Below are 69,458 nucleotides of genomic sequence, written 5' to 3'. Positions count from 1 at the left end.
TAGCTGGCGATCTTTTCACATACCGAGAGAGCTTGAGATTTCACCCTAAGCCCCCGGCCGAACCGGCAAAGGGGGGCCTGCGCGGTCTCCCGGTGAGGAGCCACGAGCTCCGTCATCTGGCGCGCCAGGTAGGGGATACCGCTCGGGGGGGGGGGTGTGCGGCACAACCGCATGCTCGAAAAGATCGCTTCCAAAGAGCCCCAGACTACCGCGGAGCTTTTTCAGCTCGCAGACCGAGTGGCTCGTAAGGAGGAAGCATGGACCTGGAACCCCTCCGGTTCCGGAGTGGCAGCTTCGGCCGCCCCCGGATCCGCCGCTCAGACAGGGCGGCGTGACAGGAGGAGGAAGAAGAGGTCGGTCCATTCCGGCGACGAGGGTCATGTCCTCGCCGTCGAGGGCGCTCCGCGGGCCACCCGAAAGGGGAGGCCAGCGAGCGACAAAAAGAAAGAGGCTGGTACTCCCGCCAGGGAGCGCCCAGCCGGCAAGTGGTGCTCCGTCCACAACACCTCCCTCCACGATCTCGCGGACTGTCGCGCAGTCAAAAACTTGGCTGAGCGAACGAGGAAGTGGGAGGAGGACAGGAGGAAGGAACGCCGTGAGGGCAAGTCGCCGGCAACTCCCTCCGGTAAACGGCGAAGTGAGGCCAAACAGAAGGCCCCCGCTGTTGACATCGATGACGGTGATGATGACCTAGGTTTCCAAGAACCTGGGGCCACCATTGCCACTGTCGATGGGGGAGCGTGTGCTCACGTCTCTCGCCGGAGCCTCAAGGCCATGAAGCGAGAGCTTCTGGCCGCGGCCCCTACTCATGAGGCGACGTGCCGGGCGCGGTGGTCGGAGGTTGCCCTCACTTTCGACCAGACCGACCACCCACCGTGCGTCGCCCGGGGAGGGCAGATTGCGATGGTGGTTTCCCCCACCATCTGCAACGTGAAGTTGGGGCGTGTCCTCATAGATGGGGGAGCGGCCCTCAACATCATTTCCCCCGCGGCTTTTGATGCCATCAAGGCCCCGGGGATGGTGCTCCAGCCGTCCCAACCGATTATCGGTGTGACGCCAGGGCACACATGGCCGTTGGGTCACATCGACCTACCGGTCACCTTTGGTGGATCAGCCAACTTCCGCACGGAGCGGGTGAACTTCGATGTGGCGGACCTCAGTCTGCCCTACAACGCGGTCCTGGGGAGGCCCGCGTTGGTGAAGTTCATGGCGGCGGTCCACTACGCCTACCTCCAGATGAAGATGCCGGGCCCCGGTGGCCCCATCTCTGTCCATGGCGACCTGAAAGTCGCGCTCGCTTGCATGGAGCAGCGCGCGGGCCACCTCGCTGCTGCGTCCAAGCCCGAGGGTGGTGACGAGAGGCTTGGCACCTCCGCCCCCACCGCCCCGAGGCAGCGGATGGTCACATGCGCCGAGGTCCCGGTCAAGGGGGTTGCCCTGGGCGACGGCCCATCCAAGACCACACGGATCGGTGGTCTTCTGGATGGCAAATAGGAAGACGCGCTCGTCTCCTTCCTGCGGGCAAACGCTGACGTCTTCGCATGGAGACCGGCGGATATGCCCGGGGTCCCCAGGGAGGTGATTGAGCACCGTCTCGCCGTGCGGCCGGGCGCAAGGCCGGTCCGGCAGAAAGTGCGGCGGCAGGCCCCGGAACGTCAAGCCTTCATCCGCGAGGAGGTGGCGAGACTTCTGGAGGCCGGATTCATCCGTGAAGTCATCCATCCGGAGTGGCTGGCGAACCCGGTGGTCGTTCCAAAGGCGAACGGCAAGCTTCGGATGTGTATCGACTACACCGACCTTAACAAGGCATGTCCTAAGGACCCTTACCCCCTGCCTCGCATAGATCAGATTGTCGACTCCACCGCGGGGTGCGACCTTTTGTGTTTTCTAGATGCATACTCTGGTTACCATCAGATTCGCATGGCTAGGGAGGATGAGGAAAAAACTGCGTTCATTACCCCCGTAGGAACCTATTGTTATACATCAATGCCCTTCGGGTTAAAGAATGCAGGTCCTACTTTTCAACGTACTACTCGAATTTCTTTGGGTAGCCAAATAGGGCGTAATGTTGAGGCTTATGTCGATGACTTGGTTGTAAAGACGCGCAACCAAGACACTTTACTCTCAGATCTAGCGGAAATTTTTGAAAATCTCCGCTCCGCCCGCATAAAACTGAACCCCGATAAGTGCGTGTTTGGTGTACCTGCGGGCAAGCTTCTCGGGTTCTTGGTCTCTGCCCGAGGCATCGAGGCCAACCCCGAGAAGATACGAGCTATAGAGCGGATGCGCCCCCCCAGCAAACTTAGGGATGTGCAATGCGTCACCGGTTGCATTGCCGCCCTAAGTCGTTTCATATCGAGGCTGGGAGAGAAGGCGCTACCCTTATTTAAGCTCCTCAAGCGCTCGGGGCCGTTTACTTGGACGGAGGAAGCTGAACGTGCCCTCACTCAGTTGAAGGCATATCTCAGCTCTCCCCCAGTTCTAGTCGCCCCGGGGCCAAATGAGCCCCTACTACTCTACTTAGCGGCGACCCCCCAAGTAGTTAGTGCAGCGTTGGTTGTGGAGCGCGATGAAGACAATCTTCATTTCGCGCACCCCCGCCCTGTGTTGACTTGGCCCGGGAGCGAGCAGGGAGGAGAAGCCCCCGAGTCGAACGGTGGCCTAAGGCCCCTGACGACCGGAGTCGGCCCTCTGCCCGCTTGTCAGACGGTGCTGGGTGCCCCCGACCCTCAGGAAGGCCCCGAGGCCACTGCGGGAATGCCGCACCTATCGCCCTTTGGCCCCGAGGCTAACCCTGTGCTGACTCGACCCGGGAGAAAGCAGGGAGAAGAGGCCCCCGAGCCGAACGGAGGCCTGAGGCCCCTGACGACCGGAGTAGGCCCTTTGCCCGCTTGTCCGACGACGCCAGGAGCCCCCGACCCCCAGGACGGCCCCGAGGCCACTGCGGGAAGGCCGCTCCTGTCATCCTCCGACCCCGAGGTCATTGGCACAGAAGACGAGTGCGCCCCGAGAGCCCACTTGGACGAAGAACGCCCCGGGGATGCGGCCCCTAGCGAAGAGGATCGGCCCCGCCGAAAGGTGCAGCGGTCTGTCTACTTTGTTAGTGAGGCCCTCCGGGACGCCAAGACCCGATACCCTCAGGCCCAGAAGATGCTTTACGCTATTCTGATGGCCTCGAGGAAACTGCGCCATTATTTCCAGGCGCATCGGGTCACTGTGGTTACGTCTTACCCCCTCGGTCAAATCTTGCATAATCGAGAGGGTACAGGACGAGTGGTAAAATGGGCAATCGAGCTTTCTGAGTTCGATCTGCACTTTGAACCACGCCACGCTATCAAGAGCCAGGCCCTCGCCGATTTTGTGGCAGAGTGGACCCCGGCTCCAGAGACCGTTTCAATCCCCGAGGCCAGCACGGACCCCTCTCAGCTGCCTCACACCGCCCACTGGGTGATGCAGTTCGACGGTTCTCTGTCTCTCCAGGGCGCCGGTGCGGGGGTCACGTTGACCTCTCCGAACGGAGACGTCCTCAGATACTTGGTCCGTCTCGATTTTCGAGCGACTAATAATATGGCAGAGTACGAGGGACTCCTTGCCGGACTCAGAGTGGCAGCTGGACTGGGGATCCGCCGCCTCTTGGTGTTAGGCGACTCCCAGCTGGTCGTTAACCAGGTCTGTAAGGAGTACCGGTGCTCTGACCCACAGATGGACGCTTACGTACGCCAAGTGCGGCGTATGGAGCGCCATTTTGACGGGATAGAGCTTCGGCATGTACCCAGACGGGATAACATGGTTGCTGACGAACTCTCACGGCTCGCGTCCTCGCGAGCCCAGACCCCACCGGGCGCCTTTGAAGAAAGGCTTACCCAGCCGTCGGCGCGACCCGACCCCTTAGGGGAGACGGATGCGCCTGACCGGCCCCCGAGGTCCGTCGGAGTCCAGGCCTCGGGACCCGAAGGGAGCGCTCCAAGCTCCCTTAGATTGATTGCTTGGATCTCTGAGATCCAAGCATACCTCACAGATAAGACTCTACTTGAGGACCGTGAAGGGAGTGAACGTGTCACACCCCGAAGTTTTCCTCCCAGGCCAAAATTTGAATTTTCAAATGACCCCAAGAAAATGCAGGTGAAATCAGGATAAAACCCTAAGAAAACAATGCAAATAATAATCGGATTGGACATGTGGAATTTTTCTTGAGTTCTACATGTCGAAATTCATTAACAGGATTTTTAGTGGAATTTTCAGAGCTCTAGAAATAATTTTAACCAATTAAAATTGAGCAAGCAATATTTTATTCCAGGGAAAATCCTTTTCCTTTTTCTTTTTCTTTTCCCTCCCTTTTTCCCTCCTTTTTTTTCTTTTCGGATGGGCCGCCGGCCCATTCCCCTCCTTCCTCCCCCTCCTCCTTGCTGGGCCGGCCGCAGGCCGAGGGCCCAGCCTGGCAGCCGCCGCCCGCCTCCTCTCTCGGGGTCGCCGACAGGTGGGGCCCACCTGTCGGGTCTTTCCCCCACCTCCCGCCGATCCCGGCGCGCCGCCGCGCCGAAACCGCCGCCGCACCCACGCCTCCGCCTTCTCCGGGCCACGTCGACCACGCCCGCGCGTGCGCCGCGTCTCCCGCGCCCTTTCCCCTCTCCCTCCCGTTCGCGCCCGCGCCCGAGATGGCCGGGATTCGAAAACCGAATCCCGCCTCTCTCTCCTCCCCACTCCCCCGCGTCGGCCGGCGAATCCCGCCTCTTCCGGCCACGTCCGGCCCTCTCTCCCCCTATTTAAGCATCGCCGGCACCCCCTCTCGCTTTTTCCCCATTTCGCCGACCCCTCCCGAGCTCCCCATCGCCTCCGCGCCGTGCAACCACCCGCCGCCGCCGCTTTTGCTACTCCGGCCGCCGCTAGCCGCCGCTAGGCTCGTCGCCGTCTCGCGCCGTCGCCGCCGTTAGCTTCGCGGGGTCGAGATCTACCTCGGCCGCCCCTTCCCCGTCGAGGTTCGCCGCCGGAGACCCATCCCCGTCGTGTGCCGGCAAGTGGCGCCATGGCCGCCGCCTTCGGCCGGCGCTCTCGCCCTCCCACGCTCTGTCCTCTCTCTCTAATCCCTCTCCTTTTGTTCGTTAGGAGGTTCCGGAGCTCGTCCCGCCGTCGTCGTCGTCCTCCGTCGGCCGCCGTCGTCGACCGTTGTCGGTGAGGCTTCCCCCTCCTCTTTCTCCTTTTCCCCGTACCGTGTAGCCGCGTGCGCGCCGCTTAGCCGCGTAGCCGCCGCTCCTCCTCTAGCCGCCGCTCCCCGCCGCCGGTCGGTCGCCTTCGGTCGCCGCCTTGCGCCGCTGCCGCATGCGCGCCGCCGCCGTGTGAGCGCCGCGCCGCCGGCGCCATGGTCGCCGCCGTCTCGCGCCGCGCCCGCGCGCCCCGGCCGCGAGGTCCCGCCGCCGTCCGATCTACCCTTGGGTAGATCGGGGCCGTCGGTTCGGCCGCCACGTGGCGCCGCCGCCCCTCCTTTCCCCCGTGCCGCTGACCCGTGGGCCCGCGCGCCGCCACCCCCTTTCTCTCTTCCCCGGTCGCTGACCGGTGGGCCCCGCCTGTCGGCGCCGCGCCCCCTCGCTGACGTCAGCCCTGGTTAATATTGCGCAATAAATTATTTAAGGATTTTGGTTATAGTAATAAACACAGTGAATCTTCTAAAATTCATATCTAATTCATCCGAGCTCCGTTTAATCCCATTCAAGTCTCAGTAAATCAAGAAAAATGTGTAGAATCCATTAAAAATGGTTTTGTTCTCTGTTTCAGTAGTCTTATAGCCTGTTTGCAATGTTTGCTTTGTATGTCGCTAGATTCCGATCCCTCCGACGCTCCGGTGTACTTCGAGATAGTCGCCGAGGTTCCTCCAGCAGCAGAGCAAGGCAAGTCATGCTTGTCACTTGAACATGTTGATCCTATATTGCAAATGCTCTATTGTTTTCTTTCAAATATTGCATTGTTTTATAATATCACTATGGGATGGATACCTATTGTTACAGCCATGCTTTTGGATATCATGCTCCTTTGTTAGCTTGGGTTATAACATGATTAGACTTTGGACTAGGAATTGCTTAGCCATGCTTAGTTCAACTAGCACACATTGGGGATCTCATTTAAAACCTAGACTATAGGTTTATAGGATAATGTTGGTTTAATACCACCGCTCCGGTGTTGGTTAATTAAAATGAATCACATGGTGGGCTGTGGGTGCATGGTTTTGCTGGTCGCACCCATGGCAGTTAAGGACCGGTTCGCGGGATGCCCTGGAAGAATTTATCGTACTTACCACAAGCCAGCGTGGGCAACGGCTGGGCTTGTAGTGTAGCTTTCCTCTAGTCGACGCATCCAGGCAAGGGTGGGCGTGATGGAGCGGGGTGGGCCCTGCGACGGCCTCTGTCGCTTCCGGATTCACCTAGGCACGAGAGGGGACTGCCCGTCGCCCGCTGGGGACGGGGGTGAAACCTGAGGTGTGGTGTGCTTGGCTAGAGGGGGTTATGCGAAGGGTCCTGTCACGGCCTCTTTCCGGTATGTCGTGGTGGCATGTCGGCGCACGGAAACGTGTCGTGGGGCTGTGTCTTGTGGGTACAGTTGTACACCTCTGATCAGAGTAAAACTATTCGAATAGCCGTGCCCGCGGTTATGGGCGGTCAACCAGATTCACCGTGATTAGTCTCACCCTAGTGTAATCTGTTGAACTTGGATAGTTTAGGTGGATGGTTGGGCCTGTTGCAACGTGGGTTAGCGTTGGACAGCGGATGTTTAATACTGCTTAATTATTACAACTGTTTTCGCATTAAATTCCTGTTTATAAATGCCAGTATTTATGCAAATGAACCACTCTAGCTCTTCTTTGTTAATTCCCTGCATCATACCCCTATTCCGGTATGACTTGCTGAGTACAGTGGGTAGTACTCAGTCTTGCTCTACTTTTCCCAACCCCAGAGGTCGGGTATGTGTCAGATGAAGGTTTCCCCGAGGAGTAGGCTTCGTCCGTGCCATCGAGGATGCCTGTGGAGTGGTGTTCCCGCTGCAGTTTAGTCAAGGCTTAGCTCCAGTTATCTTTCGTTTTCCGCTGCATTTATGTAAGATTTTACAATGTTTGTAAGACGTGGATCTGTATGTCAACATTGTCGTTTGTGTACCCCGGCTGGTCCTGGACGGGGATTTTAATGCACATTCTGCTTGGAATTCTATTCGGGAATTTCTGAGCGTGACAAGTTGGTATCAGAGCCAGGTTGACCGTAGGACAAGCCAAATGGAAAGACCTAAGAGCCCTCTGAATCCTTTTCATTGCATATGTTCTTTGCAATTGGATTTTGTTCCGGGAAAATGGGGATCTGTTCTTGTGGTTCAAGGGAAAAATCTTGGTCGCTCGTTTAAAGTGAGTTTTTCAAAACGAGTCAGTCTAGGGTTTTAGTAAAATTATTGGGATTTATTCGTCAGTCAGTTGGGATTTGATGGGTGAAATGCATTCGGTCCTAGCTCGGTATCATGGGTTGCAAGGTATTTATGCTTTGTTCGTTACTATTATTATGTATCTAATTTCCCATTATTTTATCGTTATGTGAGTCTGTCTTACTTATTCGCTCTCATGCAAAATGATCTATGCATAAAATTTCGCTTCTATTCGATTCTCTTATTTGAGTCTTTTATTGCTTTATTTAAATTTGGATTTGAGCATGCATTGATCCTACTCCTTTGTCTTCTCTAGATGGCCGGTCACCCACCCAACCACCGCGGAGAAGGCATGATCGACTTTGTGGCAGAGCTGGCACGTATGACACTGGTGGTGGGCTACCCCGACGCACCGGAGTACACGACCATTCCACCGCTCAGTGGCGAGCTTCCTCACCGTGTCCGCTTGGAGGTCCATGGCTACGTGGGGACTTGCCTCGCTAACATGGCGGTTGAGGCATCTGGAGGCACAGCAGATCACGCCTGTCAGGAGGCAGCCTACTTGATGATGGCCAGACTACGGGAGCGCCACAACTACATCTTCCACGACACGGCGTACCGCTACCACCCCAGTCGAGCCAACGGTGATGGCGTCAGCTCCTTCCGTCCGACAGCTGGCGAGAACGACACCACCTTTGGTCACATGTGTGCTGTGATGAGAGGATTGGATAGGATGCACTCGGACCTGCACAAGGCGACCAAGGCCTTGAATGATGGGAAGCTCATGAGGATCGTCGCTCTGAAGGACGAGATAGCGCGCCTGAAGAAGGAGAACGCTCAGCTAAAGGGTCTCCCAGCACCAGGAGGAGTCCGGATCCGCACTACGCCCCGTAAGAGGACGACTGCACCCGTGCGCATCCAGCTTGCGCCCAGGAACCCACCTCCACCAGCAGCTCCCGCAGCTCCGGCAGTTCCCGCAGTTCCTCCAGCTCCAGCTCCAGCTCCAGCTCCCGCGTTCACTCTCTCCTTCGCTCCAGCATCAGCCGCCAGAGGTCCAGCCAGTGGTACCGGAGGTTGGTTGTCCGCTACTCCCAGTGGCAGCGACGAGACTGATCTGTCAGGCTCCAGGAGCCGCTCAGAGGGACCAGGTGACGAGCAGGAGGACGCTTTCGACTCCACCGACCGCAGGAGCCGTTCCGAGCATTAGGCTCGTTTTCCCATTAGTTTATCGATTGTTTAGTTTCTGCTTGTTAGTTTGTGTGTTTAGGTTGCTTGTTTGGGGTCAGTCGACGGTCGATATCATGTGCCTATGATATGGCTGTCTTAATAAGGATTTTTGCTTGCCTTTTTAAGTGTTTTAATTCAGATCAGAACAATTGCAGTTTTAATTCCTATATAATAAAGCTTAGTTCTTGAGCATCTGTTTTTCTTCTTTTCCCCGCCTGCTCTTCCCTCCAGATGGTCTACACCAGGACTGGCAACCGCACGACAGGCGAGGGCAGCAACGGCGAAGAACGCGCTGATGGCGTGCACCCCAACAGCGATTCCGGCAATGGTCCGCCACCACTTCCCGAGAATCCGACGCTTGCCCAAGTTATGGCACATCAGACTCAGATGATGGCAGCCATGATGCAGCAGATGCAGCAGCAGCACCAGCAGATGCACCAGAGGATGATGCAGCACGCCGAACAGCAGCACCAGCAGTTTGGTCCCCCTCCCCCTCAGTCCAAGTTGCCGGAGTTTCTACGTGTCAGGCCACCCACCTTCTCCAGCACCACCAACCCTATGGAGGCAAATGACTGGCTCCATGCGATAGAGAAGAAGCTGAATCTCCTACAGTGCAATGATCAGGAGAAGGTCGCTTTCGCCACACACCAGCTTCAGGGTCCTGCGTCAGCTTGGTGGGACAACCACATGGCCACCCGCCCACCGGGTACTGAAGTCACATGGGCAGAGTTCTGCCGTAGCTTCAGGAAGGCACAGGTGCCAGACGGGGTCGTGGCACAAAAGAAGAGGGAATTCCGGGCGCTCCATCAGGGCAACAGGACTGTGACAGAGTACCTCCATGAGTTCAATCGCCTCGCGCGATATGCACCAGAGGATGTCCGCACCGACGCCGAGAAGCAGGAGAAGTTCATGGCGGGTCTGGATGACGAGCTGACCAACCAACTGATATCTGGGGACTACGCCGACTTTGAGAGGCTGGTTGACAAGGCAATCCGCCAGGAGGATCAACGCAACAAGATGGATAGGAAGAGGAAGGCCGCTCAGTTCAGGGCACATCAGGGAAGTCACCAGAGGCCGCGCTTCACTCCCGGGCAGCAGGGTGGACCTACCACCATGATTGTTCGTCAACACCGCCCATTCAACCCCAGCAACTTCCACCAGGGCTCCAGTGGCAGCCAGAATCACCATGGAAGTCAGCCCAACCGCGGTACAGCTCCACGCCCACCGATGGCACCGGCACAGTCAGGCCAGCCCGCACAAGCCAAGAAGGAGACGGGAGCAAAACCAGGGTCCTGCTTCAACTGTGGCGAGCTTGGCCACTTCGCTGACAAATGCCCGAAGCCCAGGCGTGCCGGACCAAGGTTTATCCAGGCTCGTGTCAACCACGCATCTGCGGAGGAGGCACAAGCAGCACCAGAGGTCGTACTGGGTACGTTTCCTGTTAACTCAATCCCTGCAACAGTACTTTTTGATTCTGGTGCAACGCATTCTTTCATCTCGAAGAAATTTGTCGGGATGCATGGGTTAATAAGAGAGGAACTTAGCACACCGATGCGGGTTCATACCCCAGGGAATAGCTCCACTTCGGTTCAATTCAGCCCTTCTATAACAATAGAAATTCAAAGGTCACCATTTCTAGCCAACCTCATCCTTCTCGAATCCAAAGACCTAGATGTCATTCTTGGGATGGATTGGCTGACCAAGTTTAAGGGGGTCATCGATTGTGCGAATCGCACAGTCACCTTGACCAACGAGAAGGGAGAAACAGTGGTGTACAAATCTCTAGTCTCACCCAAGAAAGGAGCCTCGTTGAATCAGATTGAGACGAAAATCCCAGTGGACACCGAAGAGAAGAACTTGAGAAAATTGGAGGACATACCCATAGTCTGCGAGTATCCAGAGGTGTTCCCCGAAGACCTCACCACCATGCCACCCAAGAGGGAGATTGAATTCCGGATTGATTTGGCACCAGGAACCGCTCCAATCTATAAGAGACCGTACAGAATGGCGGCCAACGAATTAGCGGAGGTCAAGAAGCAAGTTGATGAACAGCTGCAGAAAGGGTACATACGACCAAGCACTTCACCTTGGGGCGCTCCGGTCATTTTTGTGGAGAAAAAGGATAAGACAAAGAGGATGTGCGTCGATTATCGCGCACTTAACGAGGTCACAATCAAGAATAAATATCCTTTGCCGCGAATCGACGATTTATTTGATCAACTGAAAGGAGCTAAAGTGTTCTCTAAGATAGACCTGCGATCAGGCTACCACCAGTTGAGAATCCGGGAAGAGGATATTCCGAAGACGGCCTTCACCACTCGGTACGGGCTATATGAGTGCACGGTTATGTCCTTCGGACTTACTAACGCACCCGCATTCTTCATGAATCTGATGAACAAAGTGTTCATGGAATTTCTGGACAAGTTTGTTGTGGTATTCATCGACGACATACTTATTTATTCAAAGTCCGAGGAAGAACATGAACAACATCTCCGTCTAGTACTCGAGAAGTTGAAGGAGCACCAGCTATACGCCAAGTTCAGCAAGTGTGACTTCTGGTTGACGGAAGTTAAATTTCTGGGCCATGTCATTACAGCTCAGACGAAAGACTTCCAAGTCTATTGCGATGCATCCCGTCACGGACTTGGATGTGTCCTAATGCAAGAGGGCAGAGTGGTTGCGTATGCCTCGCGGCAGTTGCGTCCACACGAAGGAAATTATCCAACTCATGACTTGGAATTGGCAGCAGTGGTCCATGCTTTGAAGATCTGGAGGCACTATCTGGTCGGCAACCGCTGCGAAGTATATACGGACCATAAAAGTCTGAAATACATCTTCACCCAACCAGACCTAAACCTTCGACAACGAAGATGGTTGGAACTAATCAAAGACTATGACATGAGTATTCACTACCACCCGGGTAAAGCCAATGTGGTGGCAGACGCTTTAAGCCGGAAAAGTTACTGCACTGCTCTATGCATCGAGGGCATGTGTGAGGAATTGCGACAGGAGCTTGAACATCTCAACATGGGAATTGTTGAACACGGGTTCGTAGCCGCTCTGGAGGCACGGCCTACGCTCGTGGATCAAGTTAGAGCCGCTCAAGTAAATGATCCGGAAATAGCAGAACTGAAAAAGAACATGAGAGTCGGAAAGGCTCGGGATTTCCTTGAGGATGAGCATGGCACAATCTGGATGGGAGAAAGATTGTGTGTACCGGACGACAAGGAATTGAAGGATCTGATACTCACCGAAGCTCATCAGACCCAGTACTCCATTCATCCAGGCAGCACTAAAATGTATCAAGACCTCAAAGAGAAGTTTTGGTGGGTCAGCATGAGGAGAGAAATAGCTGAATTCGTCGCACTCTGCGATGTTTGCCAGCGAGTGAAAGCAGAGCACCAAAGACCAGCAGGTTTACTCCAACCTCTCCAAATCCCGGAATGGAAATGGGAGGAGATTGGAATGGACTTTATAACAGGACTGCCCCGGACATCATCGGGACATGATTCAATCTGGGTAGTCGTGGATCGACTCACCAAGGTGGCTCACTTTATACCAGTACATACCACCTATACGGGAAAGAGATTGGCAGAATTGTACCTCGCAAGGATCATGTGTTTGCATGGGGTACCCAAGAAGATAGCATCCGACCGAGGTAGTCAGTTCACCTCAAAGTTCTGGCAGAAGCTGCAGGAAGAATTGGGGACCCGTTTAAACTTCAGCACGGCCTATCACCCGCAAACTGATGGTCAGACCGAGCGTGTCAATCAAATCTTGGAGGATATGTTGAGAGCTTGCGCTCTTGATTTTGGTGGAGCCTGGGACAAAAGCTTACCATATGCGGAATTCTCGTACAACAACAGCTACCAGGCCAGTCTACAGATGGCACCGTTTGAAGCTCTATACGGCCGGAAGTGCCGCACACCTCTTTTCTGGGATCAGACAGGCGAACGTCAACTGTTCGGAACAGAAGTATTAGCGGAAGCGGAAGAGAAAGTCAGAATCATCAGGGAAAGGTTGAGGATTGCTCAGTCTCGACAGAAGAGCTACGCGGATAACCGTCGAAGGGAGCTCACTTTTGAGGCAGGAGATTACGTGTATCTTCGTGTCACTCCGCTCCGGGGAGTACACCGTTTCCAGACGAAAGGCAAGTTGGCACCACGCTTCGTGGGACCATACAAAATTTTGGAACGAAGGGGAGAAGTTGCTTATCAGCTAGAACTTCCATCCAACATGATCGGCATCCATGACGTGTTCCACGTGTCCCAACTAAAGAAGTGCTTAAGGGTACCTGAAGAACAGGCTGATTCGGAGCACATTGATATCCAGGAGGACCTAACATACGTGGAGAAGCCGGTTCGCATACTTGATACCAGTGAAAGGAGAACCAGAAACAAGGTCACCCGGTTTTGCCGAGTTCAGTGGAGTCATCATTCGGAAGAGGAAGCAACCTGGGAAAGGGAAGATGAGTTGAAAGCCGCCCATCCGCACCTCTTCACCAGCTCCTCCGAATCTCGGGGCCGAGATTCCGTTTAAGGGGGGTAGGTTTGTCACACCCCGAAGTTTTCCTCCCAGGCCAAAATTTGAATTTTCAAATGACCCCAAGAAAATGCAGGTGAAATCAGGATAAAACCCTAAGAAAACAATGCAAATAATAATCGGATTGGACATGTGGAATTTTTCTTGAGTTCTACATGTCGAAATTCATTAACAGGATTTTTAGTGGAATTTTCAGAGCTCTAGAAATAATTTTAACCAATTAAAATTGAGCAAGCAATATTTTATTCCAGGGAAAATCCTTTTCCTTTTTCTTTTTCTTTTCCCTCCCTTTTTCCCTCCTTTTTTTTCTTTTCGGATGGGCCGCCGGCCCATTCCCCTCCTTCCTCCCCCTCCTCCTTGCTGGGCCGGCCGCAGGCCGAGGGCCCAGCCTGGCAGCCGCCGCCCGCCTCCTCTCTCGGGGTCGCCGACAGGTGGGGCCCACCTGTCGGGTCTTTCCCCCACCTCCCGCCGATCCCGGCGCGCCGCCGCGCCGAAACCGCCGCCGCACCCACGCCTCCGCCTTCTCCGGGCCACGTCGACCACGCCCGCGCGTGCGCCGCGTCTCCCGCGCCCTTTCCCCTCTCCCTCCCGTTCGCGCCCGCGCCCGAGATGGCCGGGATTCGAAAACCGAATCCCGCCTCTCTCTCCTCCCCACTCCCCCGCGTCGGCCGGCGAATCCCGCCTCTTCCGGCCACGTCCGGCCCTCTCTCCCCCTATTTAAGCATCGCCGGCACCCCCTCTCGCTTTTTCCCCATTTCGCCGACCCCTCCCGAGCTCCCCATCGCCTCCGCGCCGTGCAACCACCCGCCGCCGCCGCTTTTGCTACTCCGGCCGCCGCTAGCCGCCGCTAGGCTCGTCGCCGTCTCGCGCCGTCGCCGCCGTTAGCTTCGCGGGGTCGAGATCTACCTCGGCCGCCCCTTCCCCGTCGAGGTTCGCCGCCGGAGACCCATCCCCGTCGTGTGCCGGCAAGTGGCGCCATGGCCGCCGCCTTCGGCCGGCGCTCTCGCCCTCCCACGCTCTGTCCTCTCTCTCTAATCCCTCTCCTTTTGTTCGTTAGGAGGTTCCGGAGCTCGTCCCGCCGTCGTCGTCGTCCTCCGTCGGCCGCCGTCGTCGACCGTTGTCGGTGAGGCTTCCCCCTCCTCTTTCTCCTTTTTCCCGTACCGTGTAGCCGCGTGCGCGCCGCTTAGCCGCGTAGCCGCCGCTCCTCCTCTAGCCGCCGCTCCCCGCCGCCGGTCGGTCGCCTTCGGTCGCCGCCTTGCGCCGCTGCCGCATGCGCGCCGCCGCCGTGTGAGCGCCGCGCCGCCGGCGCCATGGTCGCCGCCGTCTCGCGCCGCGCCCGCGCGCCCCGGCCGCGAGGTCCCGCCGCCGTCCGATCTACCCTTGGGTAGATCGGGGCCGTCGGTTCGGCCGCCACGTGGCGCCGCCGCCCCTCCTTTCCCCCGTGCCGCTGACCCGTGGGCCCGCGCGCCGCCACCCCCTTTCTCTCTTCCCCGGTCGCTGACCGGTGGGCCCCGCCTGTCGGCGCCGCGCCCCCTCGCTGACGTCAGCCCTGGTTAATATTGCGCAATAAATTATTTAAGGATTTTGGTTATAGTAATAAACACAGTGAATCTTCTAAAATTCATATCTAATTCATCCGAGCTCCGTTTAATCCCATTCAAGTCTCAGTAAATCAAGAAAAATGTGTAGAATCCATTAAAAATGGTTTTGTTCTCTGTTTCAGTAGTCTTATAGCCTGTTTGCAATGTTTGCTTTGTATGTCGCTAGATTCCGATCCCTCCGACGCTCCGGTGTACTTCGAGATAGTCGCCGAGGTTCCTCCAGCAGCAGAGCAAGGCAAGTCATGCTTGTCACTTGAACATGTTGATCCTATATTGCAAATGCTCTATTGTTTTCTTTCAAATATTGCATTGTTTTATAATATCACTATGGGATGGATACCTATTGTTACAGCCATGCTTTTGGATATCATGCTCCTTTGTTAGCTTGGGTTATAACATGATTAGACTTTGGACTAGGAATTGCTTAGCCATGCTTAGTTCAACTAGCACACATTGGGGATCTCATTTAAAACCTAGACTATAGGTTTATAGGATAATGTTGGTTTAATACCACCGCTCCGGTGTTGGTTAATTAAAATGAATCACATGGTGGGCTGTGGGTGCATGGTTTTGCTGGTCGCACCCATGGCAGTTAAGGACCGGTTCGCGGGATGCCCTGGAAGAATTTATCGTACTTACCACAAGCCAGCGTGGGCAACGGCTGGGCTTGTAGTGTAGCTTTCCTCTAGTCGACGCATCCAGGCAAGGGTGGGCGTGATGGAGCGGGGCGGGCCCTGCGACGGCCTCTGTCGCTTCCGGATTCACCTAGGCACGAGAGGGGACTGCCCGTCGCCCGCTGGGGACGGGGGTGAAACCTGAGGTGTGGTGTGCTTGGCTAGAGGGGGTTATGCGAAGGGTCCTGTCACGGCCTCTTTCCGGTATGTCGTGGTGGCATGTCGGCACACGGAAACGTGTCGTGGGGCTGTGTCTTGTGGGTACAGTTGTACACCTCTGATCAGAGTAAAACTATTCGAATAGCCGTGCCCGCGGTTATGGGCGGTCAACCAGATTCACCGTGATTAGTCTCACCCTAGTGTAATCTGTTGAACTTGGATAGTTTAGGTGGATGGTTGGGCCTGTTGCAACGTGGGTTAGCGTTGGACAGCGGATGTTTAATACTGCTTAATTATTACAACTGTTTTCGCATTAAATTCCTGTTTATAAATGCCAGTATTTATGCAAATGAACCACTCTAGCTCTTCTTTGTTAATTCCCTGCATCATACCCCTATTCCGGTATGACTTGCTGAGTACAGTGGGTAGTACTCAGTCTTGCTCTACTTTTCCCAACCCCAGAGGTCGGGTATGTGTCAGATGAAGGTTTCCCCGAGGAGTAGGCTTCGTCCGTGCCGTCGAGGATGCCTGTGGAGTGGTGTTCCCGCTGCAGTTTAGTCAAGGCTTAGCTCCAGTTATCTTTCGTTTTCCGCTGCATTTATGTAAGATTTTACAATGTTTGTAAGACGTGGATCTGTATGTCAACATTGTCGTTTGTGTACCCCGGCTGGTCCTGGACGGGGATTTTAATGCACATTCTGCTTGGAATTCTATTCGGGAATTTCTGAGCGTGACAGAACGCGTCCAACGCATTTCCAAACGCTACGTGCTGATAGAAGGGACCCTCTATCGGCGCGCGGCTAACGGAATCCTCCTGAAGTGCATTCCTCAGGAACAAGGCGTTGAGCTTCTTGCCGATATCCATGAAGGCGAGTGCGGAGCCCATTCCGCCTCGCGCACCTTGGTTGGCAAGGCCTTTCGTCAAGGGTTCTATTGGCCGACAGCTCTCAATGATGCAGTTGATCTGGTCCGGCGATGCAGAGCGTGTCAGTTTCACGCCAAGCAAATCCATCAGCCGGCCCAGGCCCTGCAGATCATACCACTTTCGTGGCCATTTGCTGTCTGGGGGCTCGATATCCTGGGACCGTTTAAGCGGGCCCCGGGCGGGTTTGAGTATCTGTATGTCGCGATCGACAAGTTCACTAAGTGGCCCGAGGCTTATCCGGTCGTCAAGATCGATAAGCACTCTGCACTTAAATTCATTAAGGGCATCACGGCCCGTTTTGGAGTGCCTAACCGTATCATTACGGATAATGGCACCCAATTCACTAGTGAACTCTTCGGCGACTACTGCGAAGACATGGGCATCAAGCTCTGCTTCGCCTCACCTGCCCACCCCAGAAGCAATGGCCAAGTGGAGCGCGCCAATGCAGAAATCCTCAAAGGCCTTAAAACCAAGACCTTCAATATTCTCAAGAAGCATGGCGATTCGTGGATCGAGGAGTTGCCAGCGGTGCTCTGGGCAAACCGAACCACACCAAGCCGAGCAACCGGGGAAACGCCTTTCTTCCTCGTCTACGGCGCAGAAGCGGTTCTCCCATCCGAGCTCACCCTGAGGTCTCCTCGGGCCACCATGTACTGCGAAGCTGATCAAGATCAGCTTCGCAGAGATGACCTCGACTACTTGGAAGAGCGAAGGAGGCGCGCGGCCCTCCGAGCCGCGCGCTACCAGCAGAGCCTGCGGCGCTACCATCAGCGCCACGTCCGGGCCCGATCACTCTGCGTCGACGACCTCGTCTTACGCCGCGTCTAAACGCGTGCTGGATTGAGCAAGCTCTCACCAATGTGGGAGGGTCCGTATCGAGTGATCGGTGTCCCCCGGCCGGGCTCCATACGGCTGGCCACGGGCGACGGCACTGAGCTGCCTAACCCGTGGAATATCGAACATCTTCGTCGCTTCTACCCCTGAGGGGGGGGTCGAGTGTCAGGTTTTGGCTCGGGCCAACCCCGCACCCCCCTCGGGTGTGCAGGGTTGGCCGGGGGCTACCACGCATGCACATTCTTATTTCTCTTATTTCAGCATTTCAATAAAAGCAGTTTCAATTTCCTAAAGGTTGTGTCTGTGCCGTTTTTTCCTTTTGAAGAATCTTGACTTGAAATAAGGTCACTCGTGCTCAACCTTGCCCTCGGGGGCTCGGTTCGGTCAGCTAAAATCGCCAAACGGGGCCCAGAACCGAGCCGTGCCCCGGGGCGTGGTGAACTTCGGGGGGGAATCGGCAAAAACCCACAATCGGGTCACCCATAACCCTCGGTCACCACGTTCCCGGCCTGGCCAGCCTCGACATGTGGATCTCCCCAGGCACTAGCCCCGACCCGAGCCATTAGAGGACTGGGACTTGGGCACGAGCCCTTAAATCAAGCTAAGACACAAAAGAGGACCACGGCACAGATCATCCTCATCTCATACGCATAGCAAAATAAAATTGACACAAATTTTTTCATCATTTTTGATTCCAGATTAAGTTAATCTATACAAAAAAGAGGCATGAAGACCTTAGAAGAAAGAAAAAGAAAAAACTGGAGTCTGGCGGGGGCCTGGGGGCTCAGTCCGATGCGCCCGGGTCGCCGGCCTCGTCGTCACGGTCGTCTGCACCGCTGGCATCGCCCTCCTCGTCGGAGTTGGGGGCGAACGCGAGCCGAGGGGCCGACCCCTCGAAACTGTGGACGATGTGGTCGGCGGCATCCCGGACCCGCGCGCGCGCGTCGTCCTCGGTCCCGGGAGGGAACTCTTCCAGCGCCATCCATGGAGAGAAGTTGGGGTCCCTGGCCTGGTAACTCGCTAGTACGAGTTCAACCGCTCCTTGGGCGAGGTCCCTCGAGGATGACTTGATGGTCTTCTCGAGCTCCTCGGGGAGTTGTTGGAGAGCCCAGGCCATCTTCGTGAGGTGCGGAGCGAGGCCTTCCAGGTTGGTGGAGTGCGTCCTTGTCTGGCCTTTCCAGAGGCCCGCTTGCCGACCGGCGCGATCCAGGCGGGAGACCGCATCCCAAAGCATGCCGGGCCCTATTTCGCCCGCCAAGCGGAGGGCCTCGGCTTCCCCGGCGGATGAGTCTAGCGCGCACTGCATGTCGGCGATGGTGAGTTCGGCAGCTGCGAGGCGGGCGGCTAAGTCGCTTTCGCCCGCAGCCGCCCCGCTGATACGCGCCCTCGCGTCCAGCTCCTTTTCCCGCGCCTCGAGGTCGGCAGCCCGCTGCTCCAGTGCGGCTCTCTCGGCGCGGATGGATTCCAAATTGCGGCGTGCCTGCTCTGCCAGCGCTGCCTCACGGAGGGAAAGGCTATCCGCCAACCGTTGCGCCGCGGCCTCGGCCTCTTCGAGAGCTCGCTCCCGCTCAGCGAGTGCGTCCTCGCGGAGGCGGAGCGCGGACTCCTCTTCGGCGCAGGCGGCCTCGTGCACCGCCAGCGTTGCCTCCCGGATAGCGGCGGCGGCCTCGCGGTCCGCCAAGCCCCTCTCCACGGCGCCGGCGTGTTCCTCCAATGCCATAGCACGGGCCTCAAGGGCCTCCTCGCGCCGCCGGGACGCCGCTTCGATCTCCGTTGCCCGCCGCTCTCGGGCAGCGGCGGTGTCAAGGACCCCTTGGGCGGCGTCGAGCTTTTTCTTTAGCTCCGCCTCCCAGCTCCCGTGTTGAAGGCGGAGGGTGTCCTGCGCCTCGATCATCGCGGTGGTGGCAATGAGGGCGACCTCCCGCTCCTCCTCCACCTCTCGGGCGATCTCTGCCAGCGCCGCTTTGCGGGCTTCAAGCTCCGAGACGTGACGGCGGTGAGCCTTACGGCCCACCTCCACCATGACATCCACCGAGCGCCGCCCCTCCTCGACACGCGCCCATGCGGCCTCGAGCTCCGCTCGTTCCGCTCGCAGGGCCTCCACTTGGGCGCTGAACCCATCTAGCACCGCGGTGTTTGCGGCGGCCAAGGCCTGCAGAAGGGGCTCGGCGCTCAGCGAGGCGACAGAAGACGAGGAGAAGAGCCGCCTTGGAGAGAATGCGACGCGGCTCGGCCCGCCGGAGGACGCACTGGGCTCGGGGATGTCCCCCGGACCCGTTTGGTCCTGGGCGTCGCCTGGGGAAGTGCGCCCAGGCGATCCGCCCGCGGCCTCGTCGCGAGCCGCCCCGGAGGCTGTCGCCTGAGCGTCGCCCGAGGGAGTGGGCCCAAGCGACGCGCCAGCAGCTTTGTCGTGAGCTGCCTCGGAAGACGCCATCGCCTCAGCCTGACGAGCCCGGGCGGCTTCCTCCTTAGCAGCTTCTTCGGCTTGGCGAGCCCGGGCGGCCTCTTCAGCTTCCCGAAGGCGATCTGCGGCCTCTCGCCGGTCAGATTCTCGCCTCCGTTCCTCTGCGGCCCCCGGATCTTCGGCCTCGGACTGGCCGGACTTGGGATGGCGGGAGGAACGTGACGGGACATCGCTGAAGCAAAAGAAAAAACCAGAAGACAAACAAGATGGGTAAGAGAAAACTTGCTTTTGGGATAAAAGAAAGGCGGTCGCAATGAGAGTGGGACGAACCTGCGAGGGGGTCGGTTAAATGACCACCTTGGAGGGGAAATCAGGTTTCCCCGGGATGGTTCCGTCTCCCCCATCTTGCGGAGCCGTTTCTTCTTGCGCTCCCCCTCGGGCTGCGATGTCGGCGCGGCCCCCTCCGGGTGCCGACTGCTGGCACGCACCGCCCCGCCCCCTCGGGGAGGAGATGGGGGAGGTGTTCCTCCCAGCTTCCTCTTCCCCTGGGCGTCGGCAGGGCGGCTGCTCCCCGAGCCCCCGACGCGGGGCCCAGAAGCACGACCCCCTCCTGGGGTAGATTGTTCCCCCCGGCGGCTCTCGCCCGCGCCGTCGTGGCCCTTAGGAGTTTCCTCCTCTGAGGCCCCGACCCCCATCATAATGGTCAGAATGGAGGCGCGGTCGGGATCGCTGCAGAGGGGGAGGATTCCTTGAGGAATGAGAGACGTCTCCACGGAGCTGAAATTCAGCACCCTTTGGACCACGATCTTGAAGTCCTCGGGAGCCCAATCCCATCTGACTCCCTGGTGGGTCCGCATGTAGTCTTCGGACCCGGTGTACTCCCAGGCGCCTCGGGCGCGCCGTTGGAGCGGCGCAATCCGGCGACGGAGGTAGTCACCGTACACCATGGCCCCTGTGAGCCCCTGGGATCGCAGGCCCGCCAGGCGGTCGAGGACGGCGTCATAGTCATCCCCCAGATCTACCGGCGCCCGCCAGCTGGAGACCTGCGCCGGGGGCTGACTTGGAAGTCGGAGGCGCGCTTCGTTGGCGAGGGGGGTGTAGAACCAGTCGCTCTTCCAGTCGTCCCACTTCTTGCGGAGGGCGCAGGGGATGTAGCGGTTCAACACCGGCCCCCGCGGCTGGAAGTAGCAGCCACCAACCACCGACGGCGGCGACACCGACTGCACGGTGAAGAACCACCGGAACAGCCGAAGAGATGGGCGCACCCCAATGAACATCTCGCACAGGTGCGCGAAGATGGCCAATGTCATCACTGCATTGGGGGTGAGGTGCGCCATCTGGAGATCGTAGAAATCCAGAACATCCATAAAGAAAGAAGAAAATGGCGGAACCAGCCCTGCCATTGCGAAGGGGAGGAAGAAGACGGACCGCCCCGGGTAGTCTGGTGCCGGGCGTCCCTCGCCCAGCATCACTATCTCCCGGTCGGTGGCAGATTCCGGCATAAAGCGGCGCGGCAGCCCGGCATGCCTCTCGCTCACGATGCGAGAAGGCGGAAGTACGCTTCCGTCGAGCAGAGCGGAACCCCGAGCCATGGCGCCGGAGAAAGGGATGATTGAGAGCGAGCGCGTGTGGCGAAGGTAGGGCGCAGCAGAGAAAGAGTTAGGGCTCAAGCGGCGAAGGCAAGAGGAATAATGGCGAAAGGAAGGGAGCAAAACTTTTCCTCGGTATTTTTATACCCTTGCCATAGCTGGGCCCGGCTCCTCGTTTCTCGCGCCCACTATCTCGCTCCCTCGTTTCTCACTATCTCGCTCCCTCGTTTCTCGTGCCCACGCTTCCACTAATCCCATTCGCCCGCTTGCGGCGCATGAGGTGGATATGCGATTGTGGCAGTCGAGATAGGTCGTATCGTGCGCGCATTAATTACGCTCGCCGGCCGAAGCGACGTTACCATATCTCCAGGCGAAGCAAATCAGCTCACCCAGATTCGTGCGCTGCTTAGGTGATGTGGCAAGTCTTAAAGAGACCGCCCATTATGGACAGCCAAGTTACCATTACCGATGTGCATGGTTTGAGACCGTTAGGTTTCTGCGCAACCATGAAAACCGGTCCCACCTGTCACCAGGCTTTAGGAGTGGCGTTACGCCCGACCGCTTCCCTTGAGAAGGGCGATCGCCCTGGCATAACGCCGGGGGCTACTGTCGGTGATATGGGACCGGGAGTATCGTGACCAGAGGCTTGAGGCAGACACAATCGCCCACGTGGCCTGGCACCTTCGGGGACGTCGGGCCCGAGGGTGAGGTGTCCGCCCTCCTCCTGATTTCCCCGAGGGGGGGGTCGGGTGACTCCTGCCCCGGCCCCGAGGGCCGAGGCGCCCCGACCCCTTGTGGAGTTAGCGCCACATGAATGGGTTGGGTGAACACGGTGAGCCTCACCTAACCACATTTATTGCGGTCTGGTCGAACGTGTCACGCTGCATGCAGCGCAGTGCAGCGCGTTCCTTTATCCGGTCTGTGACCGGTCACAGACCGGTCAGATCACGGGTTAGGTGGCGACTGGCGGTCTGACGCACGCCTTGCCCCATCCCGTCAAGACGAAAGCCTCTAGGCACTCGTCTCAAGCCGGAGCTAGCGTGTAATCTCTTAGAGATGGCACGTTAGCCCTGGTTAGATTTATACCAGGCTTCATCCCAACCATTACAGCCTATATGTTGTATGAAGAAGGGCGAACATGCAGATTGTTGAACTGACGCGTGGAGGACAAGAATGACCAGTCTGACACTGGTCATGTCGTCGGCAGACAGCCACGTTCCCACGACGCGCCTGCCTTCGGCAGAAGTGGAGGTAGGTGTGTGCCGTCCCGTCAGAAGGATGTTCGGAGGACAACCGTGCAAATCTCCGTCCATTTATGAAGAGAAGAAAAGTCCAGTTTGGAAAGAGAGGGGTGCATGTGGTATCCCCTTGAAGTATAAAAGGAGGACCTTGCCCATAGGGAAAGGGGGATGATCTTTTCCAGATTCGGAACTTAGAACAAGTAAGAGGTTGGCTCACACTTTGTAGCTCCCTCATACACAGATCCACCAAAACACAGGAGTAGGGTATTACGCTTCTCAGCGGCCCGAACCTGTATACATCGCCCGTGTCTCGCGTTTCTTCCTAGCTGGCGATCTTTTCACATACCGAGAGAGCTTGAGATTTCACCCTAAGCCCCCGGCCGAACCGGCAAAGGGGGGCCTGCGCGGTCTCCCGGTGAGGAGCCACGAGCTCCGTCAGTTGCCAAACATTTTGGCAAGTTGCCAAAATTTTGGCAAGATTTCTTATATAGTTACCAAAATTTGGCAGCAAACTAAATTTAGCCACTTTTTTGGCAGCCTTACCAAAATTTGGTAAGGTTGAAAATGACATCAAAGTGAACATGCCCTATAATTTATCATTATTACTGGGATATTTATTCTGTTATCTAAAAAACTGGAAGCTAATAGATAGTTAACTGATAGTTTGACAACCCATCTGATCTGATGGTGCATCTTTAGATAATTTTGATACTTTTGCATTATCCAACCATTTCTTCCTTGAGGGATAATGAGAAGAGACGGAGATAATACGGTGACAAGTATTAATGTATCTAGTGGTCTCCTCCCACAATCATGTTAACATTCTTTGTTCGTCTCGTCATTATTCCACTACCTTCTTAAAATATCTGGGCAATTTGCAAATAGATATTTTGATAAAATAAATATAATTTTATGAAATTTACTTAACTCTATACTAAAATAAGGAATCAAGAAAACGAATGACCAAAATGTTGCCTTCCTTCCAAATACTGTCCAATGTTGCGTATCTTTACATCGTGCTATGTCAAGGTTCCACCCATGCTTTGACATAGTGTTGATCACTGCACTCGCTTCTCATTCTCTATGGTGCTATGTGAGATAGATTAAAAATGAAGTCAGAGCATGCAAAACGAGAAAACCAACCGTGTGTAATTAATTGAGTTATAATTATTATAAATTTAAAAGATAGATTTATTTGATAGTTAAAAAAGTTTTATTTTAAAAACATAATATTTCACAGTTTAAAAAATTTACATCTTAATCGAGAAAACCTAAACCAATCTGTCGTAACCCTCATCGGGTGCTCTTCCGTAACACTGAATATGATAAGGGCCCTTTGAATCACAGGATTGAAAAAACGTAGAAATAGGAAAAACGTAGGATTTTGATACGAGTGCAAGTGTAAAATAGAGGATTGCAAAAACACAGTTAAGACACAGGAATGGCCGTTTGATTGGACCGCAGAAAAACACAGGAATTAGAGGAGAAATGAAGATTCATAAGAAAGTTTCCATGAGATAGAACCTCATGCTAAATTTCCTCCAAAACTTGCATGTCTTTAGGCATTCCATAGGAATTTCATAGAATTTCGTAGGATTCATTCCTTTGATTCAAAGTGCCATATAGGAAAAATTCCTATAGGAATGAAATCCTTTAAAATTTCTATGTATTTCCTTTGAATCAAAGGGGGCCTAAATCCTCACATACCCCTCCCAGCCCACAAAAAACGAAGTTAGTACTAGATGTGGCATATTCTAGTATAATGAATTTGAATAGAGGTATGTTCAAATTTGTAGTAATAGATTATGTCATATCCAATACTATATTAGTTTTTTATGGGACGGAGGGAGCAGTAAGCAAGCACACAGAAGGTGCATAGAAAAACACAGGGGAAACAAGGGGCAATCCGGTCATTTCACATCAGCATCCGTGTACAGATATTTTTTTCATAAAAAATATGAACCAAAATACTGCTACATACCTACACACATACACAAATCATGAACTCGAACGGGTATAACAAATACTACTCCCCCTAAAAAAACCATTCGCGAAATCATCAGTGTGTAAGTATACTTAAATTCCCCCCTCTCACTCACCTGCCTCCTCCTCTACTCCCCCCCCCCCCCTCCCCCCTCCCCTTCTTCCTCTCTGTCTCCAGCGCACGCACGCACGACCACCTCGCCTCCTCTCCTCTCCCCTCCCCTCCCCCACCTCGCCTCGCCTCCACGCGCGCGACGCGGCCGGCGACGGCGAGCCGCACGGCGCGTGGGCGTGCCTCTCCTCAGCCGGCGGCTAGCCCTCTCCTCGCGCGGGGGCGGCGGCGGCGGCGGTTGTTGCTGGCCTCATTCCACCGCCATCCCTCCTCCGTGTCTCGGGCTCGACTCGGTGGTGAAGGTATCCATGCCATTCCTTTTCTCTCTCGCAGCCCTCTCCTCCCTGGTGGTGGAGACTGGCCGGCTGGGGCGTGGGAGTGTCTGCGCTTGGGCTTCGTTGTGTCGGTGGAGCGAGATTCCGGTGGGATTTGGGGGGGCATCTGTCGCTGTAACTCGTAAGGGGTTGGGGGTTTGACACGGTTTCGTTTTTTTTTTAAGAAATGTTGTTTCCAGTGATGTTGTCGTGTCTCAAAATTATTCAGAAATTTTTTATGTAGATTTCTTGGCGTAGTCAGTTGTTTCAGGGGAGGCGCGTCTCCATGAAATCTCTGCATGTTTTACGGGGCTTTGCCTGTAGCCTGAAATTTGGGGGGAGTGGGAAAAAAATGTTTCAACAAAGGCATTTCATATCAAGTTGTTTTATGCTACTGAAGTGATGATGGAAGATGTGATAGGCCTACCAAGGCCGGAAAATTTTCCGCGTCATGCATTTTTCGTTGCGAGCAAGGGGCATTGTGAGGTTTTGGTAACTCAAACCTGCATCGTGTCTCTGTTTAGGAGTTCTCCCTTCCCCACGCCACCCGTCTTTGTTTTTGGTAATGTTTAACCTGTTACAGAAATGGAAATAGTGAAGGATCAGTCAGCTGCTAATTACTACCAGTAGCTGTTAGGATGCCGCTGTGCCATAATGCAAAGCATAAAAAGAGATACATGATGTACTAAGAATGAAAATAAAGATCTGTAATTTTTTTTAAAAAAAATCCAAACCAAAGAAGCCCCTTAGTTTACCTTTTCTTTTTTTTTTACTGTAATTAGCCCTCTGTGATGTGTGGAAGGGCTGTTCATCTAAAATCTCCTTGATATTTCATAATCAGTATGTGTGATTCTTACAATTGTTTTTCTTTGTTTCTATTAGCATACTATTTGTTCCAAGAGGCACACATAATATACCGATATGCATATAATGTTCATTCGCTTTTCTATTTGATGTCTTTGTCAGGTCAGGTGCTGATGCAAGATATAGGTTGTTCTATGAGAAGGATAGCTGTGCACATCAAGACCCAAATATAATCTCACTTGGTTGTACTATAGTGGTGGTTGAACACTAAGATATAGCTTATTCTGTTGTTTCAAAAACATGGGTTCGAGGTTTCCATCGCATCAGCTTAGCAATGGCCTGTATGTGTCTGGCCGACCTGAGCAACCGAAGGAGAAGGCCCCAACCATTTGTTCCACTGCCATGCCATACACTGGTGGTGATATAAAAAAATCTGGAGAGCTTGGGAAGATGTTTGAGCTCCACGCTGTCAAGTCAAGAAAATCTGGTCCACTGAGCAATGCACCTTCGAGGAATGCGTCATTTGGAGGTGCTGCATCAAACTCTGGACCTGTCCCTAATGCCGGGGATCGGTCCAACTACTCTGGTTCTCTATCATCTTCAGTTCCTGGTGCTAGTGGATCAGCAAGAGCAAAATCTAGCTCCGGACCTCTCAATAAGCATGGAGAACCAGTAAAGAGATCATCAGGTCCTCAGTCTGGAGGAGTGACCCCAATGGCGCGGCAGAATTCTGGCCCTCTCCCTCCTATGCTTCCTACAACTGGACTTATCACATCTGGGCCTATCACATCGGGGCCACTGAATTCGTCTGGTGCTCAAAGGAAAGTATCTGGACCTCTTGATTCTGCTGCATCCAAGAAGACGCGGGCCACATCCTTTTCTCATAACCAGGCTGTTACTAAAATCACCACAGAAGACAGTTACTCAATCACAGGAAGCCTTTCGAAGCTAATACTCGGGGCAGTGGGTGTGCTCTTTGTGTTGGGGCTCATAGCAGGCATCTTGATTCTTAGTGCTGTTCACAATGCAATTCTTCTGATAGTTGTTCTGGTGCTGTTTGGTTTTGTTGCTGCACTTTTCATTTGGAATGCTTGCTGGGCAAGGAGAGGTGTGATTGGGTTTGTGGATCGCTATTCTGATGCTGATCTAAGAACTGCTAAAGATGGACAGTATATCAAGGTTACAGGGGTATGTAAAATGCTGTTGATTTATCATATCATCCTATCAGTCAATACTCCTGCTTTATTTTCAGATGAGCTTCTTCCAGTTTAGAAGATTACATATGTATTTTTTTTTGAGAGGGGAGATTACAGATGTACAGATGTTGGTACATAGATTCAGTGCATGATCTTTTTTTCTGAGATAATATGCCAAACAATTACTTAAGTTATCATGTCTAACTTCACAGGTTGTTACTTGTGGAAATTTCCCTCTCGAGTCCTCGTATCAAAGGGTTCCAAGATGTGTGTACACTTCAACTACCTTACATGAATATAGGGGTTGGGACTCAAAAGCTGCCAACACCCAGCATCACCGGTTTACCTGGGGATTACGGTCAATGGAGGTGAGTTCTTTTTCATGAATGATAGATACCCATTACTAAGTGGGCATTGAGAATAAATTGATGCAGTCAATTACATCATGGTATACAGGCTTTATTGAAGAATATTGAACTTTGAGAATTTGTTTCTCTGATCTCTATGTACCTTAACCTCTGACAATCCCAATGCAATCATGACAGCAACACGCAGTGGATTTCTACATCTCAGATTTTCAATCTGGGCTCCGGGCATTGGTGAAAGCAGGATATGGTGCTCGAGTGACCCCATTCGTGGATGAATCTGTCATTATTGACATTGATCCTGACAACAAAGACATGTCCCCTGAATTTCGAAGATGGCTGCGGGAAAGGAATCTCTCAAGTGATGATCGGATAATGCGCCTAAAAGAAGGGTATTATTTTCTTATTTAGTTGGTTTGCACCTAGAATGCACAAGCTAAAATTGTGATCTTCAATGACCTGGTAAAATATCTTAGTGAATCACTACATTTACTTCATCACCTGCAGATACATTAAGGAAGGCAGCACCGTGAGTGTGATGGGGGTTGTTCAAAAGAATGACAACGTGTTGATGATTGTTCCTCCACCAGAGCCCATCTCTACTGGTTGCCAGTGGGCCAAGTGTGTCCTCCCAAGGGACCTTTATGGATTAGTCCTGAGATGTGAAGATACCTCAAATATCGATGTCATAGCGGTTTAGCAAGCTGGGTGTTGGAACTTAGAAGAGCTGCTGCTGAAGAAGTGCTTTTTAAATGTTTTGACTTGGAGTTTGTTTCGTGGAATGTTAGAATTGAGAAAAATGTACAAATGTTGGGGATGATTAAGGTTAGTAAAAATAGATGTTAAGCTGGGGTTTGGATGTATAGTCTTTTCTTGTATTTTGTCCTTTCTTTTCACCTATTCCTCGGTTATGAGCACTGAATGCTTGTCTTGTGAAATATGATGGCTTGGTTATTACTACCATCCAGCTGTTTGAAGACTTAGTGAAATTGGGTAAACAACTATATATGTTTTTTTCAACTAGATGTATCACTGCTGTTAAAGCCCTTCCATGTTCCATTTAGGTGTCTATGTTATGCATGTATTCAGCAGCATTCACTTAGCATACCTATGTACCATGTCTACACTTATACCATGCCTGCATTTAATCTCAAATGTCACTGACTATTGTTGAAGAAACATTATTTAAATAATCCTTTGAAGCAAATAGAAGTACCCATGCATTATAGCTGCAGCCTGCAGGCAACACTCTGGCCCAGTGAACAGCTACATTACAATTTTGATGTAATGAATATATATGCATTTCAATGTGAGCTGGGATGCTGGGCAAGGGAGTTAGCTCAAAATGGTGGCGCATGCCACCGAAGCAATGCCTGAAGAAGTCACTGCTCAGGGTACAGGTCTCTCTGTCCAGAATTCCAGATGCAGCCATGCAAGCCATTCCAGGCTGCCATCTGTGGGGGTTCTTTGAGATGCTCAACCTTTGGCCAGTTTCATTTGTCACCACATTGAATCAAGGAGCAAAGCTTGGGCTCCAATTGACCGAGTTCTTTGGGATGTGACACCGTTTTACCATGGCTGTACCTGCAAAGGCTGACTTGTCAAGGATATCTAGGATTGGTGGTGAAACTGTACTGTCCTCTGAACTTACTGGAACAAATGGAGCCAGATAGCATGAGACAAAACTAGAAGGCATAGCTAATTGGTTATTCCTCTCCCTGGTAAGGTAAGAAACTTAGAATAGGCCTGTGGAAAAACATTTGAAAATTCACCACATGCCTTAACTTGTGTGAGAATGCAGCACAACACATGATGTTAGATATATCTATTAAAATTCCTCCTTTTCACATTCATGCAGTATTTCAGAAGAAGAAAATCTTTTAATGATGTGGTTATTGCCATCGAAGAGAAGCAAACCTATGGTATGTTCAGTTTTTCTTTTTCTTCGAAATTTCTTCATTGCACCAGTTGCATGTAAGGTGATCTTAATTAAGAGGCCTAACTCTTTAGTAGTAGAATCTACAATTACGATTTTACAATTGCGATCCTACTTAGAGACCTCCGGTTCCGATTCAAGATCTCGATTGTAACAACCTTGTTGCATGAGTCTTCAACAAACACCGAAAATTAGCTAATAAGAATCTACCATTAAGGAACAAGAAGGACATGGATGCAATCCATCGCAATCAACAAAAAGTACAGATCTCCACAAGCAAGAATTATGGGACAAAACCTTCAAAGCATCCCTTCATTGGTGAATGACTGAAAGGTGATCTTGGTGCCGAGGGGATATCTTACAGGGCCCTAGCTGCCGCACAACAGATCCAGAATTTCAGAACAGGTATTCCCTTTTCCTCATGTTTTTCCTCCATTTTTTCCTATCTGAATTCGTTCATGATCTGTCAATCATTGGTGAAACAGTCCAAATGGCAAATGATCCGAACGAACAGTTGGTCCCGGCAGCGCAATAACAACATAGTAACATACTAACATGCTTGTGTATCAATCATCAACTGTATTTTTTTTAAAAAAATATATTACTCAGCTAAAGAGTCCTCGCACACAAGGTGAGAGATGAAGTTACAACTTTCATCCGTCCAAAAGTCTGTTAAAGATTTTTTTTTTTGCTGGGCCAGCTAAGATAGGCCAACCAAATTTACTTAAGATTGAGGAATATGTATAAAAGTCTATTAAAAGATTGAGGAATATGTACAAAAGTCTATTAAAGACTCACACCGGGCTCTATAAGCTAAAGCATAACTACTACGATTCTGGATTCTATTAGCCTTCTTGATCATGAACTGTATTATAGGTTGTAAGGGAAACCTCTCTACTGGGTAACCATGGTCAATTGATCGATTCAGCAGTTGACACTATCATCATCCAGACATCATCATGACCATGATTCAGTGAAACATGGGCTCTCATGTGGCAATGCAAGATCCGTATGCATGAACTGTCCTGTTGTGCCGAACCAGATTATGAACTTGGAATTGCAGAGGCCATGAACAATTGCAGACGGTCCCCAAGGAGGCCAGGACCAAAGATACCGATTTACTGATCATCGTCACTTCGTCAGTCTTCCGCGACGATATCCCCTTATTTTCATGACCGTCTGAAGATCCATTGTGTGGTAAAACACATCAAAAGAATCCTTCTCTTGATTATTTGTGTAAGGGAACAGACATTCTCTGGAGAACATGCGTACTATCTGATCGAGGAACGGCAACCTGAATTGGTGAACAAATAAATACTACACATTGATTGCGCAAGAAAAATCAATGTTGTGATCTCTTCCCGACATCGCGGATCGGTGACAGATGCGCTCATGTGCACAGTACGGTCGTGGAAGAAGACAAGCAACGCCGATGCCTGATTACATATGGAGGCCAAATTCGTGTAGGTGAAATTGTGCAGCATTTCATCAGGAATTCAGGTTACTGAAAATCAGAGGATGCGAACACTTTTCATCACTTCCTTTGAGAGCTTCACGTTTATACTTTATAACCAAAGAGATGACTCATCAGTAATAGCATGTACAATTGTGCATGATGCAAATATCCCTACCATCTTAATAAAAACAAAGTCGTTCTCCTTCCATTCCCTCCTCTCACAGCGCGCTCGCACGTGTAGCTTACGTAACCATTGGATCTAGGTCCAGTTCTTTTCTTCAATAAAAGTTGGTTGAAGATTAAGATTTTCGTGACACGTATTTCAAACTGCTAAACAGTGTATTTCGTGCGAAAACTTTCTATATGAAAATTGCTCTAAAATATCATATCAATCTATTTTTCAAGTTTGTAATAATTAAAACTCAATCAATCATACATTAATACCACCTCGTTTTACGTAAAAAACTTAATTTTCATCTTTAAGAGAAAAGAACACCACCCTAATATTTTATCCCAATCATAGATACAGTCTATCCCTAGTCTGATCCATTATAATCGTTGGTGCATGCTACTAGAACTAATAGAACAGAAGAATTTTGGATTTTTTTTTTCGGTAGGAGTTGCAGCAGAAGCTCCACTGAAGCTTTCGCTTCTGTACGTCGGTCGAAATGCCGTTCCAGCCCAACATATTTCGGCCCAATATATCCGCACAGGTCTGGGATTATATTCCGGCCCACGAATCTCCGCACGGGTTTCCAGCACAATATTCCGCACGTACGTGGGATTCCCGCTCCGGCCCAATATAAGGCCCGACACTTTCGAAGGGTTAATCTGGACCGTTGCATAAGATTCGTACGGACAAGATCGAGGAAGCGGGAAGGTCAAGCGGAATTTTGTAGAAATAGCCCTCAGAATTACTTTATTTCACCCGTTTGGCCTTTCCCCCTCTTCTGGCCACCTCGGCGGTTCGTCGCCGGCGGCGATGGCGGCGACGGTGCGGTTCGGGCTGCTGGTGGCGATGTTCCAGGCCATGTCGCGGGACCGCACGGCGGCGAAGAAGCGGGCGCGGCTCCGCGCGCTCCTCGACCGCGCCTACGGGCCCGGCGGCAGGGACGACTACTTCAGCGCGCTCCGCCTCGTGCTCCCGGGGCTCGACCGCGAGCGCGGCTCGTACGGGCTCAAGGAGGCCGCGCTCGCCTCCGTCCTCGTCGACGCCCTCGGGATAGCCAAGGACTCGCCCGACGCCGTGCGGCTCACCAACTGGCGGCGCGGGGGCGGCTTCCGCAACGCCGGCAACTTCGCACTCGTCGCCGCTGAGGTATGCCGCCACATTTACCAGTTACTATCCCTAACCAAAACATGGGGCATGGCGGCGTAGTCGTTGATGAGTTTATGAATTTCCCGCGTTTGTGGTTCGATGAGCTGCGCTCGATTGAGTGTTTTCTTAGTTTTGTTTCATTAATTCATTGGGTTGAATGGATACAGTCTGTGGTAGCAAAAATCTCATTGAGTTAAAGTATATTCATAGATAGATTGATTGTTTGACCGATACACGCTTTGGATACTGTGATTATTTTCTTAGTTTTGTTTCACTAATTCATTCGGTTGAATGGATACAGTGTGGTAGCAAAAATCTCATTAAGTTAAAGTATATTCATAGATAGCTTGATTGTTTGATCGATACATGCTTTGGATATTGTGATTCGGGGCCTTATGGTAGCTTCCTGATGTTTCTCATACTCTTGTGTGCTGCTCAGGTGCTACAGCGGAGACAAGGAATGACTTCTGGGGGATTGACAATAAAAGAGGTGAATGACGCACTTGATCGCCTGGCTGCAACTGAGAATAGGTAGCTTATACATAATACATCTATTTGCATTTTTACTGTGCCGTGCATCAGTGTATGCCTTGAAAGTGAGAAGTTACTCCTCATTCTTGACAGGTCTGAGAAGGCTTCGATTCTTTCTAGTCTGATCAAGAAAACCAATGCCCTTGAAATGAAGTGGCTCTTGATGATTATTCTGAAAGGTTGGGTTGCTCTACAAGTTGCATTTCTGCAGTGGTTTTGGATTGCTGTTGATGCTTTCCGTACTTCATCATAGATTTGAAATTGGGGATCAGTGAGAAGAGCGTATTTCATGAGTTCCATCCTGATGCTGAAGACTTGTTCAATGTCACTTGTGACCTGAGATTGGTCTGTGAAAAGCTTAATGATCGAAGTCAGAGGCATAAGCGCCAGGTGATGATACTAACATTCTATGTCTGCCTGTCTTTGCCTGCATGCTGCCATTCTGATGCATAAAATTTTTACACGGAAGCAAGTTTATCTCCATGATATCTCTATGCTGTATGACCAGGATATAGAAGTGGGGAAGGCTGTCAGGCCTCAGCTATCTATGAGAGTCAATAATGCCTCATCTGCTTGGAAGAAGGTCTTTTTATTTATTTTTTAGCTTATAGTGTATCAATGGAATATTTAGTCATTTCTAAGGACACTCACTTTTTTCATATAGTCATCTTACAATTTGTTTGGTTATATGCTCCCTCCCTCTTCAGCTTCACGGAAAACAAGTGGTTGCTGAGTGCAAATTTGACGGTGACCGTATTCAAATTCACAAGAATGGGGAAGAGATTCATTTCTTCTCAAGGTAATGGTTCCCCATCTATCTCTTGCTTATTATTCTGAAACGGATTGGTTTCTTTTGCCATAATATTTTCTGTTTCTGCCTGTAATATCTTTGCTGTAGATAGGCTAATCCTGGTCCACTAATGTGCTGTGTTTATCAGGAGCTTTCTTGATCACTCAGAATATGCACCTGGAATGTCCAAAGTTATTATAGAAAATATCTTGGTTGACAGGTAAGGTTTACTATTACTACCTCGTCACATATTATAGCTACTTCTAGCATTCAAAATTTGTCCCAAGTATAAATACTTCCTCCTACTTCCCTATGTCAACCAATCACAACCATCTCTCATTTAATTTCTTCACCTTCTTTCTCATCTCATCCAGTCACAACCATTTGTCACCTCAATCTTAATCCCTCCAAAAAAAAAGGCAGAAGTAGCTATAATATGGGACGGAGGTAGTACTAGTGAAGATTTTTTTTTTTTGGGGGAAGACAATGAGGTTTTAATTGTATTCTAACAATTTTTTTTCTGGGTGAAAGTGAGAAATTGTACATTTTTTTCCTGAAAGGTATCATCACATGGCTTAGTCTGGTCATAGACAAAAAAAAAAGAAGCAAATGAATGAATTACCCCCTCCGTATAAAAATGTAAGGCATAATTTGTTTAGTTAGGACAAGGCTTTGGCCATCAGTTTGCTTTATTAGAATATAGTTTTTATGACGCAAGACTGATGTTATTAGATTCATATTGAAAATTACTTTCTTATGATTATACTTTTGTGTCATATAAATGATATATTAGTAAAGCAAATCGTTGATCAAAGCCTTGCCCTAGCAAAACAAAATATGCCTTATATTTTTATATGGAAGGAATATTGTCAAAGATCATAATACCAAGGAATTATTTTTGTTACACCTTTTTCTGCAGTCAACAAATTATAGGAAAACTTAAACATGTTTTGAATTTCTTTTCGAGTTACAAACTAATTATGAGAACTTTCTCCTTAGGGCATGCTTCAATAGGGGATTTTTGATTTGAATCCTTTGTGTAGGCTGTTTCTTACTCCCTGCATCCCTAAATAAGTGTGTAGTTTTAGCCTAAGAATTTGTCCCTAAAAGAGTGTAGTTTTAGAGTAGTCCACTTGACCTCTTTAATACTACTACGTCTTTTTCTTCTTATTTTTTTGTCATTGGACCAATAGTACTCCCTCCTCGTTTTCTGTCCATATCAATAAAGGGCATGGTAGTCTTTTAATCTCTTCCTTAATATGTAGTTGACTATCTAAAACTACACTTATTTAGGGAAGGAAGGAGTAGTAGTTAGTATAATACTTGATAACCCATTCTTGATTTTGATGTGAATTTGTACTGACCCTGCAGGTGTATTTTGGATGGAGAAATGCTTGTTTGGGATACTGTGCTTAATCGGTTTGCAGAATTTGGATCAAACCAGGAAATAGGTTTCTGGAATCTCATTGGAAATTGTAGAATTTTGTTTTTTATGCTGTATGTCTTTATAGTGGACTCAACTAATATTTGTTTGCAGCAAAGGCCGCAAAGGAGGGGCTGGAGACTGATCGACAGGTTTTTGTCATGAACTTTTATCTCCTGCATGCTTTGTTTTTTAGTTTCAGAGTGATCCCTGTACAGAATTTGCTTTTAACTGATTTTTTTTCTTTTTCTTGTTTGCTTGCAGTTGTGCTGTATCCTTGAATGGATTGCTTCTTATGTTCTTGCTCTCTGTGTCAATATTCTTAGCTGCCAGGATTTTTTTTTCTCGAACAAACGGGAGAGCTGTGTGTCATTTCATTAAGAAGATAAGATAGTTACTTCATGATAATACTACCCTATTTTTTTATATTCCCTTGTTTTCCTTGACACTAAGAATGTCCAGATGTTGCTTTTGACATTCTTTATGCTGGAGACACCAGTGTTATCCACCAAAGTTTGACAGAGCGGCATGAAATTCTGCAGAAGGTTGTCAGACCTTTGAAGGGCCATCTGGAAATATTAGTTCCAACAGGTGGCCTGAACATCCATCGTCCGCCAGGTAGGTGATGAAAATTTAGGTATCATTTTTATAATGCATTTGTGAGTTTGCCCACTGTACATCTGGTTCAAATGGAATAAATAACTATTTGCCACTGGGCCACATGTCATAGACACATGAGGTCCCACATGTCATAGACTGCAAGTGGCAAATCCTTAATTGCCACATCTTAAAAGTGGCAAAAAGTTAAATGCCCAATAGATTGACATTAGTTGCCATTCTAATTTTTTTTCCACAGAATATTAACATAACACTTTTTTGCTTATTTGCAAAACCCTTTATTTTGTTTCCAAGAGTTACTTTCTTGTAATATATAACTAACTTGAGTGTGTTTTGGTTATACTTTGCCCAGTACTGTATTGTCCAATAGTAAACCTATTTTCGACTTGCAGATGAACCATGCTGGTCCATTTTGGCACATAGTCTTGATGATGTGGAGAAATTCTTCAAGGACACTGTTGATAATAGGTTTTTTCCTACCTCCCCAAACACTGATGAACTTAGCAACCTTTCCATATCACTAATGATTCAGTTCAGATTTTCTGATTATTCAATATGCTATGTGCTTAGAGAAGAGGGAATTATACTAAAGGACCTTGAGTCCAAATGGGAACCTGGTGACCGGAGTGGAAAGTGGCTTAAATTAAAGCCTGATTATATACATGCTGGTGCTGATCTTGATGTTATTATTATAGGTTAGCATCTTTCCACCTTACTTACCGACTAAATAATAAACATTTTGCACCTGTTGATTCATTGAGCCATCGATTCCTTTGTTGTTAGGTGGGTATTATGGCTCAGGACGTCGAGGAGGAGAGGTGTGTACATACTCTTATCTTGAATTACACAGTTTATCTATTGTTCCACTTTCAACATTAGGGCTATGCTGCAAGGGTGCTATATATCCTACCATGTTTTCTAAGACTTTTTTGCATGTATCTGTTCCTAACCACTCAAGGACAAAAAACTGCATTTTTCTTGTTTTACTGGGAGCATATATTGGTGATATTCTTATTTTCAAGAAGAATGCTATAAAAAAGTGCTGACCATTCTTAACCTGTTATAGGTTGCCCAGTTTTTAGTTGGTCTTGCAGTGCCTTCTGACGACAATAGTTATCCCAAAAGGTAAGAACACCCTTTTCCCCTACCATCTCCTTTTATACTTGGCGGTGTCTGTGGAAAACTACGTGTGGAGATCTTAATAACAACGGGAATGCAGTTTTCCTAATGTTAGTCTTAATAGTTATGCTCTGTCAGGTCAAGAGTTATGTCTCCTATTTAATGTTTTTTTTTCCTTGCAAGATTTCTTTCTTTTTGCCGAGTCGGTACTGGTCTTTCTGATGAAGAGCTTGACGCTCTTGTCACCAAATTGAAGCCTCATTTCAGGTACCTTTTTGTTTGTTTTTTTCTGTTGCATCCTATCACAATTTTGCAGACGCACTTCCTTAGAGCGTGTGAACTTGGACACTTTATCCCCTCATATTTGGCTATTTCTGAATCAGGAAAAATGAATACCCCAAAAAACCACCAAGATTTTATGAAGTGACAAACCATTCAAAGGAGAGGCCAGATGTTTGGATAGAAAGCCCTGATAAGTAAGTTTTATGTGGGAGTTCTTGGTGTATTGCTAGACAATCTGTCAGGTTCAGGAAGCATCTGATATACTGCATCACTAAATGCAGGTCAGTCATAATATCCATAACAAGCGATATTCGAACAATCAAATCTGAGGTAATCAAATTATGGATAAACATTGATGCTTTGCTATCTTTAAAAGTCTTATGCTCGGGAAAGATTTGTTCTTGTACAACATGCTGATTTGCTCTCCAACTGCTTTTAATCTATTAAAGGTATTTGCTGCCCCATACAGCTTAAGGTTCCCCCGCATTCAACGGTTGAGATACGATAAGCCATGGCACGAGTGCCTTGATGTTCAGGGTAATTCTTTTGGGTACTTTGGCAGTAATTTTTTTATATAAATTATCTCCTTTTGTATTGAATTATCTTACGATAATGTACATTTCTTTTTATGCCTTGTAAGTATTTTGATTATACCTCAACCTTCTGTAAAATGTTACTCCCCACAGCATTTGTGGACATCGTACATTCAAGTAATGGGACAACTCACAGGGCGGCAGATGATGATAATGATCTGAAGAATGTTAAGGTAAAACAACCGAGAACAAACAAAAAGGGGGAGAAAAAGAATGTGTCAATCATCCCTTCACATCTTATGAAGACTGACATCTCAGGCCTAAAGGGAGAAACACTTATATTTGCAAATACAATGTTTTGTATCCTTTCGTGCATATTATTTGCGGACTGTACTTTCTATTTACACTGTAAATTTGAATTGGTCCAATCCTTATCATGCTTAGATTTTGTCAACATACCTCCATCATATAATCTCGACTATTTTCATAAACTGGTTGTGGAGAATGGCGGATCTTTCTCGATGAATCTTAATGACTCAGTTACTCATTGCATAGCAGCGGAGAAAAAAGGTATTAACTTTATCCTGTTGAGAAACCTTATGTTTTCTCTTATTCTAAATGTTGAGTAATTTAGTTCAAGTTATTCTCTTGTGTTTTCCCAGGTATCAAATATCAGGCAGCCACACGGCAGGGAAGGATCATTCATTATTCCTGGATCTTAGACTGTTGCAAGGAAAAACGCCTTCTTCATTTGCAGCCTAAGTTTGACCCTTGCTTACAGCCCATGTTTCTTTCATCAACTTTTCTTGTCAAAAATATTCTAACTCATTTCACTGTGCAGGTATATCCTCTTTCTTGCAGATTTTGCAAGGCACAAATTTCCTGAAGAGATCGACTCATATGCCGACTATTTCTACTGGGACATTGATATTTCTGACCTCAAGCAGGTAAATTCTTTTTCCTGTATGCAGCAAATGCTTATCTCGTATATGCATTTGGCTGTAATTCATAATGCCAGATATGTCATTCTGGGTGCTAAATTGGTATTCCTGTAGTTAAAATCTGTGCAATCAACAATACTACAAGTATATGAGACTAGAAATCTAGTATGAGGGATTCCCTGCTTAATCTCCATAGTTTTGATCCATCCAAACATACGAAAATTCATCCAATGGTCCCTGTTGGGGTTTGTATGATAACAGCCAACGATAAATTTGGAAAAATATTTCCCAATTTTCATAAGCTACTTACTCTTTGTTACTAAGAAGTTTGGCAAGTTTGATATTAAGAAGTTTGTCTGAAAACTACTATTGTGCTCGGAAATATTATCCAAGTAGAGAACCAATAGATAAGGACTAAATACAGTGATCATTTTGGTGATTCTTCTTTCTTTGTACATTGTTCAGATTTTCAGCAATATGGACAGAGCTGTTGTTGATTCAAACATGGTACACCACTACAAAAAGAAGTATTGCGCAGATGAGAGATTCTGCTTCTTCCAGGGTTGCTGTGTCTACTTCTATCATGCACCCTTGGTGTAAGTTTTATTTGCGGTCAATATCATCTTTCATGTAATGTGATTCTTTATTCATTGATGCTCTTCTTTTCTGGAGGAATGCGGACTACAATGTAATATCTGATCTTGCACTCAAGAGAGTGAAGCAGGACCTTACCATGCATGGTGGTCAAGTGTGCAGCATTCTTGCTCCCGCTACTCATTTGATTATAGTTTCAGTTCTACAAGCCTACAATTTTGACATGCTGTACAAGAGGTTATTTATTAATTTTTTTTTGGTCTGTTCTATGATAGAAGAATTTCTTTCTTCAAACACTGACAGCTGGAAATTTGAAAACTTATGAAAATACTGGTTTATGCAGCCTCCCTCCTGCCGAGAGGCGTTATCTACATGACAAAAGATTGCAGGTTGTCAGTAACAAGTGGTTGGAAGATTCAGTGGAAAAACAAACAAGGCTGCCTGAAACCACTTACAGCCTTAAACCGGATACACTAGAAGAAATAGAAATTGAACGAAGGTAGATGCGGGATGGTTGTATTTCAGCATTCGCAATATCTGCATTTTTTATTGTTATCGATCTTTTATTTTTTACTGAAGTTTCTGTTTTGTTTTCAGTGAGGAAACTGTTCAGCCTTGTAATGACAAGCTTGAGGAAAATGAGAAGGCTGATACATCTCATGTTAAGCATGCACCAAGGAAAAGGGGAAGGCCATCCAGTAGTGCCTCAAGAACTGCAAAGCCTGCTCCTAGACCAGTCCGAAGAACAAGAGCTAGAAGAGGAAATCAACATGCAAAAATAGATGATGTTGAGCCTGAAGAAAGTGACCATGGTGAAACAGGTCTAGATGATCAAATACCAGACACAGATAACATCTCTAAAATGGAAGTAGATAGCTTTGACAAAGACCAAGTTTCTGCTAGACCAGTCCGAAGAACAAGGGCTAGGAGAGGAAAACAGCATGCCAAAATCGATTATGGTCAATCTGAAGAAAGTGATCCTGGTGAAACAGGACAGGATGATCAAAGGTTGGATGCAGATTACATCTCTAAGATGGAAGAAGATAGCAGTGACAGAGACCAGGGGGCACATCCAACCGCTCCTAGAGTGGTCCGAAGATCAAGGGCTCAAAGAGGAAAGTGGCTTGCAAAGATAGATCGTGAAACAGGTCCTGGTGAAACAGGTCAAGATGATAAGAAGTTGAACGCAGATTCCATCTCTAAGATGGAAGAACATGCCCATGACAAGGATCAAGAACCACCTCCAGGTGCCCAGCTTATCACATTGGATGAGCAGGAGCCCAAAGGAATCAAATCGAGTACCACGGAGACACCAAGCAGCCCAAAACACGAACGCAACCAAACAGTTCTTAGAAGAGACACCGCTGAAACAACGAGTAGCGCAACGTGCGAGAAGATGGAACAGATGGTTGATCCGCTGCACGCAATGCTCCTGGACATGATTCCATCGCTTGGCCAGATGAAGACGGACGTTGGTAACAGGGTTGCCGAAGCCAAAGCTGAGACGAATCCACCTTGGGTAGGAAGCTCCACATCCAGTTACGTGGCTCCAGTGCCACAGGCCTCAGCGAGTTCTGCATCCAGTTCTGGTGTTCCGGCACCACACGCAGGAAGCTCCACACAGAGTACCGGGGTTCCAGCCCCAGATCCAACTGCTGGTGCTCCAAAGAAGAAAAAGGTCAGTTACAAGGACGTCGCCGGTGCACTTCTGAAGGATTGGTGACAAATAGTACTGAATGCTGCCACTTCGGGTAACCTGTACGCTGTATATTCCCCATCTTTCATTAATCTGCACGGCCCTGTAGGCTGTGACAAATGCTTGTGAATGTCCCTGTTCTTAGCTCTGAACGTCCGTGAAGATTCTGACAAGAATGGCGCTAGTAGTTTGGTCGAAAATGACACTTGGCCCGTGTTTTTCTTCGCGCTCCCCGTTGTTGAGAACGGCGTGATGGCTAGTAGTTGAGAGCTTCTACTTCCGATTGATAACATCGTAAGCTGCTGCTGCTTTTGCTACTTCCTTTGCATGTATGGTCGTTGTGTTGTGAGAGGAGTAGGTTGCCATGCACCAAAGGTGCAGAGCATGTCGAGCATGCGGGCCCGTGATGCGAACAGTGTAGAGTTGCACTGTTGCAGAGCACTTTGAGCCGGAAAGTTGATCGAGGCGACGACCGAAGCGTGAGACCCAACGTCAAAAACGTGCTCCATCCGACCAATTTGGTGTACCTGATCCCTCCTACCCACCTGTACACATGGCGTGCTGTCTACGTTCATAAAATCAAAATGGAGAGGCAAAAAGTTTATCGTTTCTATCGCTCTGCCTTATGTAGAAAAACTAAAATGGAGAGATAGAAACGAGTATGTTCACCGGTAATCAATCGCTAGCATTTCTTCATGAAACAGTGGGATTTCACGCTATGATGCTAATGTAATGCAAGCCAACGCCCCCACTCACACGGAAATCTCTGATTAGCGTTCATGGGATATAGGGCTGTTTTGGTTTGATGCTAAAACTTGCCCAACCAAATAGTTGGCAATTTAAATAGTAGTTTGTAGATGTTTGGATTGATGTCAATATTTGCCATAGCTAATACAATTCATATAGTCTAAATCTACCAAAACATTGATAGTGTCAAAACATAACTAAGATTTAGCACTACCAATGATTTGATAGGGCATCAAATCAAATCAGCCTATATTTCCACAACGGTTAAACTACTTATAATACAAAATTGAAGGACTATATTGATAGAAACATCACATTGCTTGGGGCGTTGTTCACTTAAAAAAACACAAGCGGCCGAAAATGGTACACATGTTAATTTAACATAGTGTTGATATATTATACTATTTAATTAAGTCTACTATGTAAAAAAAACATGAATGAGCTAATAACATCAATTTGTTACGAGAAAAGGACAAGAAGTATTTTCAAAAGAAAAAAAAAGAGGAATGCTGTAAGTTAAAAAGGGGGAAAATCAGTGTATAGGAGCAAGTTTAAGTTTAATAGTATAGCCAACTACTAGCTCTAATTTATCTATAGTCAATCTAATAGCTCATTCATACAATAGTAAAATAGTACACTATTAATACCTGGTCTCACCTGTCATACACACCTTGCGTCTTGGAGTCCGTGCTGCAGCTAGCTATAAATCTGTAGCGCGCTGTTATTCTTTCTCTTTATTTATCTCCTTAAAATATGTTTACAGCTGGTTTATAGCATATGCTATTATACCTGCTCTAATGACCAAGTGGTTATTTACCGGCAGTAGGCCCCGTTCAACGACGACCGAGCCACCACCGAGGTCCGACCCCCAAACGCCACACACACGAAAACACATCCCACGCGGCGGCGTGACACGCGCGAATCGCCGGAGACCTCGCCGGAGGTGGCGAGCTCGGGTGCCGGCGATCTCCTCCCCGCGGGCGGCGTCCGTCCATGGCTCGTCGGTCCTCCTCCTCCTCGTCGTCGTCGGGGGCGTGGCGGTACCTCAACCCGGCGTATTACCTCAAGCGGCCGAAGCGCCTCGCCCTCCTCTTCTTCGTCTTCGTCGCCGCCACCTTCGCCTTCTGGGATCGACAGTCGCTCGTCCGCGAGTACGAGGTTCGCGCCTCCTCTCCCACCCGTTGAAGTTCCCCTGATCCGGGTTGAGGCGGCGGGGATCTGACCGGTTTTGCTGCCCGCCTTAGCTTCGGATTTCCTTTTTTTTTTGTTTGTTGTGGTGATGATTGGTCGCTGGATCTGAGTATCGAGAGCTTGTGCGGGTGGTTTTGGGACATGTGCGCTTGCGGAGCAGAGTGTGGTTTTTCCAGGATTCAGGATCCAGTCTTCGTTTTTGTTGTGTTCTGTGGATTACTGGTGGGACGAGAATCTGGAAGTTTGCAAATCAACCACATGGAGTGCATTCTGGTTAGCTCAGCTGTGATGATAATTCGGTTAAAATGTTCGAACTCTTTCAGTGTTAGTTTAAGGATTAGTGGAGGTACTCGGCCACTCTTGGTACAGTGAGATTTTCGTAGTCTCGATTTCTCGTTAAATTAAGTAAATGGGAAGGTCTGAACTATTCCTATTTATTTCAGGTGGAAGTAAAGTTTTACGTTTCTATGTTTTAGGACTAATAGAAGGTGTAGATTTGGAGAACTGGGTTATTTTATGCTCTTTGATGTGTTAGTTTACAGCATACTCACTGAGATTGGTGTAGTCTAAAAAATCTAAAAATTTCTGTTTTGTGATTATTTTAGAGGAGGATATCATCACAAATTCCTATAGTGTTATGTATTTTGAGGAGAAAACAAATGTCAGAGATGTAGTTGGTGTTATGTCAATTTAAGTTTGACAAGATGAAATTAAGGTTAGGTTGTTTTTTCCCACTTGTTCATTGAGGCTTGTAAGTAATCAGCTAATTTGAAGGATACCACACATGAGTCATGAATGTATATTTTGATCAATTTTCATCCTTTGGATTTATCAAGTCAATCTAGCTCTTCTGTAAACCATAAGAAAACATGGATTAGTTGGTCTGTTTGAAAATCACATGGGTCTGTTGGGCTGTTGGCATGTTTTATTTCAGTTTGAGTCAACTCATATCTTATCTCCTGGAGTATGCATATACTTTTGATATTCCTCTGTTCACTCTTATTGTTTGAGTTCCTTGTAGAATTTAGAACTTAAAAGTACAAATGTAAGGTATGCTATCTGAAAGGTGCCTCGTCACCATCTTGAATTGTTCATTCTGAAGTGCTACAGATGAATGGCTTTAAATTATACTTGTGAAAGTGCAAGGTACTCCCTCCGGTTCCATATTAATTGACGTTTTGGACAAGGTTGAGGTCAAACTTTTATAACTTTAACCATTAATAACTTTAAAAATATTTGGTTTAAAAGAACTAGAACAACATATATAGATTTGTCTTTTAAAGTACTATAATAAAAATAAACATGCATTTATTTATTATATATATTATAATAGAAAAGTAAGATTAAAGATGTATCTTGTAGACCGTGTCATTGTCCAAAACGTCAATTAAAATGGAACCGGAGGGAGTAGGGTATTTGCGAGGTTGTCTTAAATGCTGCTTGTTGAACAGCTCAGTCTAGTGCTAGTAAATGCAAATGAATATACGGATGGCAGATATTGGGTTGTACAGGAAAATATCTTGCAGTTCAGATTCAACGATTTTCTGTTGAATAAAGATATCGCAGTTATGATTTAGTTCTCCACTATTGATGGCTTCAAAGCTCCAGGAATATTACCTTGTTTCCTACACTTACTTTGTTCTGTTATCCTCAATTTCAGTCAGAAATTTCTCGATTGGATGATAAAGTAAATCAGTTGCGTGACCAGGTAAAGTTTGTTCTGAAATGCGGTGCTGGTTTACTTAACTTTTAATCCAGCTTTAAAATAAATCTTTGTTTCTTGTATAGTTAAGAAAGGCTGGAGTTCATCTGGATGAAAATCCAACAGGTGACAAAGTATCCAGAGAAAAGCTTGTAGAAATTGATCCTATTAATAATGAAAGGAGAGAAAAGGTTAAGGAGGCTATGGCCCATGCTTGGAATTCCTATGTGAAGTATGCCTGGGGAATGGATGAACTTCAGGTTTGTTTAGTCAACATTCTGTTATTTCTATTGCCCTTCTAACTTATCTGAGTGAGCTCTGAAGTGTCTTCTGTATTTTTCTTTGTTCAAATTATTTTCCAGCCACAATCAAAGAATGGTGTCAATAGCTTTGGTGGTCTCGGGGCAACTCTTGTGGACTCACTTGATACACTGTATATAATGGGCCTAAAGGATGAATTTCAGAGGGCCAGAGAGTGAGTTTAACTATTTTTTCACCATACAGAATGTACATAATGCTTCCTCATGCGCTTTAATTTGGTCCATTCACGACAGAGACTTCTATTAGATTTTAGGTTTCTCATATTAACATTCAATACTTCAGACTAAACCTGTGTCTGCTTCATCCTTTAATATTCCGTGATGTTAAAATATGGCATTCCCTAATTTAGAAAGTAAACTTATTTGTCATTTAGGTATTTTAGGCTTTTAGCAATGAATGCGTCTCTTTATCCCTTGTGATATAGGGAAATCGGAATTTCTTGATTACTTCTTTAGGCATTCAGTTTGTTTCATCTATTCATGTGATAAATGGCTTTTATGAGTATATTTTGTTTAGCACTTTTTTTATTATTTATATCTTGTTAAGTTCTCTAATCTGCTTGTTTATAGCTCCATTACAGAGTGGAGTATCTTCTTATGATTTATGTCATACTCTAATTCAGTCGATGTCTATTTCATGATGCCAGCTGGGTGGCCGATTCACTAAGCTTTGACAAGGATTACGATGCAAGTGTCTTTGAAACGACCATAAGGTTGCCTTATAAGGTTTACTATTGTTGTAGTATTTTTTTTCTTAAAATATTTGACTTCTTTGATCGATGCTATGTAGGCAGACCACATTTTTTAGAACATAAAAGTATATCTAGTTTTTTCTAAGTTTCTGTTTTATTTTTATATTCAGAGTTGTTGGAGGCCTCCTCAGTGCATATGATCTATCTGGTGACAAAGTATTTCTTGAGAAGGCCAAAGATATTACTGACCGTCTACTACCTGCTTGGGATACACCATCTGGTATCCCTTATAATAGAATCAACCTAGCTCATGGACGAGCCCATAATCCTGGATGGACCAATGTGAGTAATAGATTCTATTTTGCTAGTGGTAGTCAATTACATGGAGTGTTCCTTCTAAGCACACTGAAGCTTACAGCTAACTGTTTTAACCATGTTCACAGCATCCCATTTTTCTTCATAATGATGCAAACTTTGTTGTTCCTTTAGAGCTCTGTTTTCATTCGAGGGATTGAATCACATGTCATCACATACATCTTTATGATTAATTCATCATGTTTATAATTTGTTTCAGCCCCTTATCTCCACAGTGATCAAATTAGAAGTTTTTTTAAAAAAACTGATCAAATTAGAAGTTTAATGTGATATTTACCAATATCTTTGTAAAAACACTTTTTTCTCGAATAGTCAAGAGAGCTGCATAATCTTTATAAAAACACATCAATAATTGCTCAATGGATTGTTTATAAATGCATTTGACCTGAAACTATTTTCTCTCTCTTTGGATGGTGAACCATGTACATTGTGTGTTTCTGCAGGGTGATAGTATCCTTGCTGATTCTGGCACGGAGCAACTTGAATTTATAGCTTTGTCACAGAGGACTGGTGATCCCAAGTATCAACAAAAGGTTCTACAGATTACTCATATTTCATACATCCTGCCAGTTTTATGCAATTATCTTGGTAAATTAAGTGCAACCAGTTGTGTGCAAAACATGGCTTCTATTTCCTTCCTCGAATAAGAAGAAGAGGGGGTAGAACACGCGTGCAAAACCAAACACGCACACACTGAGTTCTAGGAACCATGCGTGTCACAAACCCGACCACAAACACAAACAGATAAAATGACCACGACCCACAAACCAAACCACGACGTGAGACTAACCACCTGGCTCTTGACTCTTGAGCAAGCAAAAAGGACCTTGTAATCATATATAATACTTTGATTGTTCCCTTTGTTGTTGATGTGCATGCATGCATCCCTTTTTCACTTGATGCTATGGTCATAACCACTGGAACCAAATCTCCTTGATGCCTCCTTTTGTGACACACATAAGTACTCAAATCATGACTGCGGGAATAAATGATTTTTTGTGATAGTTCATAAGTCATATTTAAAGTGTTTTATTTTCTGGATGGCCTTCAAAATCATAGCCTTCTTCATATACAAATGTTCTTCCCCTGAAAAGTTCTTGAATTTAGCTTGACCCCAGTATTGTGGGTTAAGTATATATACTGACTTCTCTCTATCAGATGACGCCAGGTTTGCTTTAGATCTCCTTTCAAGAATAAAATAGTGTCTCAAAGAAAAGGCTGTTATAAGTTGGAAATAGAAAATATATCCAAATCATAATCAATTTGATTATATTGGTCCTACTTATAGATCCTAAATAACCTTGTTCCTTATCCTATTTATTTGACATGCTATTGCATGGATCAAATCAATTGGTATGAGTTCCATCAAAAACTTTGATCCCTAATGTAAATTTGTATCCTACATCATTGGTTTATGTTGGCCCGTACTTATTTATTACTGCCTTTTCTTTTAATGTTTATAATATTTTGCTAACCAGTGTGCGTAAGCAAAGCCCTACAAAAAATGGCATCTGCCCGTATATAATTTATATAAATTTAAATCCTGCCTGAAAATCTCTTTTTGGCTTTCTTAATATTGAACTCACAGTTTGGCCTGATACAATACAATTTTAGGCAGAGAATGTCATCAGACAGCTTCAGAAGATATACCCAAGCGATGGCTTACTCCCTATATACATAAACCCTCATTCAGGAACTGCGTCGTACTCAACAATTACATTTGGTGCAATGGGAGATAGGTTATACTTCTATTCTCACTTATTCAAACAAGCTATTTCCTTCCTGAAAACATAGTGGTCCTTCTGTGATTAACATTAGTACTTTCCATGTTAATTTGTGCAAACCTTTAAGCAACTTGCTCTATTGGATTGTTCATAAATTTTCTGTTGCATACCCTAATTTTAGTGAGTGTAGAATGATTGAAAAATGGAGCTAACTACATTTGTGGTTCAGCTTCTACGAGTACTTGCTCAAGGTTTGGGTCCAGGGGAATAAAACTGAGCATGTAAAGCATTACAGGTTTGAGCCTATAAGCCTCACTTTTCACCTTTTCATATTCCCTTCACTGATTTCTTTTACTGGAAATTCCATACAGTTTCATTTAGCATGTTGATAACTGTTTATATGATTTTTGACTAGACAAATGTGGGAGACATCAATGGAAGGCCTACTAAGCTTGACCAAAAAAACTACACCCTCTAATTACTACTACATTTGCGAGAAGAATGGTGGTTCATTGTCTGACAAGGTAAATAATCCCATTTGGTTGGCTGTAATCAACAAGAGGATCATTTGGACTTAACTTTCATTCTCTCTCGGGAGTTCTCACTGGTTCGGCTTGTGACTAGCACAGATGGATGAGCTTGCATGTTTTGCCCCTGGTATGCTGGCACTGGGGGCCTCTGGCTATGAGGAGACTGAAAAGGCTGAAGAAATTATGAATCTTGCGAAAGAGGTAAGTCCTTTAGGAATTCTCACTTTTGTATATTCAAAGTCTTAAATCCTTATTTGTTAACTAGATACTTAAAGAATTTTTATCTTCATGTCTAATATTCTTTTCGTTCTATGAACTTTAATGTGTATGAAGTCTCATAGTCAACTCATATCCAAATCGATCAATTACAGACATGGTTTTTTGTTGATATAATTTTTTGTTCTCTTCTTAGCTTGCTCGGACCTGTTATAACTTCTACCAAACAACTCCTACAAAGTTGGCTGGGGAGAATTATTTTTTCCATACTGGACAGGTAGCAAGGCAGCTCTTATTTTATTCTCTATAATAATCACGTACTATTCCATCATTTATCTCTAAATGATAGCTTCTTAATTTAGGATATGAACGTGGGCACATCATGGAATATCCTGAGACCTGAGACTGTCGAATCACTTATGTACTTGTGGCGTCTTACGGGGAACAAAACATACCAAGACTGGGGGTGGGACATATTCCAGGCATTTGAAAAGAACTCCCGCATAGAATCTGGTTACGTTGGGCTGAGAGATGTAAGCTTTTTTTAATTGTTTTTATGATAGCATCCATACTTAAATTCCCACTGAGCGCTAGTGTAAGACTTACACAAATTCTTGTCAAATATTTTGGTCTCCAGGTGAATACTGGCGAGAAGGATAACATGATGCAAAGCTTCTTCCTAGCAGAGACTCTCAAGTACCTATACCTCCTGTTCTCTCCTCCATCAGTCATATCCTTCGATGAGTGGGTCTTCAATACCGAAGCCCACCCATTGCGAATTGTTCCTTTAAATGACAATAGCAAAGCCCACTCAGTAGGCATTGCAACACCGACGGTACGACCGTTCGGGAGGAAGCAGGGGAAACAAGAGTAGATTTGAACCATAGAGCACAGGAATTTTTCATCTGCCCTCTGATTTTTGACCTGCCTGATCCAAGGTTCTGACAGGAGCAGCGATTCTGCCTGTAGCAGTATAAGGGCTGAAAGTCATGGCAATAGGCTGTTTAGGCAACGGAATTATAGGTAGAGCACGATGAGATATTCTGGGGCACATTGAAACTTCAGAGTATAAATCGAAGACCAATAACCCCATGAAAGTTTATATTTCTGTACTTGTTTGCGCTCCCTGCATTATTGATCTGTCATGTAAATCTAACAGTGTCCATATGTTGTTGGTTACACGGGGGCTTCCGTGGAGTTGTATTTTCATTACGTGGCCCGACTTGTGACATTTTGAAACACGGTCTATAAAAACGGATTGCATTTTACTTCCCCACTAGACTCTTGCTACGAGAAAAAGGATGCTCCAAGCCTAGCCCTTCGAGAGGTAGCGAATGTTGTGAACCCCCTGGGTGAGCATCCATATATGGGTTAAACCATTTGATTGAGTGCCATTATGGATTTATGGTACCTATCTCTATCACAAAATATTTTCCCAAAATAGTTTTATTTTGAGTAAATTTTAGAAAACTACATTAGTGACAAAACTATCAGTTTGATGCAACATTAGTAATCTATTTCAGTTTATTGTAACAATAGTATGAGAAATTATCACAAAACTGTAACTTTTCGTGATATGCTGATACAGTTTGTCACCTACATGTCCTGTAGCAGTATAGCACGTAAAAGTTTGTAGTTTTGTGATAATTTCCCACGTTATTGTTGCAACAAACTGAAATAAGTCACTAATGTTATAGCAAACCAATAGTTTTGCTATTGTTGCAGCAAACTGAAACAAGTCACTAATGTTGTAGCAAAACGATAGTTTTGTCAAACGATAGTTTTGTCACTGTAGTTACAGTTTTCTGAAATTTACTCTTTTATTTTTCACACATCTTATACGTACCAATAAAAAACTATTGTTCTTTTTTTTAATCAAATCTCAATGCAATTGCCTTTTGCTTTAACTAGTCCTAATGCATTTGTTCTCATTTTCACAAACTCAAATACAATGATTGCTTGAAAGATAAAGTTATTTCAAGATAATAAGACGGTGAAAAATAAAATTATTTTGGGATGGGGTATGAATTTAGACGAGTATCAAGATTTAGCTTCACAAATCCATATATTAGATTCGTGATTTCGTTGGTAACATTTGAATGAATTATTGTATTTATATATTTTAGATGAAATATAAAATTTCAAACTACTATAATTTAACATATAAATTTTAAGTCTAATATTATAATTTTAAAATCTAGAGCTGTGCCTTTTAATTGCCAATTGCGGCTACAACGCTCCCACGTAAGACAGCGGGTGGACTCGGTGACGCTTCAGCCAGTCTCTCACTCTCTCTACGGACTACGGGCACGCATCAATTGCATCAAACGTGCGTGCGCGCCTCAACAACGGGCCGGCGCCGAATTTCTTCATGCTGCGCGTCGGCATCAAACCTGCTCGTTCATGCACAGATGCACTGACCAGCTGCCATCGCGTCGTCGCCTCCTGAGAGTCTGGTCTGCCCAAACGTGGGAAATATCGTCCAGACAGTGAGAGGCAGTAGAAGCTGTACAAGGGATCAACCGTGTGAACTTCTTATACCGCGCTTGAAGATAAGCGCTGATTTGCAGAATCTTTTAATTTGTCCTAACCAAACTGTGTTGCTGGCTGATTTACACCGCGGTAGCTGCTTAATCCAACACGCGTGCATCTCACGTCTTGTACTGATTACCAGTTTCTGAAAACAAGTTCAGCAATTTGGTTTGGTTTAATTGGCGAGTTTTTGAGCTACATACATGCAATGCAACCACCACCACTGGTCCTCTGGCAGCATGATTAATTAGGCCTAATGCATGGTCAACAAATCATGCATGTTCCTCGAAAAAAAAAATCATGCATGTGACACAGTGACAGAGGGCCCCGGCCTCTTCGCTTGAAATGGAAACGAAAACTGAGATCACGTTCTTGGACGGAAGCTTTGGTCAACAAAACATGCATGCATGTAACACATGCGATGCAACTTTCGGCCTTTCGCCATTTTCCTTCTCCAGGAACAATGCTGCAATTCTTAACGTGAAGAAGCAAGCGTACGGCGTACCCAGATTGACCCATAAATTAGCAGTACGTGCAAACTCTTAAGCATTTTTTCTACAACTACTATCTACGTCTAAAATATAAGAGAATTCACAAATATAATAATACATGGATAAAATCATTTACAGTATGGACAAGATATTTAGGTCAATAGAAGAGTGTAAGTAAGGCATGGTTCAGTTTCCAACTTTTTCTTCAAACTTTCAACTTTTCAAGCATCAAAATTTTTCTACTCACACAAATTTTTAATTTTTCCATCACATTGTTCTAATTTTAACCAAACTTTCAATTTTGACGTGAACTTAACACACCTAACCATATCCCTTTCCACATGCCGTATTCGGGTGAAGCTTCCAGCGTGGATTAACAATAGTATAGTCCACAGCTAGCCTTGCTTGCTTGCCTGACATTTTCACACGTCCATGTCACCCTTGGTCTAATGGTCTGTCAAAAATTCCAGATCATGTTAGTGTTGACATTAACAGACAGGTATGTTGACAGTCACATTGCAAACAACGTGTGAAGCAAAAGCTATGGGAAAAATAAAAAAGACCACAAAGAAACCAGCCAGCTGGACAAAGCTGACTATCCCTCGTGACTTGGATGCTTGGCTCACAGCCTATACTCACAAATTTTGACAATTCAACCCTTTGAAAAAACTAATTTTACAAATAAACCATCGCCAAAACTTATTTCAAAAATGATCCTTTAGTTCAGCGCCAAATCGTGTGGCGCTGAACTTAGACACCTCAGCACCACGTCAACTGGCGCTGAATGCCATGCCACCGTGGATGGAAGGTTGAGTCAACGTGCCAACGGACATTCAATGCCGTGCTATTTGTGTTGAGGTGTCTAAATTCAGCGCCACACGATTTGACGCTGAACAAAAGGGTTATTTTTTAAATAAGTTTTGATGAGGATTCATTTGTAAAATTAGATTTTTTAAAGGGTTAAATTGTCAAAATTTGTGGCCTACACTGGCCAAACCTCAACATCACAGCTATCCCTTTTTCGCGTGAAACTTTTTGTTTCGTTCCTACGCATGATTATCCGCTTATCGTAGTACTACAACAAGAGCTGCAGATCATTATCCAAAAAAAAGAGCTGTAGATTGTTTGTACTACGAACCCATCACCTCGCACGCCTTTTACCCACTGTCACTATTACAACACTCACTGTCACCTAGAAAAGATTTTTTTTTCCTGGACGAGGGTCCCTCTAGACTGTTCGCACTTGCAAAATTCGTTTCTCCTAAAAGTACAACTTTCACATACACACCGTACACGTTTATTTTACCGACATGTAAAAATACATATTTTTTTGTTTGCATACACCTTAGGGGGTGGGGTGTTTGGGAGAGAGGGACAAGCCCCTCTCACAAAACGATAAGGACTCATGTGGATCACCCACTACTTACCTATGAAAATCTATTTTGATCGTACGAAAAAATCGTCCTGTAGTAGTGTGTCCCATGGTAAGAGAAAAAAAGACAAAATGGGGAAAAGCAAGTACGTGGCCGCGGATAAGCACGGCGTACTTTACAACCTCAAAAGGAGGGCCGAGCCGTGGCCCGTGGGGCGCGCCACCGATCGATCCGCGCGGCTGCTGGTTACGGCGCACGCATGTACGCACGCACGACGCCGCACGGTACGCGCGCGCGCGGGCGGGAGAGGCCGGGATCAGGGGGACCAGGGGGCGGGCGGGCGCTGTGGCTGCAACAACCGTGACGACGTCGCGCTCGTGCACGTACGGGTGCGGGACCAGCTGCTGCTGCGGGCACGGTCCCGGTCCCGGGCGGTTGGTGGCGGGGAGCCGGGGACGAGGGATGGATGGATGGATCGGTCGGTCTTTCGGGCGTCCCCGCAAGCTGCGTGCCGGTTGGGCGAGGCGAACGTACGGCGACCGTTCGTACGTTGATGCTCCGCAGGATGTGTGTATCTCGTTTTCGTGTGGCCCAGCGGAGGTGTATCGTGCAACAAACGTCAGATTAGGGTGTGTTAGGTGGAAGCAGATTGGATGGAAAAGTCCTTCGTTTTTTGTATACACATTCCTCGAATAGCTAAACGAATATATCAAAGTTAATTTAAAAAAATATATTAATATAACTTTTAAGTATCTCGTTTGTATATCTTCTCAATCTTCTCTAATTCTCTACTCTCAAATACTCACAAGAGAGTACCCCTCTGTCCTTAAAGAAAGTTTAATCATATCTATAAACATGAACAATTATATGTCTAGAAAGTGTGGAGATGAAAACTATCCTAGGCATTAGTGTAAAATCAAACTAAACATGCTATTGGGTTAAGAAGTTTCAGATGAACGTAGTAGCTAAAAAAATGAAGCTTTCATTTTAAGAACGAGAACATAACATAAGTGATCTGAACGCCAATGTAATCTCGACTATTCATATTTAAAACTAAAATTTTATGGGAAGGGTGTGCCTCCCTAGTGCCTCCTTACCTACATAATTCTTGTAGGCACAAAACCAAAAGGCGTTGCAATTAAGTTGATTGTTATTAAAAGACTAGGATGTTAGCTAGGCCGATAGCTGGATGAGCAGAAAACCTTGTGATCGATCGATGGAGGTTTAAGCAAAGTGGTATATGCGCTCGGATATCCGCAGTTCCACCCGCACGTGACTGCATAATACCGTGATCGACGCTAGTATAGCTAACGCTCCCCATCACGCATGGAAGCTTAACATGGCCGTTCTAATTAACAAAAGGCAAAAGCGTACAGCGTAGGCTTTTCTTTCACGTCACCACGCGTACGCGAAGAGGGAAGAGCAAATTACACTATCGATAAAACTGCTGACTCCAGATACGACGGAAAAGCGCACGCTGGCCCGCCGACCCCTCCTCTCCTTGAAGGAAAAAGAGGCAGAATCGCGGCACATGCGCTTACCCATACGCGGATCCCCCCTGCCACGCACGCACGCGCCGCCCGTGCAGCCGAGCAGATGCACCGAGCAAAATGCTCCCCTCCCCCTGCACCACAGCCCCCGTCTCGCGCGCGCACGCGTCCATTGCGCTTTCGCTCCCCCACCTTGTCCGCTCGCCTCGCTATATATGCGGCCACTTCAACCCAAGCAACCACCAGCCTGGCCTATCTTCCTCGTCCTCTTCCTCCTCCTCCTCCTGCCTAGCCTATTTTGCTTTGGTCGATTGCTGCTGCTGTGGTGGTGGTGGACTGGTGGTGGCGGCTAGCGAGATAATAAGAGTGACTGGATAGGATGGCGACGACGGTGGCGGCGATGTGCGGGGCGGCGGAGGAGCGGGTGGTGGGGACGCACAAGGCGCCCGGGGCGTGCCCGCGGTGCGGCGGCGCGGTGGTGGCCACCGACGTCGAGAGCGAGCGCCGCATCCTCTGCCTCCCGCTCTGCGTCAAGAGCAAGCGCAAGTACTCCTGCTCCAGGTGCCTCCGCCGCCTCGTCACCCTCTACAGCTAGACAAAACTTCTTGCTACTTTCATCACAGTGGTTAATTTCTTGATTAGGTTCATTTGCCCTTGATTAATTAAGGATAATCCATCCTTCCTTCCTTCCTAGCTCTCGTCTCGGCTAGCTAGTGTGTGCTCTTCTTGTCTAGCAGTACAACTAGTTGATAGGGACTAGCTAGCTGATCATCGGCAGATGGATTAATGTTTCGTCTGGTGCGATCAACCGTGTGTCTAATCTTGCGATCAGCGGACAGCAGATGTGCCTACATGTGCATCACGTGACGCTGTGCGTGCCTGACGCTTTTTGTGTTGGTATGTTTGTAAAATTGTAAAAAATGTAAATCAGGTGTGTGTAACTATGTGTTCCCAGTGTCTTGTATTTACTCCTCCAGTTAGTGAAAACTGAGTGACTAACGTTCTAAGCTTTTAATCCGTTCTCAATTTAAGTTGCTACCAACAATCCAAGATAGCTATGCTTTTATTGTACTTCTTGTCTTAAAGGAGTATACAACTTACTTTTGTGGGAGATCCTGATTAATAAAGGCGTTGTCTTTTACAAGTCGTGGAATTATGCCGTTAGCACAACTCCTTTTCTGTGAAGAAGACTCGAACAGAAGTGGCAAATAGCACCTACTCCTACATATGCCATGGCCCATGCGACAAATGAATTTCATCGGGAAGTTTTTCACGCTCATCTTGTCTAAAAGCATAGGAATTTTACCGAAATCACGAAATGTCACACCAGCTGGGACAGAAAACACTATACTAGCTACTCCAGCTGTTTCAGAACGGCACTTGCACCTTGACATGGCAAAACCCCGTCGATCAGCTCAAGTTGCAAAAGTGTAGCTCAAGTTGCAAAAGCGAGCTTTCGGCTGTAATAAGGATGGACCCCGAACCTTATATCGGCACCTGTACTGATGTACATTGCCTTACTGCTAGAATAAGACAGTGCATCGTGATTGTGCAGTGAAATGGAACTGCTCTTGTTGGTAGTACTCAGTACTACCTCCGTTTAAAAAATACACTAGCTCTTTCTCCACCTACCAATTTCTCTCTTTTTAATGATCATAGCTTTCCTCTAATCAATTTTACATATTTTCTTAATATCCGTGTAAACCTAAAAAAATTACTTACATCCTGTAACGAAGGTAGTAGCTTGTGAGTCGATGCTCTACACACTGCACTATTCTAAAGCATATACTTACTCGGTTCAGATTTGTCGTAATAGAATGTGTTAGTGGGTTTGTTTTTACGGAACCGAAGGAGTAGGAGTTGTCAGTTGTCACTGACAAGTACTCTGTGGAGGCATGGTGACATGCTCCCAGCATGGTTGGTAGTCCGTCCGTTGGTTTTGCTTTGGCCCGCCCTTTCCCTTACCGCGCGCATCACGTAAACATCCCCGGAATCCGGTGCCCTGATGCTATCCTGCTGTGCTGCGGCCACGGCCGATGGATTGCGTGTGCGTCTGCCGGTTTAATAGCGGCCGGTAATTGTATTCGACCGTGTCCGCCTCACGCCTCTTGTCATCTCATCCATCGAGAAAACAACAGCTGACTCATACTGCTGGCCGCACATATCCTGCATTCCTGCTCTTAGTGAAAGTTGATCAGCACGTGAGCCACCCGAACAGCAGTAGCTTGGTTGCACCAAATAATCCTACACTAGATATTAATCTGCAATTGCCAGCCGACCAATCTGAACTCGGAATCGTGCGAAAGCACAAGGGATATATACTGTCACTTGCTTCTTTTGAATTAGTAGCATGTAGCACCCACCGGGGAAAGTGCATGCATATGCATAGATATGTTTGTTTAATTTACTTTACCAGCTTGTAGATATGCAATTCATCCACGACGCCGTTTCTATTTGTGGATAGAATAAGGTGAGCTTTGCGTGACTAATTTAAGCTAAATTATCTTGATTAAACTTCAGGGAAAGGGACGCATTATTAGGCAAATTGAGGCCAGATAAGGACTGGACCACCCTGTCAAGTTCGATCAGCCCGTAGAATTTGTGTCTCACCCGTTGCCAAATCATACTGTTCGTTCCCTGCCGAAATGTGTACTTGCTGTCTAAGTAACGACCAAACCGAGATCGCGCATTTTTGCACGTGGATTCAGGAATATTGCACACCGCAGCCATCGAGCGGTTGACCAAACCAAATTGTGACATCATGCATGAGATGTAAACCATGGCTGTGTTTAGATCCAAAGTTTGTATCTAAATTTCAGTCCTTTTTCATCACATCAACCTGTCATATACACATAACTTTTCAGTCACATCATCTTCAATTTTAACCAAAATCCAAACTTTGGATCCAACTAAACACAGTGCATGTAGTAGCTAGAAAAATGATACTGCTCGTGTTCTACAAAAGACTCAGTCTTCGTATAGTCACTGCTGCTGATGCTGACGCCTCTACTGGAAGTCTGGAACAAACAGGAAAAAAGGAAGTTTCCGTGCGAGGAGATCGATCGATCGATCGATCGTCAACTCCTACCTCTGCTGATGCTGCTAGCTGTTTCTTAGTCGTAGCTTGATGAAGTGAAACTCTGCACGGCCGGCGACAGCAACGGGCGGCGCCGTACGTCGCTATTTTGCGGCCGCCAGCCGAGGTGCACGCGCGCCGAACCGACAGCAGACAGGGTCGCCGTCGCCGACTTCTTTGATCGCGTCTCGTCTCCGGCGAGGCGGCGATCTCCCTGCCCCCAAAAAGAAGGGTGCAGGAATGTTCAGGGGAAGAAAAGGTTAGCATCCGTGCATGCCAGGTGGTCGACATCGACCACTAGCTAATTAACTGCACGTCGCTGTTACACTACAGCGGTTAAACTGCGTGGCAACTGGCGAGATCACGGATTCACAGCTCACAATGCATGGAACACGTTGGGTCAGCTAAGTACAGCTTAAAGTGTCTGCAAAATATAGGGGCTTGCCAATCATTCCGGCAGAAAAATGGCTTGAATTAGCAGATAGATGCATGCGTGTGCACAAGCTCTTTGTAAGAGATGGGTACAGAGATCGGCATATGACGGCATTAGGCTTCGCCTCACGGGGAAAAAATAATAATAATCAGAGTATATCTCGGGTCCTATTCAGACAGATACTGAAGCAAATGGAGGAATAGCCTAACATGAAAAGGCCTCGCCAGAATCCTACAGAAAATAGGACCATGTGGATTCTGCAGTTTGCACGAGTTCAGGTTTCTAGCAAAATACAAAGGGTGTGTTTAGGCTGTGTTTAGATCTAAAGTTTGGATCCAAACTTCAGTCTTTTTCCATCACATCAAACTGTCATACATACACAACTTTTCAGTCACATCATCCCCAATTTCAACCAAAATCCAAACTTTGCGCTGAACTAAACACAACCTTAGTTCCAAAGTTTTTTTTTCTAAACTTACAACTTTCCATCACATCAAACATTTCATACACACACAACTTTTCAGTCACATCGTTTATAATTTCAACCAAATTCCAAACTTTGGTTGGAACTAAAGACAGCCAAACAACAGAAGGAAAAAGGAAAATTAGTAGACCCGTCTTGTGTACAGCAAGAGAACAGAGACGTGTAGGCACTAGGCAGGCACAACCGCACAAGGCAATATCCACAGAACACAGAATACAGTAAACAATATCCTGAGAACATAGCGTGACGCACAGAGAAAACTAGTGCACAAGTTCGAAGAGTTGGGAACGAGTCAAATTTGTGCATATTATCCGTAGCAAATCATCAAGCAACTGATACAAGTTATCTACGTGACTGACAGGGGCGGATACAACGTGGGTGCAGGGGGGACTCAAGTCCCCCCTACACCCACAAAACCCATGGATACCCCCCTAAGCCCCCCCTTCAATTTTTTCATTATAGTCCCCTAAGCCCCCCCCCCCCCTCAATTTTTTTATCATAGTTGATAAGATAGGAGGTGTTAAAGGTCTTATAATAGCATTTTAGCATAGTTTAATACTGAGACTATGTGTTTATATCGATGTACTTGGTATGTTGAGTCCCCCCAACTTTTTGTTTCTGGATCCGCCCCTGGTGACTGCATACATTTAAAAATAAAGATATACGGGGAAAGTACCAGTGGTGTGGTAGTAGAGTCGTGTGTACATGACTCTACTCACAAGGGTTCAAGTTCTGGTATCCACGAATATTACGTATATGCAGATGGGCTTTCAACAAAATTTTAGTGAGATCAGAGATATGCCGTAGGTTTCCGTCTCTTAAAGTATATGTTAGGGAATGCATTCACGGGGTGTGAGTGTGATGTTACATGTGTAATGGTGCGCGCGCTATAATCTAAGGTTGTGTTTAGATCCAAAGTTTGGATCCAAACTTCAGTCCTTTTTCATCACATCAATCTGTCATACACACATAACTTTTCAGTCACATCATCTCCGATTTCAACCAAAATCCAAACTTTGCGCGGAACTAAACACAGCCAAGAGAAAAGGACATATGCTCGTCATTTTCATCAGCAAATGTCTCTGTGTTCCCTTGCAAAACTTAGCACAGTATCATTAATCTCTACATCATTAGGATTAGGCCCTCCGGGCCTTTGTTTTAATCTTAAGAATGAATGGGACCACCTATACATTTGTCGACAAATTTTCTACTAAAAATTTGACAGATGTAATTATAGTACAATCTTAGTGTAATTACACTGTAACTTATATATAATTACACTGTAACTTGCATGTAACTACAGTGTAACTTGCATGTAAGTTTCACGTAATTTTGAATCGTTAGATCTATTACAAGATTTGTTCTGGTGAGGAAGAAAAAAATCACAGCACACACATATGTGAAAGGATTTGTTCCCAGGGACTCTATTTTACTGAAATAACATGTTACCGAGAGATTCTTAAAAGTTATATACAAGTTACATTACAGTTACAGTGTAATTACATGTAAGTTACAGTGTAATTACACTATGATTGTACTGTAATTACATTTGATAAATATTAGGGGGAGAAATTTGATGACAAATATCTAGCAAAATCGCTAAAAATTTGTCAAATATAAATACAACAGAATCGTTATGTAATTATAATGTAACTTGTATAATAAAATTATAATGTAACGTGTACGTAACTTTTACGTAATTTTAAACCGTAAGATTTATTTCCTAATTCGTGCAAACGAGGATGGAAAAAACACATGCCTACATACTTGTGGCGGACTTAAACCGTGTTGGACTTCGGTTGGGCTGGTTCCACCACGGTTTGAGTCGCTCGGCGAAGAGCCGTTCACGTCGCGGATCCGCGTGTCTCGAGCCGTGAAGCTTGTGTACATGTATGAGCCCTGCACTGCACGGCAGGGGCAGGTTTCTGCATGGTCGAGTCCAAGATGCACAACTTCTCTCCTGCAGCTCAGTTATCACTTACCAGTGGAAATGCAAGGTGTACAAGAGTGCATGGCCCACTTTTCGTGTAGAGAAAATGCCATGTGTCCGCACGTACGCATCTTCCGGATCACCCACGGCGTCGATAACGCCTGCACGAGCAACCACGTGAAACAAAATCCTTATCGAATCGTTATCAGCTGACAACCACAAGCCACTAGCAACCACCTGTCCGGCGGCGACACACACAATGGCACAGCCACGCACTCACGTCGTAGGCGGCCTCCGCGCCCTCCGAACCGCGATCGTCTCGCCGTCGCCGGCGCCGCCCGCAGGCGAGCGCGCTCTACCTCTCACCTTCCTGGACGCGCAGTGGCTCAGCGCCCACCCCGTCGAGCGCGTCTTCTTCTACCGCCTCGGCCCCGGCGGCGACGACGTCGACGCCGTGCTGTCCCGGCTGGTCGAGTCGCTGGCCCGGGCGCTCCACGCCTTCTACCCGCTCGCCGGCCGCGTCCGCCTCACGCCCGGCGAGACCAACCGGTACGAGCTCTTCTACCAGCCCGGCGACGGCGTGGCGTTCACTGTCGCCGAGCACGACGGCGTCGGCGTCGGCGTCGATGAGCTGGCGGACACGGACGAGCCGAGGGAGGTTGCCAGGATTGCCACGTTCGTCCCGGAGCTCCCGAAGGGCGGCGCGGTGCTCGCGTTGCAGGCCACCGTGCTGCCGCCCGACCGCCGTGGCCTCGCTCTCGGCGTCACCGTCCACCACTCCGCCTGCGATGGGGTGAGCTCGACGCACTTCCTCCACACCTGGGCCGCCGCCTGCGCCGGCGACCGGGTGCTCCCGGAGCCACCCGTCATTGACCGCACGATCATCCGCGACCGCAACGACATGTACGACGCGTTCGCCTCACCCGCGAGCGAAGCCAAACATGCGTTCGATTCGCCCGACGTCGCCGGCAAGCTCCTCGCCACCTTCACTCTGTCGCGACAGCAGCTGCAGAACGTCAAGGACGCCGTCGCCGGCGAGGCCGCACGTCGCGGCGTGGCGCCGCCGCGTTGCACGTCGCTCGTCGCCACGCTCGGCCTCACGTGGCTGTGCTTCCGCCGCGCTGGGCCCGACGGCGAAGAAGGGCCTCGCGGTGACGGCCGCGCCCACCTCGTCTTCCCCGTCGACCACCGGTCGCGGCTGGAGCCCCGCGTCCCCGAAAAGTACCTCGGCAACTGCATCGGCCCGGGCTTTGCCACGGCACACGAGACGGAGCTCGCCACCACCACCACCACCGCCGATGGCCTCTTCACGGCTTGCGCCGCGGTCGCCGCCGGCATCGACGAGGCGGTGCGCGGCGAGCCGACATACTGGGAGCGGTGGGTGGAGCGCATCACCGAGGCGTGCGCGGACGACATGTCGCTGTCCGTGGCAGGATCGACGAGGTTCGGCGTGTACGACATGGACTTCGGGTTCGGGAGGCCGGCGAAGGTGGATGTCGTGTCCGTGGCGAAGACCGACGCGATGTCGGTGGCCGAGGACCGTTCCGGCTCCGGCGGCATCGAGGTGGGCATCGCTCTGTCGCCGGCGCGCATGGAGCGGTTCCGGAGGTGGCTCGCCGACGCCATCGCCCTGCTCTCCTCGTCTTCCCACTGCAACTAGCTAGAGTGGAATCTGCAAAAATAATTAAGTATTTTGCTTGAATTCTAGAACTTTGAATTTATTACCCTAAAAAATCTAATCCTTTGAATCTTTTGGTATCCTTTGAGGCTTTTGTTTGCTTTGAATCCTTATTATGGGTGAAGTCTATAAATTATAGGCCTCTTGCTTTATTCATAATAACTTAATTCAATTTTGACCTTATCTTCCATTAGTGTTCGTATAGAACTAAATTAGACCTTTCACAATGATAATGTAATTCTCTAGACAAACATGAAACATTTGTCAAATAGGGATTCCATACGTTTGTCCTAAAATATAGCAACATAATATCACATGTGACACATCCTAATCTATGAATTTGAATACATAACAAATGAATGCGAACAAATCAGAATTGGTAAGTTCAATCTGTGTCTTCTTGTGTCAATAACTAGAGACAACGAAGAAGATGTCGCGCACTATAGTATTGGTCCAATCGACATTAAACATGGAGTTGGATTAAGCGCATGCACTCATTTGCTTCACACTCCTCGTATCATTGTCAAGCAGTTAAAAATCTACATTCGAATATAACTACCACATTCTTACCTCGAGAATATCTGTTTGAGCCATACTCTCGTGATCACCTTCTCCAATGAAACCTTTTTTTAGGGATTAGGTGATAACCACCACTTTATATAAAATTTTATATAGATCTGAACAGGAACTTAAGTGGTATATTGTGCTAACCACCACTCCCACCATCAAGTGGTATCTTGTGCTAATTAACCACCACTCCTCCCACCATCAAAGTCTCATGTACTATATATGGATTATCAATGTACCCAATACTCCACTACTTGCTCATTTATAATATCCTTTTGCTTTTTCATTTGATCTTGATCTTCTTGTTTCTTTATTTGATCTTCTAGATCCTCAGTATTTTTCAATATTTTATTGACCACTCTATGCTCATAGTGAAAAAAGAATGTGGTATTAGTGAGGATAACCGTCCGTCGTCCGAGGACTCTCATTTTCTTATATCGTGGTTTTGCTCATTATTTTCGTTGATGATTTGTTGAAAGCTTCACGATGCTGGAGCCAAAGGTTGAAAGCTTCCCCGTCCCAACTAGTCAGAGTCGGTCCTTCACCAACCATCACCGAGGGCCTCCTCACGGCCTGCACCGCTGACCGCTGTCGCCGCCGGCATCGACGAGGTTTCGGCGTGTACGACGTGGACTTCGGGTTCGGGAGGGCGGCGAAGGTGGACGTCGTGTCCGTGGAGAAGACCGACGCCATGTCAGTGGCGGAGGACCGTTTTGGCTCCGGCGGCATCGAGATGGGCATCGCTCTGCCGTCGGAGCGCAGCGCATGGCGAGGTTCCGGAGGTGGGTCGCCGACGACATTGCCTGGCTCCTCGTCTTCCCAACACAACTAGACTACTAGAGTGGAACCTGCAGCGAATCTATTGCTAGATGTTCTGGAGGGATGAAGATTTCAGTGGCATTTTATTTCCAAAATGGAATGATCATGCAAAAATGATTAATCTTGAGAATATCGACAAGGTAATCTTTTTTTTGAGAGGGTACAAAGCAGGACGCACATAAACACACACCACACTCAACACCACGACACACGCACGCACACGCGTGCGCGTTCCTAACACACGCTAGGATTGAGATTGGAACACCACGACACACGCACACACACGCGTGCGCGCCTCAGTGCACGGGAAACGTGCAGTACCACTGAACGCGCACGCGTGTGTGTACCCTATTACCTAACCAGGACCGACTAGTCCCGGGGAAAGGTATTAAAATCCCGGTGCGAAACCCGCGCCGAGCTCGAGCGTACCCAACCACCGAGCCAACGGCTCGTTCGCATCGACAAGGTAATCTAGGAGTTTCGGACTGATCATATGGACCGGTAAAGGAGTATGTGGGCCTGAAAGTGCAAAGCAGCCGATTTGGTGGGCCGGGACTCCTCCCTCCACGCTCGGGACGCCGAGTCCGAGTCTTACCGGCAACCATAGGCCTAGTTCTTTCGCCGGCTATTTAAACGTGCAGAGATCACCACGGATGCAGCTTGTCTGCTTGTGTAAGCGCACACGCACGGAGAGCGGTGCGAACAGCGGAGGCACACCGGTGAAAACATCGACGATATGCCGAAGCGGCCACCGCCGTCGGAGAGCCACCACGGGTCCAGCCGCTCGGCGAAGCGGACGTCGTCAGCGTCGAGTAGCCATGGCTCATCAGGGAGCGTGGAGGAGCGGCCGTACTCGTCGGGTCGTCACGGCTCATCCGGGCGTATGGAGGAAGGGACGGCGGCGCCGTCGTGCCGACACCGCTCCCGGCGAACGGACAAGCGGCCGTCTTCGTCGGGTCGCCACGGGTCCGGGCGCACAGCGAACAAGCATGAGAGGCCGGCGCCGGCGACGCGGCCGCGGCAGCGGCGGAAGAGGAAGTATCTGTACCTTGTGATGGACGACTGGGAGAAGGGGTACGGCATCTACAGGGTGGACGTGAGCTCGTTCGACCCTGACGCCGAGTTCGGCTCCGACTCCGAAGCGGAGTGCCAGGCGCGGAACAGGGACGACGAGCCCTCCCCGCTCGTCCGCGTGGAGGCGCCGATCAATTACTCCAGGTGGATCACGGCACACGGCTCCAAGATCTTCATGATGTCGCCGGTGTCCGCCGAAGTGATCCCCGGCATCCCGGTGTTCGACACGGTGACCAGGGCGATGATGGTCTGCCCGTTGCCCAAGAATCTCGGGGAACAGCTTCAGCCCTTTTGCGTGTCCGTCGGCGACAGGCTCGTCAGGCTGTGCAACCCTGGCTTCCAAGTCCTCGGCGCCCAGCCGCCGCCTCGCAGTGGCCATGGCTACGTAGACGTTCCGTGGGCCTGGGAGGAAATCTCCGACGACAACGCGTTTTCGATGCCTCCCTTCACCTCCGACAGGGTGAGCGCCTACGCGGTGCACCCTGACGGGCGGCGAACCATCTGGGTGTCCGTCAGGAAGCCGGTCGTCGACGGCAGGGGCGGCGGCAGCTACGGCGACCGGAACAACACCTTCTCCTTCGACACGGAGCACCTCGAGTGGACGCACGTCGGCGAGTGGCTGATGCCGTTCGTGGGCCGTTCACGTCGCGGATCGGCTCGGAGATGATGTTCCGGCCGGACAAGTACGGCTTGCGGGCCGCCAAGCTGCTGTACATGGGCAAGAGCAGGTTCTGCATGGTCGAGTCCAAGTTGCACAATTCTCCTGCAAATCAGTGCAAATGCAAGGTTCACGGGGATGAACCGGAGGTAGAGGGCCGCATACGGGCGATCCGCATGACCACGTTCTGTGTCGAGTACAACAGGGTGGGAGAGCCGTGCGTTGCGGGGCGTCGGGCTCGCGCGACCAGATTTTTCAAGGACGCACATAGTCTTCTAAACATTGACCTTGCTCCCGTTGCGTTTTGGATATAGTTTAATTTCTTGCGGATGATTTTAAATAGCAGAAGAAATTTCCATTCAGCAGCAACAGCAAGCATTCAACAGCCATAGCAACTAATTCCAGCAGCAACAGCACCATTCAGCGACAGCAGCAGCAAGCATTCAGCAGCAACAACATTCAGCGGCAGCAGCTAATAGCAGCATTCAACAGCCATAGCAGCTAATTCCAGCAGCAACAGCACCATTCAGCGGCAGCAGCAGCAAGCATTCAGCAGCAACAACATTCAGCGGCAGCAGCTAATAGCAGCAGCAGCACACCAGGATTTGGGATGAGGAGACAAAGATTTACACAAGATTATTTGTAGATTCGCATAAGATTATTTCAAATTAGAAATTTTGAGGAGATGACTTTGATAACAAGGAGAAGAATAAAGGAGGGATTGACACAAGTTTAGACGCGAAATTTTATCGGATAGAATTTAATGAAATTAGTTTTTAACATCCCGTGAATTGATGTACAAAATCCATAATACAAATAATGTCTTTACCCAAACCCTGTTTACAAAATCCATAATACAAATGATGCTAATATTAATACCCCTCCATTTCAATATATTTGTCATTCTAGCAAATCTCACAAACTATAAATGTACCAGGATTTATTATCATCCATAGTCGGTACAATTTTATTAAGGTCTGAAAATAATGTTCATGATGTGGGAGTTTTATTGTTTAAATCTTGCACGTCTCACCAATCAGAATCAGTTAATTCATTCACTAACCCTTAGAATGATTATCATAATATATAATAGAAACTGATAATATTATAAAATATAATTAAAATTTAATAAAATTTGATTGATTGAATGGTGGTTAGAGTGGAAATGATATATTTAAATTATTTATTTATTATTGAAGTGTGATATTTTCAGCTCATTAATGATATATATGTCCAGCTTTAAACTCATTAAGCACTCTTATAAGATAAGATCTAATGATAATTTTGTTAAGCATATATGTAGTGGGGAATTTAGTTTTTTCACAACTTCTGTTTGTATTTATATGTGATATTTGCTTGAGTCAATCTATACAGTAAAATCGTCAACTGTAATTTTCTCTTTCTTGTAACAAATCTACCATTCACAAATATGAAATATTCCGGTTTGGAAATAAAAATAATAAGCTAGAAGCACAATTATTGCACATATATTTTTTATTATGTATAAAATAAATTATGATATATGTATTTAAAAACATACATTTGTATGTGTTTTGAACTACTCTCTATTTGAACTAGAAAGGTAGCTTATTTTTGGATGGAGCGAGTATCTAACATGCAACATATTTTGGTGACGGTTTTTCAATGATATAAATTTATATTGCATCATGACCATTAGATTCATGATAAATGTCGCTCTCAATTTTTTCTATAAAACTCATAGATATTTATTGAATTATATATATCAATAACATCTATGTCTACGTATATTATTACTTCATAGTATTCTAGAACATTTTTAGAAAAAGGAATATCGCTTTTAATTTCTAAAAAACTAGTTAGTCAACATGGAGCATCAAAAAATATTGATATGTATAATAATTAGTAATGACAAAATAGATAAACTTCGGCGGTGCGAGGTCATCCTTGGCCTCGTCTCCCAAACATCTCGTCATGAGTTCACCCGTCCCCTCGCCTACATGATGAATGCCAATTCAAATCCTCCGCAATACTGCACATGTAGTACTGCCGACTGACATGTGGGCTCGAGGGTCTGTGGGGCCCATATGTCAGTGAGCTGTACTGCACATGCAATACTGCAGAGAACCCTCACTCGATGTATGCCAGGAAACGTCGATGAGACGATGACACGCTAGCAAAGACTCATGGCGACCTGGTGAGTGTATTTACAGGTAGCTTTTTCTTCAATTTCTTGACGTTCTAGTTCATTATGGATTCTTTTGCAACCTCCTAACCAGGTTGCAATGTAATTATTAAACCTTGTACTCCTATTCACCAATACACTTCTAGTCCTACATAATCCAAGTTGCACTTAGGCTATACTAAAATCGTGTCGTGGTGACTATGGGCCCGTGGAGGGAGCTTCTAGTCAGCTGCAGCTTCTCCCAGAATTAAAAGCTCCTAAAACAGTACACCTTTTGGTACAGATTCTGAGAAGCTGTAGTTGTAAAATCCATAAAATGCATAAAGGTTAGAAGCTGGGAAACCCAGCTTTTTCAGATTCTTAAAGCTGACTACCAACCAGCTGCTTCTTAAAATCTTGAGCTCCCCCAAACAGGCCATATTTCTCATGCAAAACTAATCTTGTAACCAGGTTGTCAGCATCAAATACATACCGTAGAATTGAAATATTGATCGTAGTATCACCATAGGATCCGGATACGTATCAGCAATTTGTTTTTAGAACATACTCCTTCCATACCATTTTAAGTGTAGTTGTGGGTTTCGTGTCCAACGTTTGATCATCCGTCTTATTTATAAATATGTGAAAAAAAAATTAAAGAAATAAGTCACGCGTGAAGTATTATTCATGTTTTATCATCTAATAACAATAAAAATATTAACCATAAAAAAATTCAAATAAGACGAACAGTCAAACGTTAAATACAGAGACAGAGAAACCCACAATTGTACTTAAAATGGAACCAAGGGAGCATGTTGAATAAAACAATTCTATCTACTGTGTTGTTTTCTCTTAAAAAATATCTCTCAATATGTATGTCATATATGATCCCCACAAAATCAAGACATACATAAGCATTACATGTGTTGTTTTCTCTTTACAAATATCTCTCAATTTGTAGGTCATATATGATCCCCACAAAATCAAGAGCATACTCCCTCCGTCCCATCACTTCGGAGTATCCAACATAACAAAGCAAATTGAACTGCTTTTGTGCTTTAGGTTCATGTAATTTCTGGTCTTTGAGTCCCCGCTTTTAAGACGAATAACTATGCCGTACCGTGCTCATCAGCTTGCAGAATACGATTTTCATCAGTCTCAGTCTTCGCGCTGAGTACTTTGAATATGTTTCCTGTTTGTTCATTTGCTTCATTAACCAATTTGACTCTCACATCCAATTATAACTCGACAACTCATTTTGTTAGTGCTAAACAGTGTCAAATGGAAACACTCGACCAGAGTTACAATGGTACAACGAACTAGTATATAAACATTGGTAGTTGGGACATGTTCAGGCTAAGCATTGTATAAATGGCATAAGAGCTGAACAGCAACCGTGATGTCAACACAAAGGCAGTAGAGCCATAATAAGTACTAACACATGTTCGCATATCATGATTAAAAGCACTTCAAATTTAGGAATAACATCAAACCACCGGATAAAAGGGTCAGATTCTGAATATCAAAATTGCAAGATTTTCTTGATACACTTCCTAGTGCAAAATAAGCTTACTTTAAAATATCATCCAAACACAGTGCGCTAACAATGAGCTCATGGAACTAGTTCATCCTTCTGATGAGTTCGTTGATGTAGTTCTCACGGTTACCAGCATCACCACCCTCAACGTAGTGGTTCCTCTTCTTCTTCAGCCCACCCAGTGGTGCCTTCAGCTTGAATGGCCAGAGGAAGTTGTTGGCCTCCTTGAAATGTGGGCCAACAGTCATGATCTCATGAACAAGATCCTCAATGCAGATGATGTCATGCTTACCCAAACCCTGATACAAACACCAAGACTGTAAGGTACCAATTGACACAGTAAAAGCAGAACAAGTGAGATTCAAGGTGGCAAACCTCCTCGATGACTTTGTTGTTTGTAAGAGGGATTCTTTGCTTGTTGAGCTTTCCATAGCCCCTCTTGTAGATCAATTCACGGACACTCTTCAAATTTGGGTACCTAAAACATAAGAATCACTAATCTAGTAAGAAGATCAATAATCAACTCTAGTCATTAGGGGCTTGAACTATTTCAGACCCTAGACAATTCAAATTAAAATATAAAATTGATTGACTACAATTTGTTATGATTTTGATGCAGAACACAATGATGCAAACAGTTGCTACTTAATAACACAAATTCAGTGTAAGCAATTTTAGAAGCCTTTAATTGTGAAATGTTCCAGTTATTCTAGTAAATGCCAAGATCACATTTCTAGTAAAACAACAGATGGTAATTCAAAATAAAATAGCAAGATGGTGCATATATATAATATATTAGGCTCGAATGTAATTATGGTAGCTTACCCATATGCAACATATGGCTCAACCCTGCGCAGCATGTTAATGGTGGCTTTGTTGACCTTCAAGAACACTCCATTAAAGATCTGCAAAATTAACATTTTTTCCTCAATTGACAGTACTATATCATAATTTCAACACGTGCATTCAAATGATTGTGAAAACCACACCCACCTGCCTCAAACGCAAGAGCTGCAAAATCTTCCTGGTCTTCGGGTGCATGGCATTGATACTACAGTCAACAGATTTGTAACA

At 47.3% G+C, this 69,458-nt stretch overlaps 6 protein-coding genes across 8 annotated transcripts in view; 5 read left to right on the top strand and 1 right to left on the bottom strand.

The window, feature by feature from the left end:
* Nucleotides 1-24,694: 24,694 nt before the first annotated feature.
* On the top strand, nucleotides 24,695-28,385 carry LOC4336918 (uncharacterized membrane protein At1g16860). Of its 2 annotated transcripts, none has more exons than XM_015781697.3 (5): nucleotides 24,695-24,988; nucleotides 25,967-26,992; nucleotides 27,213-27,368; nucleotides 27,546-27,757; nucleotides 27,873-28,385. In XM_015781697.3, exons 2-5 carry the CDS (start codon nucleotides 26,105-26,107, stop codon nucleotides 28,063-28,065), a joined length of 1,449 nt encoding a protein of 482 aa, XP_015637183.1. In that variant the 5' UTR covers nucleotides 24,695-24,988; nucleotides 25,967-26,104; the 3' UTR covers nucleotides 28,066-28,385. The 2 variants fall into 2 exon arrangements, with proteins under 2 accessions (XP_015637183.1, XP_015637184.1); XM_015781698.3 differs by having other exon boundaries at nucleotides 24,715-24,988; nucleotides 25,972-26,992.
* A 3,302-nt stretch (nucleotides 28,386-31,687) lies between these two features.
* Nucleotides 31,688-40,802, top strand: LOC9269006 (putative DNA ligase 4). Its single transcript, XM_015781383.3, has 27 exons — nucleotides 31,688-32,075; nucleotides 32,515-32,606; nucleotides 32,700-32,785; nucleotides 32,860-32,996; nucleotides 33,115-33,189; nucleotides 33,314-33,405; nucleotides 33,545-33,616; nucleotides 34,768-34,847; nucleotides 34,934-34,971; nucleotides 35,084-35,090; nucleotides 35,282-35,437; nucleotides 35,830-35,905; nucleotides 36,008-36,132; nucleotides 36,221-36,255; nucleotides 36,504-36,562; nucleotides 36,740-36,823; nucleotides 36,940-37,032; nucleotides 37,120-37,168; nucleotides 37,288-37,375; nucleotides 37,525-37,731; nucleotides 37,816-37,941; nucleotides 38,034-38,133; nucleotides 38,213-38,318; nucleotides 38,778-38,908; nucleotides 38,985-39,143; nucleotides 39,250-39,405; nucleotides 39,504-40,802. Exons 1-27 carry the CDS (start codon nucleotides 31,740-31,742, stop codon nucleotides 40,627-40,629), a joined length of 3,891 nt encoding a protein of 1,296 aa, XP_015636869.1. The 5' UTR covers nucleotides 31,688-31,739; the 3' UTR covers nucleotides 40,630-40,802.
* A 1,388-nt stretch (nucleotides 40,803-42,190) lies between these two features.
* On the top strand, nucleotides 42,191-49,377 carry LOC4336917 (mannosyl-oligosaccharide 1,2-alpha-mannosidase MNS1). The gene is made up of 14 exons (NM_001424279.1): nucleotides 42,191-42,507; nucleotides 44,201-44,248; nucleotides 44,329-44,502; nucleotides 44,605-44,717; nucleotides 45,210-45,275; nucleotides 45,425-45,596; nucleotides 46,073-46,162; nucleotides 47,244-47,368; nucleotides 47,583-47,648; nucleotides 47,769-47,877; nucleotides 47,983-48,084; nucleotides 48,296-48,376; nucleotides 48,462-48,632; nucleotides 48,737-49,377. Exons 1-14 carry the CDS (start codon nucleotides 42,343-42,345, stop codon nucleotides 48,971-48,973), a joined length of 1,719 nt encoding a protein of 572 aa, NP_001411208.1. The 5' UTR covers nucleotides 42,191-42,342; the 3' UTR covers nucleotides 48,974-49,377.
* A 4,852-nt stretch (nucleotides 49,378-54,229) lies between these two features.
* LOC112938581 (uncharacterized) lies at nucleotides 54,230-55,000 on the top strand. The gene has a single exon (XM_026024539.2). The coding sequence runs from the start codon at nucleotides 54,365-54,367 to the stop codon at nucleotides 54,578-54,580; it is 216 nt and encodes a 71-aa protein (XP_025880324.1). The 5' UTR covers nucleotides 54,230-54,364; the 3' UTR covers nucleotides 54,581-55,000.
* Nucleotides 55,001-60,122: 5,122 nt separating this feature from the next.
* On the top strand, nucleotides 60,123-61,758 carry LOC4336915 (phenolic glucoside malonyltransferase 1). The gene has a single exon (XM_015778725.3). It carries the CDS (start codon nucleotides 60,168-60,170, stop codon nucleotides 61,566-61,568), a length of 1,401 nt encoding a protein of 466 aa, XP_015634211.1. The 5' UTR covers nucleotides 60,123-60,167; the 3' UTR covers nucleotides 61,569-61,758.
* Nucleotides 61,759-68,275: 6,517 nt separating this feature from the next.
* LOC4336914 (large ribosomal subunit protein uL30x) overlaps nucleotides 68,276-69,458 on the bottom strand; it is a 2,295-nt gene continuing 1,112 nt past the window's right edge. For both annotated transcript variants that reach the window (XM_026025067.2, XM_015781702.3), the window contains exons 4-7: nucleotides 69,378-69,435; nucleotides 69,210-69,289; nucleotides 68,760-68,862; nucleotides 68,276-68,683 (exon numbers count right to left, since the gene is read on the bottom strand). In XM_026025067.2, the coding sequence (XP_025880852.1) occupies nucleotides 68,468-68,683; nucleotides 68,760-68,862; nucleotides 69,210-69,289; nucleotides 69,378-69,435 (457 nt within the window). In that variant the 3' untranslated portion in view covers nucleotides 68,276-68,467. The remainder of the gene's footprint in view (nucleotides 68,684-68,759; nucleotides 68,863-69,209; nucleotides 69,290-69,377; nucleotides 69,436-69,458) is intronic.

The sequence above is a fragment of the Oryza sativa genome, chromosome 4 (assembly GCF_034140825.1).
Source record: "Oryza sativa Japonica Group chromosome 4, ASM3414082v1".
Taxonomy (NCBI): domain Eukaryota; kingdom Viridiplantae; phylum Streptophyta; class Magnoliopsida; order Poales; family Poaceae; genus Oryza; species Oryza sativa.
This window is presented reverse-complemented; position numbering and strand designations above follow the sequence as displayed.

What these genes read in the sequence shown, in the direction of transcription:
- LOC4336918 (XM_015781697.3), top strand. Translation starts at nt 26,105, where the DNA reads ATGGGTTCGAGGTTTCCATCGCATCAGCTTAGCAATGGCCTGTATGTG. An exon ending in AGTATATCAAGGTTACAGGG is followed by an intron (nt 26,993 to 27,212) that starts GTATGTAAAATG and finishes CTAACTTCACAG; the next exon opens with GTTGTTACTTGTGGAAATTT. An exon ending in ATAATGCGCCTAAAAGAAGG is followed by an intron (nt 27,758 to 27,872) that starts GTATTATTTTCT and finishes CATCACCTGCAG; the next exon opens with ATACATTAAGGAAGGCAGCA.
- LOC9269006 (XM_015781383.3), top strand. Translation starts at nt 31,740, where the DNA reads ATGGCGGCGACGGTGCGGTTCGGGCTGCTGGTGGCGATGTTCCAGGCC. An exon ending in TGGATCAAACCAGGAAATAG is followed by an intron (nt 34,848 to 34,933) that starts GTTTCTGGAATC and finishes ATTTGTTTGCAG; the next exon opens with CAAAGGCCGCAAAGGAGGGG. An exon ending in TCTTGATGTTATTATTATAG is followed by an intron (nt 36,133 to 36,220) that starts GTTAGCATCTTT and finishes CTTTGTTGTTAG; the next exon opens with GTGGGTATTATGGCTCAGGA.
- LOC4336917 (NM_001424279.1), top strand. Translation starts at nt 42,343, where the DNA reads ATGGCTCGTCGGTCCTCCTCCTCCTCGTCGTCGTCGGGGGCGTGGCGG. An exon ending in ATCCCAAGTATCAACAAAAG is followed by an intron (nt 46,163 to 47,243) that starts GTTCTACAGATT and finishes ATACAATTTTAG; the next exon opens with GCAGAGAATGTCATCAGACA. An exon ending in TTTGGTGCAATGGGAGATAG is followed by an intron (nt 47,369 to 47,582) that starts GTTATACTTCTA and finishes TTTGTGGTTCAG; the next exon opens with CTTCTACGAGTACTTGCTCA.
- LOC112938581 (XM_026024539.2), top strand. Translation starts at nt 54,365, where the DNA reads ATGGCGACGACGGTGGCGGCGATGTGCGGGGCGGCGGAGGAGCGGGTG.
- LOC4336915 (XM_015778725.3), top strand. Translation starts at nt 60,168, where the DNA reads ATGGCACAGCCACGCACTCACGTCGTAGGCGGCCTCCGCGCCCTCCGA.